The sequence below is a fragment of the Muscardinus avellanarius genome (assembly GCF_963383645.1).
Source record: "Muscardinus avellanarius genome assembly, chromosome: 6".
Classification (NCBI taxonomy): domain Eukaryota; kingdom Metazoa; phylum Chordata; class Mammalia; order Rodentia; family Gliridae; genus Muscardinus; species Muscardinus avellanarius.
The window spans coordinates 19,393,667-19,465,755 of record NC_137791.1 but is presented as its reverse complement, the minus strand read 5'-3'; the positions used below and the strand labels follow the sequence as shown (position 1 = coordinate 19,465,755).

At 40.7% G+C, this 72,089-nt stretch overlaps 1 protein-coding gene across 2 annotated transcripts; it reads right to left on the bottom strand.

Moving 5' to 3' along the window:
* Positions 1-11,463: 11,463 nt before the first annotated feature.
* On the bottom strand, positions 11,464-70,266 carry EDNRA (endothelin receptor type A; the record flags this gene model as incomplete). Of its 2 annotated transcripts, XM_080697628.1 has the most annotated exons (7): positions 11,464-11,604; positions 13,745-13,853; positions 14,255-14,388; positions 17,789-17,941; positions 22,862-23,060; positions 35,373-35,500; positions 69,838-70,266. In XM_080697628.1, 7 exons carry the CDS (start codon positions 70,255-70,257, stop codon positions 11,464-11,466), a joined length of 1,284 nt encoding a protein of 427 aa, XP_080553754.1. The 2 variants fall into 2 exon arrangements, with proteins under 2 accessions (XP_080553754.1, XP_080553753.1); XM_080697627.1 differs by lacking the exons at positions 22,862-23,060; positions 35,373-35,500 and having other exon boundaries at positions 69,838-70,257.
* Positions 70,267-72,089: the final 1,823 nt, after the last annotated feature.

The window sequence follows — 72,089 nt, the reverse complement described above, 5'->3', positions numbered from 1 at the left end:
GCAGATATTCTGGAAGGCATTTATTTATTTTGTTTTTGTGGTGCTGGGGATTGAACCCAGGGGCATTTTACATCTAAGCCGTACCCCAGGCCTTATTTTATTTTATTTTAATTTGGAAACAGGATCTCTCTAAGTTGCTGAGAGCCTTGCTAAAGTGCTCAGGCTGGCTTCAAAATTGTGATTCTTCTGTCTTAGCCCCCCAAGTACTGGGATTCAGACATGTGCCACTACACCTGGCTCTGGGCTCTATAAAGCATTTAAAATGATTTCTCTCATTACCTCTTTTAAACTGATACAGTAGGTCTAGTTCTATGTTCTGTTAAAATCTTGGGCTAGGCTCATACATTTCTTCGTTACTCTTACATAGTTATAAAGCTATTTGTTCACAAGACCAGTATATTAATAAGAAAGGGGTGCAGGCCAGCATAATAAACAAAGCCCTGCACTCAGCTGGGCGTGGTGCTGTGTGCCTGCAATCCCAGTACTTGGGAGGCGGAGACAGGAGGATCGCAGGTTCAAAACTAGCTTCAGAAATTGAGTGAGACTTCTCAGCAAGCGAGCAGGACCTGTTTCAAAATAAAACATAAAAAGGACTGAAACTGCTGCTTAGTGATAGAATGATCGTGTGCCAAAAAGATACCCCCACACAAAACCAAAACAGCAACAAAAAAAACCTGTTCTCTATCTCACCATTATTAAATAGGTTCACTCTCTCAAGCGCCTTCCCAGAGAGCCCTCCCTGACTATCCTGGACAGGATGACCATCTCTAATCTGAAATTTGAAACATTCCACAGTGTGAAAAAGCCTGAATCTGGCTCACAACGTTTCAGATTTTGAACTGTTTAGGAGTTCAGATTTTTGGATTAGAGAAATTTAACTGGTGAAGTCTATATGCGAATACGCCCAAATATGGAAAACTCCTGAATCTAAATCATCTCTGGTCCCAAGCATTTGGGGTAAGAGATGTTCAACCTGAATTGAAAGTAGTCTCGTGTCACTTCTAGGCAGCCTCCTAGTCATTTTCTATTACATCACCTCGATTTAGTTCATTTATAGCACATATATAATTAGTATATGTATAATTTAATATATTTATATATCACATATAAACACGCATAACATATAAAATTTATATGATATATGAACTAAATCAGAGAGAGGGAGAGAGGTCGCTTACTATATGCCGTTCAGAATTATTCTGGGCACCCGTGCCCTTGGCTACCTGCCCTTCCCAGGATGCCCCTGTAAGCTGCTATTTTTATTTTTTATTTTTTATTTTTATTTATCTTTGCTTTGCTATTTATTTATTTATTTATTTATTTATTTATTTAGTGGTACTGAGGATTGAACCCAAGGGCATTCTACCTCTGAACTACATCCTCAGCTCTATTTTTTACTCTTTTTTAAAAAAAAAATTATTGGTGCATTGTATTCATACATCATATTGGGGTAAAAAACTTGTGTGTACAAACATGTACACATCACTGATCTAACCCCTACCCAATTTCCACCCCATTCCCTCCCCATCCCTCCCTCCCTTGCTCGGCTTAGTGGTTGACTTCGATATGTTTAACTACATTGTGTGTTTTAGAGATTTTCCTTCTTCCCCCTCCTTTCTCCTCCCTTAGGTTGTCTTGTTTGCTCCTCTATTGGATTTCCTTTTTCATCTAGAGTTCCTCCTATGACCTTTTTCTCCTTAGCATTCACATATTACAGAAAGCATCCGATTCCTTACTTTTTGTGACTGACTAATTTCACTTAGCATAATGTCCTCCAGTTCCATCCATTTCCCTGAAAATGATGTAATTGAGGTTTTATTTTTTAATGGCTGAGTAAAATTCCTTGTGTACATATCCCACAGTTTTGTAATCCATTCCTCTGTTGATGAACATCTTGGCTGGTTCCATAGTTTGGCTATGGTGAATTGTTGTAAGCTGCTATTTTTAAATGACAGTCTTCTACCTATGGCACAAACATGTGTTCTGTCCTTAAGTTCAAAATACAGGCAGAGGATGTGGAGCTCCTGGGAAATTACAAGCCCAGAAGGAACAGGCTTGTTGACTATGAGTGGAGGTGAATCTTTCTTTCTGAGATTGCAATTTCCCCTCCTTTTGCCTTCTCTGGGACCTTGACCCATCAGTTTTCTTTGTTTCAGTCACACATGATCTTTTCCTTTCACTGGCCCCAATCCTTCTGTTTTATTTAAAACGCTGAAGTGAGCGGACTGTGGTGGTATATGCCTGGAATCCTAATCTTGGGAAGCTGAGACCGAAGGAGCCTAAGTTTGAGGCCAGCCTCAGAACCTCAAGAAAACACTTTCAACATAAAAAAATAAAATAGGGCCGGGTGTGGTGGCACACACTTGTAATCCCAGCATTTGGGAGGCAGAGACGGGAGGATCGGGGTTCGTGGACAGCCTCAGCTACTTAGTGAGGCCCTTTGCAACTCAGTGAGACCCTGTTTCAAAAAAAAAAAAAGACTAAAAATAGGACTGAGGGTGTAGCTTGGAGGAACAATGCCCTTGGGTTCCATCCCCAGTACAGCCAAAAAAAAAAAAGGAATAAAAATAGGGCTGAGGGTATAGCTCGGAGATAGAATGTTCCTGGGTTCCATCCCCAGTACTGCAAAAATAAATAAATAAATAAATAAATAAATAAATAAATAAATAAAGGACCGGGGGTGTAGCTCAGATGTTGAACACCCCTGGGTTCAATACCAAATCCTCCTCTCCAACCACTCACACACTGCTGAAGTGGTTTTTCTCTTGAAGAAACAAAAATCTTCCCTTAGACCCCACTGTTTCTAGATCTCCTGCTGTGGAACTTCCTGCAATAGGGGCCTGTGCTTGTTGCCTGACCCACCCACACCAGCTTACTTGTTACTTCTCTTATACTTGCCAGCCTCATAAATGACCCAAACTTTCATCTGGCAGTTTCTTAAGGAGGATGTTCATACCCTAGAAAGGGTGATTGCAGCTGCTTTCTGAGCTGAGGAATGTTTGGTTACACAGAAAAGCTCTAACCCATACTATTCCAAAGAGTCTGCATTGGAGTTCCCAGAGGGGTCAACGTGGTTGTCGGACAGAAAAGGCAGACTGTCACAGCAGCGGGGGCTGGAGTTGATGGTGAGGAATCTGGACTGCTAATTAGGGGAGAGACACCCTCCCTAGTAAGATGAAGATGTTAAAAGAGTGGTTTCAAATATGAGTCCCAGTTTATTTTTATTTTTATTTTTTTGTGGGTCTGGGGATGGAACCCAGAGGCATTTGACCTCCGAGCTACACCCCCTGCCCAATTTTTTGTTCTTTATTTTGAAACCGGGTCTCACTGAGTTGCAGAGGGCCTCACTAAGTAGCTGAGGCTGTCCGCGAACTGCGATCCTCCGGTCTCAGTCTCCCGAATGCTGGGATTACAAGCGTGCCCACCACGCCCAGCTGAGTCCCAGTTTAATAAGCTGGAGACTCTTAACATGTTAAAGGTGGTCATTTGTCATTTGTGTTTGGCAGTGGAATAGAGATGTGTACTCTCTCTGGTCCGTGTCTTCTAGAAGCTGCCCTTGAGCCAAGAATTTGAGCGCAAATGGCCTGTAAAGACACAGCTCCCAGAAGAAACTCTCAGGGGATGCGAAGGAGCAGGCCGGGGAGGGGAAGATGCTAAGCAGAGGGGGATTTCAGGTGATGTGGGAGACTCAGCCTGATCTGTTGAGGTGCTTGGTGATACCCCACCTTGAGGCACAAGCGGGGCTTTTGGGGTTCCACAGCCATAAGGTCAAGGTGGAAGTGAAGGAGGATATAGAATTCCCAGGCACTTCTCCTTATAGACTAGGGGCTCCCCTGTGCTGCAATTCCAGTGTAAGGTAGAGTGATGGCAAAGCGCCCAGCACTGCTGAAATCGTGAATAATGGGCCAACGCAGGATGAGCGGAGCTGTTCTGAAGACAGCCTGGTGGTACTTAGTGGTATGAAGTATGCAAACACCCTGCAACCCAGCAGCGCTCTCACTTTAGTGTTCCAGAGAAGCCACAGAAGTCCCCATCGAGGCTTGTACAGAGAGGTACATACGATGCAGCCTCATTTGTGCTGGCAAAGGACTGGCTAAGTTAAATGTAAATCAACCTATCTATCATCTATTATCTATCCATTTATCATCTATCTATCCACCCATCCATCCATTACATCTAGGATCTATCTATGATCTATCATCTATTTATCATCCACCCATCTACCCATCCATCCATCCATCCACCTATCATCCATCTATCTACCTATTATCTATCTATCTATCTATCTATCTATCATCTCTTCTGCCTACCTGTGTACCATCTATCTAACTAATCTCATCTACTTGGCCCTCTGTGCCCAAAGGCTCCTCACCCACATATTTAACTAAGCATGGTTTGAAAATATTTTTAAAAATTGCATTGGTACCGAATGCCTATGGACTTCTTGTTATACAGCACAACAACTATGTATTTACATAACATTTACATGGCATTTGGGATTATAAGTAACCTGGAGATGATTAAACTATATAGAAAGATGCGTATAGGCTACATACTGCGCCATTTATATAAGGGACTTGAGTATCTGTGGATTTTGGTATGGGGGGAGGGTCCTGGAACTGATCCCCTTCAGATACTGAGGGATAACCATATATTCCTATATATTTCTCCACTTGCATACATAGATTATTCATTCATTATTATTCTTTAAGTGTTTAAATATATTTTATGCATTATTTGTGTGTGTGTGTGTGTGTGTGTGTGTGTGTGTGTGTGTGAGAGAGAGAGAGAGAGAGAGAGAGAGAGAGAGAGAGAGAGAGAGAGAGAGAGAGAGAAAGATGACTGGATTGAACCCAGGGGCCCAGGGGCATTCTATCTCTGAGCTACATCCCCAGCCTTATTTATTTTGAAGCAGGGTTTCACTAAGTTGTGGAGGGCCTCCCTGAGTGGCTGAGGCTGGCCAAGAGCCTAAGATTCTCTTGTCTCAGCTTTCTAAGTGAGAATTACAAGTGTTTGCCACCATGCCCAGCTTATACATTCTTTTTTTTTTTTCTGTACTGCAGATTGAACTCGGGGCATTCTACCTTTGAGCTACACCCACCAGCCCTATTTTTATTCTTTATTTTGAGGGCCTAAGTAGCTGAGGCTGTCTGCAACCTTGATCCTCCCTTCTCAGCTTCCTGAATTCTGGGATTACAAGCGTGTGCCACCATGCCCAACTAGCTTATACATTCTTTTTATAATTTGAAGAGGAAAATTTTTTTTAAAGAAAGTAAAAATTAAGTCAGGCATTATGGTACATGTTTGTAATCCCAGTACTTTGGGAGGCTGAGATAAAAGGATCGCAGGTTTGCGGCCAGCCTCAGCTACTTAGTGAGGCTTTCTGCAACTTAGACCCTGTTTTGAAATAAAGAATAAAAGCTGGGTGTGGTGGCTCATGCTTGTAATCCTCACGCTTGGGAGGTAGAGACAGAAGGATCACCCAGGTTGAAGTCAGCCTCGCTGGCTTAAGAGACCCTGTTTCCAAATAAAAATAATATATAAAAACAGATCTGGGAGTGTAGCCTGGAGGTAAAAGGGTTTCCAGGAACCCCAGTACCCAACCCCCCCAAAAAAAAAAGAATAAAAAAATAGGGCTGGTGGTGTAGTTCAGAAGTAGAATGTCCCTGGGTTCAATCTCTACACACACACACACACACACACACACACACACACACACACACACAGAAAGTAAAAAGTAAAGTAACTGAGCTACAAATGTCAAAAAGGGATAAAATTAAGGAGTAGTAGGGTATATGAATAATTTCTTTAAAGATGAAGAAAGGAAGTGGTATGGCTATCTCTTTTCCTCTTTCTTTGGGAAGATCCTCCCACCTCCTGCTAGCTACAGAGGTTGGCTCTGCTAGTCCCAATCTGGTCAGGAGAATTCCTTCCTTCCCAGCAGGGCCCTAATTGAGAGAGGGGGCCAGTAATATAGGCCTAACCTTACTAGTTTTCATAAACACAGAAAAAATGGACCTCGGAGATCAGTTTCTGATTTGCACAAATGTATGCCCCCAAAGTCTAAGAGAGAACACACCTTACCTGCTCACAACTTAGTAGATTTTTTTTTTTTCATTTTTGGATATTTTAAAAGCAAAGAAACTTAAATGAAGTCAGTCCAAATAGTCATCTTTTGAGAGAAATAGCTGTAGTTCGTGGAGAAATGGTTGTTTTCTGGGAAAAAATGTGTGTAAATGGAGTGAGTCAGAGCTGTGCCCTCCTGTTCCTGGGGTCTGTGACTTGGCTGACAGTGTGACCCTGCGTAGGATGGACAAGGCCATGCTGCTCATATGGTACAAATTTCATAGCAACACAGCACAAAATATACAATTGTATCTACCTCCACAGAATCAAAGTAAAATTAACTACGATCAGTTCCATGCAGATAAACCAGATAACAGACTGGTGGTTTAGGACCAAAGAAGAACAATGTGTGGAATTCTCTATATTCTCCTCGGAAGATTCCATGACTCTTCTGTTTATATTTAGAGTTGGCACTGCTGTTCTTAATTTACTGCCTTCCAGGAAGAAACACAGTTCATAGACTCTACTGAATAATATTGATGCTAAAAGCTTAGGAAAGTAGGAGGTATCTGGAGTTCTGGCTTCATCAAATCAAAAGTGAACCTACCAAGATGTTTTCTGGGGAAAATACAACTTTGCGGTTATTTTTCAGTTGTTGATTATTTCCTGATTCTAGGAAATGAGGCTTTCTCCTCTCAGTTTTAGAAACAGAAAAGTCAAAGAGTTATCAGTGCTGACCAAATATAGACACTGGGTTGTCTTTGTTAATCCTTAGAGGAAAGTGCAACAGACTTTTCCAAATGGAGGAGAATTTAGAAAACAACTCTAATATTTTAACATGAATACCCCACTGGGATTGCAGAAACAGCCAACTGCCTATGTTGGGACTGTGCTCTGATTTAACTTTACTTGCTTGAAGTATGGAGTAAAAGCAATAAAGTCCACACTGTACTAGATTATCTACAAATAAAGGACTGGAAGGCTCAGTGTCATGGGCCTTGAGAGGTTTGGAAGACTGGAAATACATTCCCTCCACACGCAGATAGTTTTCACTGATATTTGAGGAACTAGTCATACTATTTAAAACAATAGAGGCGATAGTTTAGTTATATTCTCACATTGTCTTGCCTATTTCCTAGATTTAATCTCCAATTATTTTCATTATCTTAGCAATTTTAAATTTATTGGGTAGATTTATTTATTTACTTATTTGCGCTGGGGATGGAACCCAGGATCTCCCAAATGGTAGGCCAGTGCTCTATCCCCTGAGCGGTTTATTTTGAAGTTAACATTTACTGACTTAAATAAATCTCACAATGTGGACACAATCGTATATTGTTTATTATTATGCTATTCTCCTAGTAGTGATATTTATACTAAAATAAAAGTTATACTAAAATAGGACCACTACCTTTGTTTACCAGCTGAAACTGAAATAATTTTTTTTTTTGGTGGTACCGGGGTTCTTGGAAACCCATCTACCTCCGGGCTATACTCCCAGACCTATTTTATACTTTTATTTGGAAACAGGGTCTCTTAAGCTAGCACGGCTGGCTTCGAACCTGTGCGATCCTCCTGTCTCTGCCTCCCAAGCATGGGTATTACAAGTGTGCGCCACCATGCCCGGCTGAAACAGAAATAGTTTTGACAGTAGTCTGCCAAGTCACCACTAAGCACTTAATTGCATTTATTAATTTATATATCTTATTTCTTGTTCCCCACCATTAGCACAATGTAATATGGTGGGAGTTTGCTCTCTGTTGGGTAAAAGAATAAATCAACAGGGGAAGAGAAGGAGGAAGGGGTGAATGGTGGAACACGGGGGCTTCTAGGTCAGTAGAGCTCTCTCGAGTGAAACCAAAGGTGGGTACACGTCGTTATACATTTGTCAAAACCCACAAAAGGTAGAGCACAAAGAGTGAGCCTCATGTAAACCGTGCTCTTTAATAATAGCATTGCATCAATATTGGCTCATTCACTGTAAGGAATGCACCCACTAATACAAGATGTGATATTGCTTGGGAGAGGTCAGGAGCTTTATTTTGGATGTATTATGATCTATTAGCCACCCAACTGGAGATGTCAAATAAGCAGTATGGTATCTTTGAGTACATTCCTCCAAGTTGTCCATGAAACATGTTTTTTGTTGACTGTAATTGTAGATTGACTATCTTCTGAAATGCAAACTCCACGAGGTCCCTGACTTTGTCTATTTTATTCAGGTGATATATCCTCAATATGTATATATACTTTTTGTGGGTCTGGGGATGGAACCCAGGGGCATTTGACCTCTGAGCCACCACCCCCTGCCCTATTTTTATTCTTTATTTTGAAACAGGGTCTCACTAAGTTGCAGAGGGCCTCACTAAGTAGCTGAGGCTGTCCACACACCATGATCCTCTGGTTTCAGTCTCCCGAATGCTGGGGTTACAAGCGTGCGCCACCATGCCCGGCTTCAATATTTAGAAGAAGGCCTGATGCATAGTGGATGCTCAATAAAGTTTACTAGAGCCGGGCGTGGTGGCATACACTTGTAATCCCCTCGCTTGGGAGGCTGAGACAGGAGGATCGCACAGGTTCGAAGCCAGCCTCAGCTACTTAGTGAGGCTCTCAGCAACTTAGTGAGACCTTGTTTTCAAATTAAAAAAATATAAAATAGGTCTGGGAGTATAGCCCAGAGGTAGAAAGCCTCTGGGTTCCACCCCCAGTACCACCAAAAAAAAAAAAATGTTTACTAGAAAGGTGAATTAAGGAATAAATGAGAGAGTTAAGTGTTCACTACAACAAAGTAGATTGATTGAGAATAAAGTACAGGCAAGAAGTAAATGTTTGAGCCAGGCGTGGTGGCACACGCTTGTAATCCCAGTACTTGGGAGGCTGAGACATGAGGACCGCAAGTTTGTGGCCAGCCTCAGCTACTTAGTGAGGTCCTTTGCAACTTAGTGAGACCCTGTCTCAAAAGAAAGAATGAAAAATAGGGCTGGGGGCGTAGCTCAAAGGTGCAATGCCTCAGTATCACACACACAAAAAGCAGTAAATGTTTGAAAGTAAAATTCTTCGCCTGGCTATTATTAAAGAGGGATTTGCAACCAGCATTATGTATCAAGCATTTTCTGTAAAGAACAAGGTAAAATGAAGAGACACTTGCAAAGCTTCTGTAAACTTTTATTTTTATATTTTCGATCATTGCCAACTTAAGGCTTTAGCTTCTGGCTCATTTCTACAAAATTACTCATTGGAAAGATGTGGTAAACGTAGAACTTGGAAATATTTCTACTAGTAAACCACAGTTACTTACCAGTCCATAAACAAAATACACATTGAAGCCTGGGCAGACATTCAGAAACCTATGACTTTCTGAATTTATAAAAATGAATTCTTATATGTATGAAACAAAGCATTAGAAAGACAAGTATCTAAACAAAATGGTGTGAAGCTATGGTTTATATTATAGGCTTCTATCACTGCAAATGACGCACCAGTGGGATAATGGAATTTGACTACTAACACATAAAGGAGGAGAATTTCCCAGCCCTGCACTTAAAGCCACTGGAACCTGACGTATTTTATTTGCGATCGTGTGAAAACATGAACAGTGGCTTAGCTCCTTTCATCACCAGCAATCTATCTGGTGAAGTTTGGTAGAAACCTCATGTAATTTATCAATCTCATCAACACACTGAGTTGAGGATCAGAGCAATATAATACTTCAAAACATAATGACTATTGCTCCAATTTAGGAAACAGTAGGACCTCCCAAATACTGCTTTGTCAAACCAAGCCACCAAGCAAAACCCATATTGTTAAGCTATGGATAATTCCTTTTCATGGTGCCTCCTGAATTCCATTTGTCATGGTAACATGGCAACAAGATTTGAACACAGGAGATTCGTCTATGTGAAAACTGACCACGGCAGGTGGTTGTGGTAATGATCACCTAGAATCCACTCAGAGTACGTGGTTTAGCTTAACCGCAGGCCATTGTGATTAGATTAGATTAGATCCATACGTACCATCACACACTTGCATAGATCACATACACATATATTCCATAGAGACAAACACAGAAAAATTGGCTGAAGAAAATGTACAATTGTTTATATATATATATGTATATATGTACACATATAGTAAAAGATTTTTTTGCTGTACTCACAGTCTGTAAACATCTGGGAAAACACCCAGCAAAAGTCACTGTGGGCTCTTTGAAATGGTAACCATTAGAAGAACAAGGTGTGGGTAAGAATTTAGGCTTCTACTGATAACCCAGGAAAGTAAAGAGTCAAAATTTCATGGTGGGAGTAACTATATTTCACTGGCCACTTTGAAATTATGTTTCCTAAAAAGGAATAATCAAAAAAGCTTTACCACCAAATAACATTTTAGAAGAAATTAAAAGAATACAAGGAGATGCATATATATGCATATACAGATATATTATTAACATATATATGTATATGTTAGTATTCTAGAGACTAATTCGAAATTTTCATTAATTTCGAATCCTCTAAAAATATTAAGTCTTTTTTTTTCCCCTAAGTGCTTTAGACTTTTATATTGGGCTTGTGAAAAAATAGAATTATTTGACTCTAGCATTATTTTTGAATTTAACATAAAAATAGTTTCTCCTGTAACAAAACACTATGGAAAAAGACAAAATTAAGAAAAAGGTTCTTAAACATCCTTTTGAGTAGCAGCTATTTAACTACTGTATGTGGTTATCAGTCTGTGGTTTGAGTGCCTGTATTTGTTGAGCTTTGAAATTCATATTTCAAAAATAAAAGTAAGAAACATTAGCCTAATTGCCCACCTAAATATTGTCCTTCCTTCCTTTTGCTTTTTTTTTAAACAAAACTTGTGTAAATAGGCTCAAATAATATTCTAGACTACTATGTAGTTAAGAAATACTGGCATTGAATGACATTTCAAAGAAAGATGACTTAAACCCACTAAAAAAAAACTCACTTAAAAAAATAGAAAATCTTGTCATAATCTCAAAACTCTTGTGATGACCAGTTCTCATCAGACATTCAATAGATCTGCCATGGAAGCTAGCCATGGACTTCAAAACTCTTATTTTTTTTTATGCAAAAGTAGCAAATAACTTTCTGGCTTCATTTAACAGTCTCCATTATTCCTTCACTGTTTTTTAAGTGTTGAATATAACATATGGAATATGTAAATTAGATAAATTAAAAAAATTAACATTCCTTGACCTTGTGGATATAAACCAGGCCACCTTCCACTGCTTCGGAAAGCCTCAGGAGAGTGTTTTTCGCCCACGGTGCTCACGGTGGACTGAGTGCAGGAACAAGGCGACACACTCCAGTGATGCAGTCCTGTGCTCCCTTCTCCCCGGCGGGATCTGGAGGCACGCCGGCCGTGGCTCTAGGCTGGTTAGTTGATGCTGTCTTTGTGACTGCTCCTGTCCGTGTTGTGGTTGTTTTGGTCATGGTTCTTCCATTGGATGCTTGTTCCGTTCATGGGGACCGAGGTCATCAGGCTTTTGGATTGGTGGCAGCAGCAACAGAGGCACGACTGGGAGAGGGGACAGGCTGTAAATGACACAAGCCTACCGAGGTGTTCCTGGCCTTGCACAGAGGCTTGGGGGCCCACTAGTAAGGGGATGATGTGTGTGCACATTTGAGGACAATGAGCCCCAACAGTAATCTACAGCATGGAGCCTGTTATCTTTGGGCAGAAGTGAAAACTGTCCCTCCAGAGGACGTAAACATACTCCTGCCTTCTTGTTTTGATTCTGTTTACCAAGTGCAAGAGGAAGAGAAGGTGGTGTTGGCCAGAGGGAGGGTTCTCCATGGCGCGGAGAGGCAAGGGTAGGGAAGGGCCTAGGGGGCCCGACTATTCTTTTGTGTTCACCCCCGTGCGGGTCTTGGCAAGGGGTAACCCTCACTACAGCCCTAGGTGGTCGGTACCACTCTTCCCATTTTATGAACGAGAATAGCGAGGCCTAGAGAGGACTAGAAGGGGCAGAACTTGAATCAGAACCTAAGACTCTCTAGAGTGGATCCTTTCCCTTAGGTATGCTTCCTTTTAAGGAATTTCTTCTTAGAAATGTGTGTCATTTCTGAGAATTTTTATCTCGATTTTCCCTTTTCCTTTAATTAATATATAAAGGAATTAGCAAGGGGTATAAACTTCAGGTTATAAAATGTATCGGTCATGACCTGTGTGCTAGTCCATTTTAGGCGCAGCATTTTTGTAACTTGAAAATATTTTGAAGGAGAACCCCAAAATATAACAGCTTAAACTTCCATACCACGTTTCATCCATTTGAATGATTCTTTGGTTACTATACGCCAGTCTCCTTTTAAGACAGTAAATTCCATGAGAGAAGCTGATGCGTTTTCCTCCTCTACTCTAGCCTGAATAATCATCAAGTCATATTGAGTATTTCCCGTTTCAGGATCTTTACATATACTAACCCACTGAAACTTGTTTATAAGATAGATAGGGTGGCCATTTAATTTTACAGATGAGGAAATGGAGAAGTCAGAAGAGAGCATCAACCAGACCCGGGTCAATTAGCAGATGCAGAGCTGCGATATCAGCAGAGGCTGTACCCAAGGCCTGCACCCTCGACCTACATGCTGCTCTGCCTAATACGAGCCCCGAGCTCAAGTTAAACATCCTGGTCAGGCCGGGCGTGGTGGCGCACGCTTGTAATCCCCGCGCTTGGGAGGCGGAGACAGGAGGATTGCGCAGGTTCGAAGCCAGCCTCGCTGGCTTCAGAGACCCTGTTTCAAAAAAAAAAAAGTATAAAATAGGCCTGGGAGTGTAGTCCAGTGGTAGAAGGGTTTCCAGGAACCCCAGTACCACCAAAAATAAATAAATAAATAAATAAATAAATAAATAAATAAATAAAAAACATCCTGGTCAAAGATCAAGTCAAATCAGGATTAGTTCTATGCCACATTCATTTCAGAAACTGGAAAAGATGCCGGGCGTGGTGGCGCACGCTTGTAATCCCCGCGCTTGGGGGGCGGAGACAGGAGGATCGTGCAGCTTCGAAGCCAGCCACGCTGGCGTAAGAGACCCTGTTTCAAAATATAAAATAGGGTCTGGGAGCGTAGCCCGGAGGTAGAAGGGCTTCCAGGAACCCCAGTACCACCAAAAAAAAAAAAAAAAAAAAAAGAAACTGGAAAAGTGACACACTAAAAGAACACACGTGTTGCTCCTGGAGGACGTGGCTGGAAAGAGAGGGGACTGATTTAAAATGAAATTTAGTAGTACAGGTGTCTAGAGCAAGAAGCATTTACTTTCTTCGATGAAGCTATTACCAAGTAACATTCACTGAGAGCTTTCTTAATGGCAGAGTTTTATGTTTTGCGGAGAGTAGGTTAAACCCAAGAAATGTAAGACGTGGACATGTGTTGGTTTTATACACTCTGTGTGCCTGGAGCTCATATTTAAGCATTTCCTTTTAAAAGAGGGCAGTTAGTACTTATAGTTTTAACTCTGGGATGTGTTGTTGTTTGAATAGGTACTGTTTATCGGTTATGCTAACCATATGACCTTTTCTAGTTGACAATATAATTTCCACTTCTCTACTGTAAAGGAGCCTGGATGGCCAATCAGAGTAGTATGGAAATTGAAATATGTTAGGTGTCCAGTATACTTATTTGGTTAGCCCTAAAATATTCTTGCCAAATAGTCTTACCTGGAAACAATTTTTAAACTTCTTGCTCACAAAATATAGAGCTATTGGGTTTATACATGAATTCATGGTTGCCAAGTTAATCCCGATGTAGTCCATGAGCAGCAAGAAACTAGAGCAAAAGAAAATAGAGTAGAATAATTAGAACATATTGTTTTAAAATCTGCTAAGTAGCATTTATCCCTAGGATAAGCATTTTTCTTGCCCAGAAGCCATGTCTCATAGGTGGCAGTTAGAATTTTGCATGTTAAAGTGGCAGCTTCAATTCTGCAGGATGGTTACAGATGGATCATCCCCTTGGTTAGACCAAACCTTCATGCACAGCCTCGGGAGGGGACTGGCAAGATTACAGACGTGGCTTGCATAAATTTGGGGATCAGTTATGGGCTACGTCAGCTAAAAAATAAGATCAACTTTGCAGTTCTAATTTTCAGGACTAATGAGCCTGTAAAAATTTTATATACGTGAAAAGCAGAGAAACCCCAATTTCTTAATGGGTGCATGGCATCATACCTGAGCAGCTCACACCGATTCTTGTCCATCTCATCATACACAGTTTTCTTCAAAATACGGCTTAAATGAAGAGGGAACCAGCAAAGGGCAAAAATTACAACCAGGCAGAAAACAGTTTTCGCCACTTCTCGACGCTGAAGTGAGAAAATGAAAGCGTTTTAAGTTTAGTGTTTTTACATTAGATGAAAGAACCACGCAGCAGAGAAGTTAAGAGATAACGGGGAAGGAAAAACACAGAGGAGAGCCAAGAGAACAGCCCCTCACAGGACCTCGGGGGCTTCAAGGTGTGGAGCGCTACACGCTCATCAAGGAGCTGCTGAAGATGCTTTGGGGCAGCTGCCGGGCAGGGCGATGGCCGCAAGTTGATATCAGAGTCAGGACTGAGGTCACAGGCCAGGACGGAGGTGGGAACTGGCTGGAGGTGTGAGTTGCGGGGCTCAGTCCAAGAGTGTGTACAAGCGTATGCACAAAGTAGCCTCAATAACTGCATGATGGGCAAGGTTACTGAACATATTATAAAACAAATGGACACATCTACTTGGAAACAAAATATGAACAAAAAAAAATAGAACAGGAAAAGCAACAGCAACACGTTTTGTTTTTCCTTTTCCTGATCTTGAAAAAAGTTAGCGTTGAATTTTATTTATTTATTTATTTATTTATTTATTTATTTATTTTTGCATTTTAAATTCTTTTATTAGTGGCATGAAGTTTCCAAAGATGTATTGTCCAGCAACTCAGGGATAAGGGTAAAGGGTTATCAGCAGCGATGATTATAAATTCTAGAGCACACTGACCCTAAATTGACTTCAACTGAGGGTTTACAAGCCTTTGAGTCTGCTCAAGATCAAAAAAACACATAGGCTGGGGTGGCTCTGCAACCCTTCACTTGTGCGCATTATGCTTGAGTATTACCCCGCGTGCATTCAGACGCCTGGCTGGGAACATAAAAATGCAACTCGTCTGTAACTGGGATCAATTAATGTCAAAATAAAACTGACTGAGAACAGGGGCTGGCAAGGTAATGCTGCTTCAACTCAAAGCTTGTAACAATAAGTCCGAGAAACCTGCAATAAACCCAGACCGTTAGTTAAGCCACTCAAAACAATTTTGTGACGGTTGTCACAAATCGTCCTTCTAGCCTAAAGAACGGGGAGCTCTTCAATCTGCCATAGTTATTCGGCTAGTTGGGCTAGGACATCAGGGGGAAATAAATAAACTATTTCAGTCTGCAGGAATGGGAGACTTTTACAGGGTCATTTTGTGTACATAGAAAAGTAAGTGGGCACTGAAAACTGGAAAGGAAAGGTGTGGGGGAGAGGTGAACTTCCTTGCACATATCCTCAAAGCAGATCACTTTTCTAGCTACATTCGAGTATGTGTGTACATGTGAGTATAACATCGTTAACCTGGACACTCAGTATTGGGAGGGAGGGAAAAGGGGAAGGGGGCACCAAGTACTGTGTGAGTATATGCCATTGTCAACAAGATCCATATTGTGATGTGAGACTGCAGTGCACCAATTAAAAAAAAGTAGATAGATTTTCTAAAAGGTGATGTGAATACATTACCATGACAGTCTGATATTCACCTAACCAACATCCATGCTCGGCCTGCCCACCTACATGGCTATCCGACACAGCTCTGACCAATTAGCTTAGCAACAGTTGCTGTGTGTGGTCCCGGACAAGCTATGTAAAGTGTGTGTTCTTTGGTACGTACACCAAATGCACTGGGTGTCCCGCCGCCTCTTGCTGCCTGGACATCAGGTATAAAGGTGGAGCTGCCTCTGCTGTCTTCCAGGGCTGAAGGGAAGATCCCGGCCTCGGAGTTCCTGGACCAGGGAACCTATGATGCCTGCGCTTTCTGTGGTAGACCCTACTTGGTCAACTCTGTCTTCTTCTTTTGGGTGTTCTCTCACCAGCATTCAAACACAACTTGAACTGATCGTTATTGTCATTATGATGAAGAGAAATTAAAGACAGCCAAGCAAGAGACGAGAACAAGAGCCCGGTCAATAAAGGCTAATAGCACCCATTTGTATGACACATTAGATTTTTCAAAGTTCGCACTTGTGCATCTATTCCTTTGATTCTTCTAATAACATTGATTCATGTATTATTATGTGCAATTTACAGACAAGGAGTTGAAGCTCAGAAAAATCAGTACAGTAGTTTAAAAGAGTTGCTGATGAGGAGGGATGCTTCTGTATAATTATTATATAGAATAGATTTAGACGCTCCATCAACAACTCACAGTAAGTTTTGGTGTGGCTGGATGTTCTTTTATACTTCTCCATTATGACCCCAAATGGAAAGCAGCCCTCGTTTTATTCTTTGAATTAACATAAATTAACATTTACTGAATGCCCACAAGGAAATGTGTACTACTAGGTACTTTTTATACCTTAGATAATTCCCATAACATATTATTACATGCATCTTGTGAGACAATAGAGGGGTAGAGAGGTTAAGCAGTTGCCCAAGGTCACACAGCCAAGAAGTGTAAGAATCAAATTTTGCCTTCTAAGCCCAAAGCGTTATCTGTTTATGTGTCCTCCAGGAGGTACCGACGTTAGCCCTCTTTTGACGTGTTCCAATTCCTTATGGAACTTTGGGCCATTTAGAATTTTACCCCTTTCTATATTTTTAATCCTGCTCCTTGACGAGCGTGTAGCACTCCACACCTTGAAGCCACCGAGGTCCTGTGAGGGGCTGTTCTCTTGACACTGAGGCTGCCCTTGAACCTACGATCCTCCTGTCTCAGCCTCCCAAGCACTGGGATTAGAAGTCTGCACTCCCATGCCCAGCTATGTTTTATTTCTACAACTAGAGTGTACAGCTTGCAAAGGAAGAGAGTCATATGCTCCCTTCTATCCTGGCCCAGTTCCAAGTCCAATTCAGTGTATATACACCCATATACACATGCCCAGTACACTCTTGGCAAAATAATGACCAGTTCCTCTCTCTTTGGGGCCAGCCTCCAGGGCCATCTGTTTCACAGGCAGGCTTCTCTGTCACAAAAGAAATCCCTAACCTTATAACTATAGAGAAAACAGTCACAAGCCAGCATTTTTATATTTAGAAAACCAGGCTACAATCACTATACACAGTATGGTTATGCATTGCCTGAAGTCGGGGAGGCATGCTGTGAAAAGAGTATTCAGGCTATTTTATTGCTGTGAGAACATCATCATGGATCCTAGTTACACAGACCTAGCTGGCAAGCCGATTGCACCCTGGCTATGGGGTAGAGCCTCTTGCTTGGATGCTGCAAGCCCGTATAGCACGTTGCTGCCCCGAATGTTACAGGCAATCTAACATGATGGTGTTTGTGCACCTAGACATATCTCAGCATAGAAAAGGGCCAGTGAACAAGACGCTTTCAGTTCCGTTGTAATCTCAGGGAACCGTGGGTATGGGTGTAATCTGACCCATGCTGAAACGCGGTTATGACCTAACAGCTCTTGGCAGGTCTGCTGACGTCAAGGACAACACAGTCTAGGCCATGGTTGCGCGATCTTAGTAGACTTACCTGTTTCAGATGCTCACTGAGGGCGATTCTCAAGCTGCCGTTCCTTCTGTTTAGCATCTCACATGTCATGAGGGTGTAGAAAATTGCGGTGCACACTAAGGGCATGCAGAAGTAGAACCCGAAGAGCCACCAGTCCTTGGCATCTTGGTAGAACTGCACAGTGCAGAAGAGGAAGCGAAAGAGAGGGCAAGGGAACATGAGTCAACCATGCCATGCCTCTGTAGCGTCACAGTCCTTGCTCTTGGTGTGCACCTGCACAGCCACGCTTTCTGCTCGTACTAAAGGGTCCATACTTAATTAACTTTGAAATGCCAGGAATTATCCTGATTTTAGCACATGAAGAAACTGCACAGTAAACAACTACCCTCCTGTGCACAGTGGCGTATGCCTGTAATCCCAGTATTTGAGAGGCTGAGACAGGAGGATCGCAGGCTTGAGGCTAGTCAGTCTTGGAAACTTAGGGAGATCCTGTTTCAAATAAAAAGTAAAAACGTCTGGGAGTATAGCTCAGAGGTAGAATGCCCTTGGATTCAATCCCCAATACAATATATATACACACACACACACACACATTTATATATATAAATAATATGTATATGACATATAAAAATTATCCTGACAAGGATAGTTTTTATAAGCTAAAATTGATTTCAGAAGCCAGGTGTGGTGGCACACGCTTGTAATCCCAGTGCTTGGGAGACTGAGACAGGAGGATCACACAGGTTCGAAGCCAGCCTCAGGTACTTAGTGAGGCTCTCAGCAATTTAGTGAGACCCTGTTTCCAAATAAAGTATACAATAGGGCTGGGGTGTAACCCAGAGGTAGAAAGCCCCTGGGTTTCACCCCCCAGTACCACCAAAAAATAAAAATAAAAAAATAAAAAAAGACTAAAACAATAGGGATGGGGGTGTAGCTCAGAGGTACAATGCTCCTGGGTTCCATCCCCAGTATTGCAAAAATAAAAATAAAATAAAAATTGATTTCAGTTACACAATGAATGTGCCCTAATCAATTCAAAAGAATTGCCTTCCAAAGCTTATTACAACAGAATTTGAGATACGTTTATCTTTACTGATCAGCCTCAAAAATTTTGTTAGTGCCCGGCTGGCTTTTGATTATCATGGTTAACGTGTATTTCATGTGACCATCTTGTCTGGAAACAGCTAAGGTTGAGAAGCGCTTATCTGTGTTGTTTTGGTTAATGAGAGTTAACCCTTTGCCTGGTATGCCAGCTATGTGACCCTGCAGGCAGCCCGTTAGAGCATCACTAACCATACTCTCCTACCCTGACCTCGTTTACTACCTGCTGTCTGCAAACTACTGAGGCGCAGAGTGTATCTGAAAGCCGACTTAGCACTATCTTCGTGTGGCCGGAATCTGTAAACACCAAGATTACTCAGCTTGCCATCTTTTTAGAGGCAAAAAACTTTATACCCTGTATCAGTGGGAGCTGGAAAATGATAGCCAAATTCTTCTTTCCACTAAATTCATCACTGACTTGGAAAGAAATACTTCTGCTTCCTTACAATGTCTGTCCACATTTTTATTTACTAAGGATAATGCAGCCTCCTGTGATATCTCAGTTCCCACAGTAAAAAATAATCGTGCTGCTATGTGAAACATGGGAAAGTTTCTGAATATAGAAAGGAGCCCAGTGGGCAACATTTATAAATATGTCTTAAAATAACCTGAAAATAGTTGCTGAAGACAAAAAGTTCAGGCGAGGGTTCTTTATTTTTATGCCACAGACCCCTTTGGAAGCCTGGTGAACATTATAATTTCCTTTTGAGAATATTATTCTTACATGCATAAATATATACGATTATAGTGGAAAGCATTTACATTGCAGGAGCTGTTAGCATATTAAAAATAAGATCCTGGTATAGCAGCACATGGATTTATCGACAAATCATACAACAAACCTAACGGCGGCCCTAATAACTACCACAATGACGAGGTAGTGATGAACATAAATGATATACTTCACGGTTATACAAGTGAGGCTTGTTGTGAAAATGTCTGCTATTCCTATGAGCAAAAGGTCATGGTACTCTTAAATTCTACTGTGGTTTGTTACCCACATTCATAATTGAAGTAAATGATAAATTTCAGTTTAAAAGTTAGTGAAAACAAAAACACAATTTCTTTCCCATCCCAAGCTCACAAACCCCTGGTTAAATACAAACTCCCGGAAATACTAGCTAAGTGTGAATGGAAAGATAGGAGAGGAGGAAGGCCGATCTTGATTAATGAGGAACATGTGTAAAATTATGAATAAGACATGGTTAACCTGGACAACCATTGGTGGGAGGGGGGAAGGGAAAACGGGGACGGGGGGAGAGGGCACCAAATATAGTTTAAATGTATACTATTTATGTTCAATAAAAAAAGTAAACAGAAATAGGAAAAAAAAATAAATACAAACTTCCAAAGAAGCTCATTTCTTCAAATCTGCTTATACAAATATTTCTCTCTCCCCATCAATTGCTTAAGGATTTCTGTTCTGAATTAAAGTAATACTACTAATAATAATCAAAAAGCCTGTCTTTTTGTTTTGTTTTGAAGTTTAACACAAACACTCCTTTGAGCCTCCCCTTCCCTGTTTTTACTGGGGCTCCTTCTTCCTGGTGCGTTGCTAGCTGGGTGTGAAGGACCCCAAGGGTGCCGCAGGGACCCCTGCGAGGGCTGGGTGGAGTCTGCGCCCCTCCAGGCAGAGGCCTGTTCAGCAAGGGGTCCCATGTTTCTTTTGAACTGATGTCATAAAGGGATTAGAGGGGCCCCAGGTCAGTCTAGAGTGGAACAAAGCTGAGGAGGAGGGAGAGGAACAAAGGCAGTAATAAATAAGAAAAAAAGAACTGGATTTGAGACTCGGAATGAACTCCAAGATCAGCTCAACTCAAACCCTTTACACCAATCCTGCTTGCATGGTGGCTACCCTTTGCTGGAACACTATACGGGAGAATCTTCCTCCTCCTCCTCCTCCTCTTCCTCCTCCACCACTCCTCCTCCTCCTCCTCCTCCTCCTCCTCCTCTTCTTCTCCTTTTCTTCTCCTTCTTCATCTTTTCTTTTTGTTTTGTGGTACTGGGATTGAACCCAGGGCTTTTTTTACCTCTGAGCTATACCCCCAGCCCTATTTTATTTTATTTTGAAACAGGGTCTTGTCAAATGGCTGAGAGTTTTACTAAATTGCCGAGGCTGGCTTCTAACTGGGATTACAGATACGCACCACCATGCCTGGCAGAAATTCAGTCTTTATGAAGTAACTCATTTAATTTTGTTTCATGCCAGTGATGAGTAAACATCGTTTTAGATTGAGCTTCTTTTCTCGAATGTTTTTGTCTGGGATATCTAGGTTGCTTATTTACGGGGCCAAGTACTGATAACCTCTACTATCTTGCTTTTTCACTGTGAAGTTTGACCTAATAAAAAAAAGTTAGCAGATGAACAGAAGACTTCAATTTTAAGGTTGCCAGTTTGGCCGTTTTCCTAAACACTTTTAATTTTTAAACAAGAATTTCCAAGCAGGATAACTGACCAACTGCAAAACAACGGGCTTGTGAATTTTCCAGTTTGGGAAAGCATACCTTAAGATGTCTGTAAGTGATTAAACGTGGAATCTGAGATGCATGAAGCTCACATCAAAGCACTAAATTATGCTGATTTAAAAGAAATAGATATCCATTTGGTTCTCCTCCTCTGTCCACATGCAACTAGTTTTACAAAGGAAATATGCATTTTAAACATGTTTCCCAATACACTGGATCATATGCTTGAGCTTTTCAGAGAAACATTAATGTGGTCAGGTGTACTGAAGAACAACGGAATTTACTAAAACATTCTTTAAAAAAATTCTGTAATTATTGTGCGCCAGCCATAGGATCCATGTAACATTAGTACATGTAAGTACTATCCCTACTTTGAATTAGTAAATGCATTTTTGGAAAAAGCAAGTGAGGGCCTGGCATGGTGGCACAAGCCTGTAATCCTAGTACATGGGAGGCTGAGACAGGAGGCACCCAGGTTCAAGGCCAGCCTCAATAACTTATTAATGCCCTTGACTACTTAGTGAGACCCTGTTTCAAAATAAAGACTAAAACAGGGCTTGGGGGTCTAGCTTGGGAGGTAGAATGCCCCTGGGTTTAATCATTAGCAACACACACACACACACACACACACACACACACACACACACACAAAACAAAAAACAAGAAACACAAAAAAGAAGCAGGTAAGCATTTCCCCAAGTAACATAAAATAAACATCTACATGTTTGTCAGGTGGAACTTGTGCAGTCTTTCTTTCTCTCTCTCCTCTCTCCTCTCTCCTCTCTCCTCTCTCCTCTCTCCTCTCTCCTCTCTCCTCTCTCCTCTCTCCCCTCTCCCCTCTCCCCTCTCCCCTCTCCCCTCTCCCCTCTCCCCTCTCCCCTCTCCCCTCTCCCCTCTCCCCTCTCCCCTCTCCCCTCTCCCCTCTCCCCTCTCTCTCTCTCTCTCTCTCTCTCTCTCTCTCTCTCTCTCTCTCTTCTTTCTTCCTTTCCAGGTCTGATGGAACCCAGGGGTATTGTATCTCCAAGCTACACCCCCTGCCCTACTTTTTATTCTTTATTTTGAAACCATGTCTCACTGAGTTGTAGAGGGCCTCACTAAGTAGCTGAGGCTGTCCGCGAACCGCGATCCTCCAGTCTCAGCCTCCCGAATGCTGGGATTACAAGCGTGCAGCACCACGGCTGGCTGTTCTTATAAAAAGAAGTAATGTTATAACATACACATGGAGTCCCTGCTAGTAAATTAGCTTTATAATTCTTAGTTGTTTGGTGTAGAACAATAGTCGTGTTGGCAGTTGTGCCACAAAGCAAGAGAAAGAAACGGCATAGTTGTTCAATTCTAGAAGCTAAACACTGGCTTAACATTTGCTTTCCATGTCACTGAAGAACATCTGGTTGGATACAGAAAAACACAGCCTGTGCTGCGGAGATGTCCACAAGTTTTAAGAGGATGACATCTAAAGGTGCTCCTCCTAAGCCTTGGTAAATGCTAAGATGTAGTAAATTTAGTAAGCTGCAAAACCGTCAGTACCTCCATGAACTTCGATGTGGCGTTGAGCATGCACGTTTTGTGCTGTTCACCCTTATATTCAAAGGGCACCATGACGAAGCCTATGGCTTCTGGGATCGCCAGAACAAAGGACAGGATCCAGATGGAGACAATTTCAATGGCAGTGATCAAGGGAATCCCAATGCCTTGGACACGACTCCAGGATGCAACCGCTCTATATCTGGGGAAGAAAAAAAGGATGGGAGTTTTAAGTCAGGCTGTTAGAATATGTATGTGTATATATATATATATATATATATATATATATATGTATTTGGTGGTACTGTGGGTGGAACCCAGGGCTTTACCTCTGGGCTATACTCCCAGACCTATTTTATACTTTATTTGGAAACAGGGTCTCACTAAGTTGCTGAGAGCCTCACTAAGTAGCTGAGGCTGGCTTCGAACCTGTGCAATCCTCCTGTCTCAGCCTCCCAAGTGCTGGGATTACAAGCATGCGCCACCATGTCCTGCCAAGCTATTAGAATATTTAAGGTATTACTTACTTATAAACAGGGTCTCACTAAGTTATGGAGGGCCTCGCTAAGCTTCCAGGGGTGGCTTCAAATCTGCGATCCTTCTGTCTCAGTCCCCAAGTACTGGGATTACAAGTGTGCACCACCATGCCTAGCTAAGGTATTTATTTATTTATTTATTTATTTATTTATTTATTTATTTATTTATTTATTTATCTTTTTGCAGTACTGGGGATGAATCCCAGGGGCATTTGACCTCAGAGCTACATCCCCAGCCCTATTTCTTATTCTTTATTTTGAAACAAGGTCTCACTGAGTTGCAAAGGGCTTCACTAAGTAGTAGCTGAGACTTCACTAAGTAGTAGTCTTCGAACCACAATCCTCCTGTATCAGCCTCCCAAATGCTGGGATTACGAGCATGTGCCACCACGCCCAGCTAGGTTTTTAATTTTTTAATTGAACACAAGTCATAAATGCTGGGAAACGCCTCCCCTGGCCAATGACCAACCAACCGTTGACTTTTTAGGAATTTTCTGTGAGTTTTGTTGTGGAAAACAGGCAGGCTCATTCAGAGTTCCACCCATTTGGAAACAAACTGCCTTCCGGGCCTGAGTCTGAGATCAGATTTGAGTTTTAGGGAAATCTTGACAGAGTTTAGGATGTAGCAGATTGGTAGGCCTGTATGTTTGAAGCTGGGAAGAAATTGGATGAAGGAAAGGGCGGTGAAAGCTGCTGGTACTTGTTATAGTAATATATTCTTCCTCTTTAAATATTAAAGGACAAAATTCAAAACATTATCAAAACATGGGTTTTGATACGCTTAAGTGAATAGTGACCATAGGGATCCTATCATTTCCTCTCTTTTACGCTCAAACCACGGTTACAGCGGGTTTTGTACAGGTGGCAGTTTTAGTGAATGAATCGTATTTGTAGTATCTGTCAAAGAATGACCATCTCTCACCCATAACTGTCCTGTGCTAGAATATATAAAATGGAGTTAAAATAAATGCCTTGTTTCCTAATTTTTAGGGATTACTATATAACAGAAAAGAATATTTCATACACAATAGAGGAAGTAAATGTAACTGAATAATTATGTCAAAAATTAGGCTTACCTTAATTTTTATTTTAATATTTTTGTAATGAAGTCACACTTAAATGTTAAGGCTGAAGAAAATTGAGTTTAGAAACTGTGCCCTCTGACCCGATATGATGGTCTAGTGCTAATTGCTTTCAGACTTACTATTAAGAAAAGACCTGTGATGTGGTATGGTATTTTTGTGGCTTCATTCTTGAAATTTTTGCTGCTGTTGTAATGGAAAGGAAACATTTTCCTTTCACAGCTTTCATGAGCCAGTGCCAGAAGAAGGCTGAAAAACAGACCAAGGCTATAAAACAGACAGGTGTATGTGGGTTTGTGGGACACGCAACTCACTGTAGAAGGTTAATCAATAAAGCTACATGCTACCCATCTCCACCAAGATGAGGTCCTATCACTTAAATCTAATGCCTGTCTCAGTATATCTGTGAAAACATGACTTCAAGGAATTATGCTGTCTAATTCTTCACCAGAATTGCTTGTGGACTAGAACCTATCGATTTGTGCATGTCACAATGATGACACTGCATACATGCAGGGAGAAAGGTTCCATAAAAGATTATGAGGAAGAATAAGATGAGGATACAAGGAAAATCTCCAGAAAAAAGTACACATTAGTTCAGAAGGGAATAAAATACAGCTATGTCAACAGACCAAGAAAATCCTTTTACGATATAGCCAAGATTGCATCTTAAAATTTATGGTTATTGCAGTAAGATGAGGACTGCTGTTTATTTTGCTTTCTAGTTCTATTTGCTTTTCTTTGTTGCTTTATTGAACTAGCAGCCTGATGTCCAGTGCAAGCTAAAGGGAGTGGAGACTGGATGTCTGTATCCCAAGGCTGGCAGCAGACTTGCATCTATTTTCTCTCTCCTTCCTTAAGTTATCTCATCAAGGAGTAAGAAAGCTAGATTTCTTAGCTAGGATTTGGGGTGGAAGGTTATCTATGGAAGTAAATGTGGTCAACATTGTCTTATGATGAATCGATTCATAAACCAGCTTCATTCTAGAATGTTCCTTAAGTTCCTAGAATATTATCCTTTGTTACTGTTTGGATAAGCGCCCCCACAGGCCCATGTGTTAAGGGCTTGGTTGCCAGCCTGTGGTACTACCGGAGGTGGTGGGACCTTTAAGAGGTGGGCACTACTGGATCAGAGCTAGGTTGTTGGAGGGTGTGTTTTTAAAGGGGACAGTGTGTGGGGCCCACCAAATGCTGTGTGCGTGTATGTTACTGTCAACATGATTTACATTATAATGTGAGACTATAATGCACCAATAAAAGTGCATTATAAAAAATGCATGCATTAAAAGCCATTGATTAGTATACACTCTCAAGAAAAACAAAGTGTGTGTGTTTGGGGGGAAACTGTGGGGTGCTGGGCTCTTCCTCCCACTGTGTGGAGGTACAGACCTGTCTTTGCTCCTTGGCTGGTATGAGGTGAGTGGTTTTGCACCACTACAGGCTCCTACCTAGATGTTCTTCCTCACCAGAGGTCCCAAAGCAAAGGGCTTAACTGACCTTGACAGAAACCTCCAAGTATACCTTTTTGCCTTATAAATTGAACCAAAATGAACCTTCTTTTTTCTTTATAAGTGAGCCAAATACACCTTTCTACCTTATAAGTTGAATATCTCCAGTATTTTGTTCTAGTGATAGAGAGCAGATCAAGATACACACCCACAGTCAAATGCAAATCCACACTTTCATATGTGTAGAAGTAGTTTCTAGTGTCTGGTTTGCCAACTGATTCGGAATCAGTCTGGTTTTGCATTAACTCATATTGTGGAGCATTGGAATATTTTCCATTTGTAATCACACTAGTTTTGATAATATCTTTATGAGATAAGAGGAAAACAATCAAAAGAGTAGTTAGAAATAATCATTAGTGGTGATAGACATGGGGAAAGATACGAAAAATATAAAATTCCGAGTGTTCAGAAACTGATTTCTATTTGGTAGCTAATGACAACAAATATACCCTTCTTACTAGGTGTAGTTATAAACAGTCTTTACTTTAAATTTAGTCAGTATATGTGCATATATATACACATATATGTATGTGCAATTATCAGAGAAAATGTGCAAGTGTGGATCCAATGACCAAACAACTGACATTCCAGAAATAATCCCTCCTCAATGAAACGTATTCTTCACTCGGTGTCTACCACACTCACCTGGTTTTCCACCGCCCCCAGTGGCAACTTCTTTCCATTTCCTTGACTGGATTTTTTGAGGGCTTAGTCCTTGGTCCTCTGCTCTTATCTACATACTTTCTGTTGGTGATCTGGTCCAGTCTTATGGCTTTCGTATCACTTAAATTATGCAAATTATTCCCATGTTTATAACTGTAGCCTGGAGCCTCACCTCCAAATCTAGACTTGTATATCCCATTGCCAACTTGAGAGCTCTACCAGAACAGCTGGTAGGCACTCAAAATACTCAAATCAGACCTTACCTCAAACCCGGCCTTCTCCAGGCTTTACCATCGCAGGCCCCGCATCTTGGCATTAGCTGTCACTCCCCTTTCAATCCTTTTGCAGATCTGTGACATCTCCCTTTAAATGGATACCACGCACCTGCTTCTCTCAATCTTGCCTATTCACATCCTGCCTGGATTATTGCAATAGTTTTTTAACTGGTCTCCCTCATCTGCCTTTCCTTGCCACAGCCTACCTTGGAAACAGCAATGGGAGGGAGCCTAATAAATTAGATCAGGGAAATGCCACTTCTGAGTATCTACCCAAAAGAATGGAAACCAAGCTACCAAACTAATGCATGCCTATCTATGTTCATAGCTGCACAATTCACCATGGCCAAACTATGGAGCCAGCCAAGATGTCCATCAACAGATGAATGGATTACAAAACTTTGGGATATGGACACAATGGAATTTGACTCAGCCATAAAGAAGAACACACAATTTACAGGGAAATGGATGGAACTGGAGAACATTATGTTAAGTGAGATTAGTCAGTCACAAAAAAAAAAAATAAGAAATTGAGTGCTCTTCCTAATATGTGGAAGCTAGGGAGAAAATGGTCCATAGGAGGGACTCTAGATGAAGAAGGATAACTATAGATGAGCAAATAAGGAGGCCTAACTGGGGAGAATTGGAGGGGTAAGGGGAAAATTCTCAAATCTACATGATGTACATTAACAACATATCAAAGTCAATCACTAAGCCAAACATGAGAAGGAGGGAGGGGGAGGGAATGGGGTGGGAATTGGGGAAGAGCTAAATGGGTGATGGGTGCCTATATGCCTCCACCATCTTGTACTCCATTAAGATGTATGACTACAGTGAACCAATAAAAAATTAAAAAAATTTTTAAAAGTCAGATAAGGGCTGCCTCTGCTAAAACCCTCCCAGTAACTTCCTGCTCCTCGGGCATACCTTCACAGTATTTTCAGGAGCTGCTTTTTCTCTTCCTTCAGGTCTTTACTCAATTGTCTCTTTTAATGGAAGCCTCGCCTGGACCGCCTAAATTTCTAACACCACTTCCAGAATTCTCCTGTCCAGCCCACCCTGATTTATTTTTCTCCATAGCGCTTACTACCATGAGACAAACCAAATGGTTTATTGATTTCTTTATCACTGCTTCTCACCCCTCCCTTTAGATCATAAGCTCCAAAGGGCAGACATTCTGTAGGTTGGTTGCAAAGCCTAGAAGAATAGGTACCTAGCAAATAATCTCCTGAATGGCGTGTGCTTGTGTTGTCATGGTGGCTTGTTACCTTCCCATGCATTCGGCTTACTTTATTGACCAAAGCCAATAGCACTTTATTTTATTTTATTTTATTTTTTTGGTGGTACTGAGGTTCCTGGAAACCCTTCTACCTCCGGGCTACACTCCCAAACCCATTTTATACTTTTTATTTTTGGAAAGAGGGTCTCCTAAGCCAGCATGGCTGGCTTCAAACCTGTGCGATCCTCCTGTCTCCACCTCCCAAGCGCGGGGCTTACAAGCATGCGCCACCACACCCGGCTAACCAATAGCACTTTACATTCTAAACATTTCTTTCAATTTTTCAAGGTAGGCCTGGATTAGCTAACAGATAAAAAGCTAGTATTTTTAGAAACCTAGAATCAAATAACTTAAAAACATGGAGGGACCTTTGGGCTGATCTTTCTTTTTCTCATGTTCCAGGTGGGATCCTGAGGGCCGGGAGCAAGAGAAGGGGCTGGTGTGTTGCCACAGCCTCGGCCTGCTCCCCAGTGAGCGAGAGGTGTCTGGGCTGGGGCTCTGCTCGGCTGAGTCCCAGGGGAGTCTTTTCCCATTACATCACCTGTTACATGATATGCCAAGGTGAAAGGATAAATTATGTTTTATTTATACAAAGATGTTTGTTACTGTGTGTGTCTATAAATAGATTTTTAACATGTTTTCGAGGCCAGAGGCACTTAATGCATATTTATTGAATCTTTAAGGTATGGAATTGGACAGTCATTACATTTTAAAAAATTTATGATTGAAAGAACTTTAAAACAAAACTCAAATTCAGAAGATACCACTTCAATATCTTTATTTTTCTTATTCTTTGTCCATTGCTATTTTCATGGGCATAGTTCAAATATATGTTATAATCATATGATATAATCATATATGTTACAATTTTATTTTAGCCTTATTTACATAAAAAGTATGCTACCATGTTTCTACATAGGTGTGGCACTTATCAGCTTAATGGTTACACAGGACAACAAGATATTGATGCAATTTGCTAAAATCTCCTGTGTTCGAATTACTTGTAGTGATTCTTGGTTATGAACAACATGCCTATACACATATTTGTACATATGGATTTTTTTTCTCTTTCCAAATGATTTTCCTAGATGAATTGTCCTGAGTGGAATTGCTGGATCAAGGGAAGGAAATGTTAGCTTAAATACCTTGTTAGAAAAGTTGCCAGGTGTGGTGTGCACGCTTGTAATCTCAGCATTCGGGAGGCTGAGATGGGAGGATCGTGGTTTGCGGACAGCCTCAGCTACTTAGTGAGGCCCTTCACAACTCAATGAGACCCTGTTGCAAAAAAAAAAAAAAAAAAGACAAAAAAAATAGGGCTGGGGGTGTGATTGGAGGTACAATACCCCTGGGTTCCATTTCCAGTATCGCACATACACACACACAAAAGTATCTAATGAGTGCCTATGGATGAATGCTTGCCTGCATTGGAATTTATTATTAGTTTTTCTCCAGTTTTGTCACCTACTTAAGTCAGGTGGCACTTCTGTCTCTATTCCTGCCCATCTTTTACTAATGGCAAGTGACAATTTGTAACGGTTGACTGTCATTTATATTTCTTATGTGGTAGAGAAACCGAACCCCGGATGGGACTTGGGGGCAAAATGTTCACAGGAAGAATCTTAAAGGGAAACCAGGTGTGTTGGATTAAAGGAGCCCTACAAATGCTTTCACACTCCATCAGCTGATCTCTGACATTGGGCGGGCCTGGAGCTGCTTCCAGCCATTGGGTACAGTTAGGAGGTTGTTTTGCTAGTTCCAGGCCTGGCCCCTAAAAGGAGCGACAGGTTTTACACTGGTGCCCAGAGCCTGCTGGAGCAAAATGTTGAAAGGCCTGAGACTCTACAGAGAGGGAGATGAACTCTGCTGAGCTCAGACTTCCAGCTGTCCCTGCCAAGGTGCCGGACATGTGAGCCTTGGATCCAGGCAAAGCTGAGCGCCAGCTGAAATCCACCAGCAACCCCAGTCAAGTTGACAAGGAGCAGAAGAACCGTCCAGATTCCTGACCCATAACATGGTGAGACATGATGAAATGGTTGCTTTAAACAGCAGAGTTTTGGGGGAGTTTGTCATCAAAGAGAAACAGAATAGCAAATTAACCATTTGCCCGAACTCCACAGTGGAATAAGATAAAAAGAGCAATAACTATCTGCCAGGGGGAATAGACCCCAAGTGAGATCCTGAGTCGCCCTAGCTGGCGTTTGATTTTGTCCAGCGCTCGGCTCCTCTCAGGCTCAGCCACTTCCTTCTTGTCTTACTCTTAATGAAGCAATAGAAAAGCATAACACCAGGAGAAGAGGAGGAAACCAAGTCTAGATTAACAGGAGGACTCTCAGAAAATCACCTTCCTGCTTCTTGCGTTAGGAAAATCCTTTGAGAATATCATGGAGGCCACAGAGTAATTATTTGAAATGATGGGTAGAAGGGCTGACATTAGCTTTTGGGTTTAAGGCATGCAAAACAAAGCCATCTTATTAACGGATCCTTGCAACTTTTCCAGGTATCTAATTACACATCACTCTGGAATAGTTGTTAAAAGAGTTTTATCATTTTACAGCCTCCTTCCCCAGACATCTTTTAACTACAAGTTGGATCTGTACCCAGACATTTTCTTTTTTATTGTCTGACCCCGTCATCACCTTCTATTTTAAACGCAACTGTTAACCTCACAAAGAACAGCCTTGAATCCCCTTCCCCCAGGTCGGCTCCTTTTTATTTTTCTTCCCTCCTAAACTCAAAGTAACATATAAAACTTGTCATGCTAGAAAACCCGTTTTAATTTTTCATTGTCGGCAATGGCTGAGTATTAACATTTTGTTGGGAAAAGTTCATTTGTTTTAGATGTATACTGCCTTAGCATTAAAAAAAAAAAGAAGAAGAAAGAAAAAGAAAAACGAAGCCGGGCATGGTGGCACATGCTTGTAATGCCAGAATTTGGGAGGGTGAGACCGAAGGATGGATTGAAGTTCGAGGACAGCCTCAGCTACTTAGTGAGGCCCTCTGCGACTCAGTGACACCTTGTTTCAAAATAAAGAATAAAGAATAGGGCTGGGGTATAGCTCATAGGTAGACTGCCCCTGGGTTTCATCCCCAGTACCTAAAAAAATTTTTTTACTGATAAAGCTGGACAGGAATATATTTTTTCCTGAATTTTCTCATTCTTTTTCTGAAATTTCTGCTTTATCTTTTTCATAAGAGACTAAATAAGTAAAATTAAAGATAAATGAGAGTTAAGTTTGAGGAGGGATTAGTCAAAAGGTTAAACTGAGACAAGCCCAATGGACACTCATTCATTCTCGGACAAAGCATGTGCATTCTCTTACTGACTTGTTTATATCATTCAGATTAAAAACTGATAGTGAGAAAGCTTAGAACTCTTCTTTGATCTTACAGCATTTTGTAATCATCGTGTGATTAATGAAGCAATAAAGAAATTTTACAGAGCTTAGATGTATAGTTTCATCATTTTCCTTTAAAACAACCCCCAAATGACAAAATTAGCATATTTAAAAATGTCATATAAAATCACAAAGAAGTTTTGTTTTCGGACCATAATTTGATTCGGCTCAGACAATAAAAACAGATTTACAAATGGCAAACTGTTTTTTAATAGGTTCTAATCCCTTTTCTTTTACTCTGTTTTATTTATTTATTTATTTATTTATTTATTTTATTATTTTTTATTGGTGCATTGTAATCATATATCACATTGGAATACAAGACTTGAGAGGATGTACAAATACACATCATCCAATTAGCCCTCATCCAGCCCCCATCCCATTCCCTCCCTCTCCCTCCATCCCATGCTTGTTTGGTGATTAACTTTGATACATTTGTTTATGTACCTCCTGTGTTTTAAAGAGGCTCCATCCTTCCCCATTCCATACCCTCTGATTGGTCACCTTAGTTGCTTCACTATAGGGCCCTTTCTGTCCCCTTTCCTCCTAGTTTTTGCTGATTAGGGGAAGCATCTGATTTTTATTCTCTCCTTTTTTTTCCCCCCAACTAGAATATAGCACAAATAAATGAAAACTCAAAACAAATGTTATCTTATCTTCAGGAATTAAGTGTGAATGATTCATTCTCTAGCTGAAAGCTTTTGAAATGGAAATGTCAAATGGACGCCCTCTATACAGGTCCCAAAGCTCAGAGTAATACCAAGTCAAATGTAAAAGGGTCAGAAGGGATCTCGGGAACAAAGAACGATGAGTTTGCTGCCAAGGAAAAACTCCTGGATTAAGGCTGATTTTAGTGGGAGTGAAATTTTAGAATGGTTCAACTCGTTGGTCTGAAAGTCAGACAGACCAAGTCTTAATGAAATAGATTTTTTGGCATTATTATTGTTTTTTCTAACGGAGGGTGACTCACATTCCTTTTGGTACCCAACTGATTGATGGATGGGATGGAATATGTGGCTCATTTTCTTCATGCATGAGATAGAGAGAGGAGGTGGTGTGGGTGAGGTGACCCTACTACTTTAAATAGAAGTAGGAATCTATGGCCTAAAGCTGCCCGGCAATTAGTAAAGATATTAGTTTATTTTTCTTCTGCTGTATGGTTTGAGTTTTGACATGCTGGTATACAGTGGTTAAGAAAGAAGACTACCTACATTTGGTTACTGACGCCAATGCTTCATAGCCATGTGGGCTTGATTAACCTCTCCCATATGCTGGCAGGACTTGCACTGGGGCTGGTTGATGGTCAGCAAGAATCCTCTGAGAGTCCCCCAAGGAAGAAAGAGGGGGCAGGGGGAAAGTCTGAGGAGCGGACCCCGGACCTGCGGTGGCGGTGGCAGATTATTTCCCCCAGTTTATTACTTCATTCATTTGTTTTTTAACTTCTTGAAAGTTTGATCTGAACTTTAAAATTTGTATCTCTTCAATTTATTTGGAATTTTTACCATTCCTTTTATGTTCAGAAGGTCTTTCTTTTTTTCCAGAGATCAAAAAGATAGTTTAGTTTCTCCTGCTTTATGGTCTGAGTTTTAACATACTTGAATACAGTGGTTAAAAAGAAAGATTACCTAGCTTTGATTACTGGCTCCGATACTTAAGAGCCAGGTGGACTTGATTAACCCCTTTCAACCCCTGCTTTTCTAAAATCTTTTCATTTTCTTCATTTCTTTTCCCCACACAACTTTTAGAGTTATATTAAACATTTTAATCAGGCATGCTAATGAGACCACATCTATAAATTTATACCTTGATAAACACAAGAACAGTTTTACTTGTACTATTCAGAGCAGTAGATACAATTTAAAGCTTTTAATTTTTAGAAAATAAAACACTTTGGAAGGCAGCTGTGCTCACCAATATACCACCAACACTTGGTAATAATACACTTTGGATGAAAAAAATGAGGTAAGGTGGTGGGTGTGGGAACATCCGAGTAAGAATTTACAAGCCTGGCGTGGTGGCGCACGTTTGTCATCCCAGCATTTGGGAGCCTAAGACGGGAGAACTGTGGTTCGCAGCCAGACTCAGCCACTTAGCGAGACCCTTTGCAACTCAGTGAGACCCTGTTTCAAAATAAAGAATTTTTTTTTTTAAAAAGTAGGGCTAGGGGTGTAGCTCGGAGGTAGAATGCCCCTGAGTTCCATCCCCAGTACCACACACACACACACACACAAAATAATTTACTAGTGAATCAAATCTATTTTATCAGTGCTTATTCAGCTTTTTAGGGAGAGGCCCACAAGTACCACAATCTACTATTCAGTCAGTAGACTGGCTGCCTACAGCATGTAAGTTATGAATTTTTTTAAATGCAGTAGCCCTTAATACCCGACGTGGTGCAGAAGTAGTTAATAAAGACAGAAGGACCACTGCAAATCCTACTAATGGGTGAAGAAATGATTTATGATCTTTATTTTTTATTTTTTATTTTTGTGGTACTGGGCATGGAACCTACAGGCATTCTACCTGCAAGCTACACCTTGAGCCCTATATTTTTTATTCTTTATTTTGAAACAGGGTCTCACTGAGTTGCAAAGGGCCTCACTGAGCAGTACCTGAGGCTGTATGCGAATCATGATCCTCCTGTCTCAGACTCCCAAATGCTGGGATTACAAGCATGTGTCACCACGCCCAGCTTATTTATGATCTTTATTTTTAACCTTTGCAGTGAAAATATTTTTGTCAATAGTATTATTGCATTTTAAACTACTTATGGAATTTTTATTTAAATAAATTTGTTTTAATAACGAATTAAACATTTATTTTGTTTCTGTTATGTAGCCATTCGTTTATTAAAATATATAATAATTTGCAACTATCAATGAAATGAGTATTTTTTTCATTTTAACAATGATAATTTCGGTTCTCAAAATTAATTATAAATGATAAAAACAAGAATATCTGTAAGCACTTGAAGGTTATTTAAGAGAATGAGATTTTTATTTCTATTGCAATAGGATTCATGTTCTTGAAAAACTGATTTTCAGGAGTATGAGTTTGAAACAAATAAAAGTTCTTCTAAATTGCAAGCCAACTCAACAGGACACTATACACATTGCATAGATTAAATATAAAAGAACACTACAGAATGTGCTATGAAGTTCCTGGCTTCATCTTTATAATTCTTGATGTGAAAATTCAAAAGCAAAGGAAATACCGTCTAGAAGGTCAAAGAATCCAGAAGGGCCTTTTAAGAGAATTCTTAGCAGCCATGTGTAAAGATTTTGAAAAGATTTAGAGACACTTGGTGGATTTTTCAGAATTGGATAAAGGGATCCTTTTGTCGTTGCCCTTTTTTAAAAGTTACGAAAGATTTTAGGCATACGATAAAACATGGAGAGGAATATAACGATCTTGTATATTTACCACTTAGCTCGAGCAATCAAGCATTACAAATACAACGGAATAAAATGGATTTGCATGCCCTCGGATCACCTTCTCGCAGTTTATCCCATAACACATTATTTTGCTGTTGTTGCTGCCTTCAGGATGCCAGCTGCATGTCATTGGCAAAATGCTCTAGCTATATACTGCCTGAGCAAAGACACATTAACCAGCAAATGTGTGAAGACGTTCTACGTAGTGGAAGAGAGATTGTCAATGTTTTAATTCATTTGAAGCCAATAACCAACAGTTCTGGACACCAGCTCTCTTGACTTTTCTTTTTGAGGAAAAATAACTTTTCTAAAACCAAAGAACAAAGAGGAAGAACATGTTACCTGTCAACGCTAAGAGCGCAGAGATTGAGGACGGTGATCCCCACTGAGGACTTCTGCAGAAAGGGAAACAGCTTGCAAAGAAACACGCCAAAGTCGTTGTGGTCGAAAGGCCAGCGTCCAGCCAACAGCTAAAAAAAGGAGGCAAGGTAGTAAGGAACAGCAGAGCCGGCGTGGAATACGTGGGCACTTATATTTCTAGTTCTATGTACTGACTTCTGAATTTTATTATTTTTTGTACTTTCCGGACAGCATGGTAGAAATAGAATATTATGAGCCGGGAATGGTGGCGCACGCTTAATACTTGGGAGGCTGAGACAGGAGGATCGCACAGGTTCTAAGCCAGCCTGAGCTACTTAGTGAGACCCTGTTTCCAAATAAAATATAAAATAGGTCAGGGGTGTAGCCCCTGGGTTTCATCCCCAGTACCACACAGACAAAAAAAAGATATTATGAGTATTATTTCCTATTTCATGTTTTAAAGACCCAGTAATTTTTGGCCTAGAAAGATATGGAGACTAGAATGTTATCACATATTAAAATTGTTTATACAGGAATATAATATTGATACTTAATATATACATTTTTGTACTATAAACATTAAATATTCACTGTATGTGAAATATATGTCTTATATAGGGTGTGTAATATATAACAGACACTCCATAATAAAAACCCCTTTACTCCATATTAAATAGTCATGTTGCCTACTTTTCAAAGAGATGCACAAGTTGGGGGTTTAGGGTAAGAGCTTGACTGAGAAGCAGACAGAGGTCTCCTACCAAACCTTACTAAACCATGATAAAACGAGTCACTTAACCAGAGGCATGGGAAGATTATATTACCTCCTGACAAGTAGCAAAAATACAAATGACAGATTAGGAAAAAAGGCTGGACAAAAAAAGTCCCTTTGTCTGTGTTGATTTTGTTGGCTGGCCAACACCCAAACTTCACTATTCCTCTGTGGTTAAGAGCCTGGCTCTGCTTCAGCAAATGGGACATATGAGGCTTTCTGCTTAAGCTTAAATTTGTCCTATTGTACAGAAAAATGTAGTTACTGTGATCCCTGTTCAGGAAAATCTTCCATGTTGACAGTTTAAAATCCTGGATTTCAGGATTCTCCTAGTCTCTGGCAAAGAGTCAACAGTAACAGTTCGGCTATTCTGAGGCATATCCTGTAACAATGCCTACACATTCTAATTATATCTCTGTAATTACAAGCAAGTTACAATTCTGGACCAAAACATGAAATTCTTATTTTATGAAAAGCCATTTTCAGGTTTTCTTGTCTTTATAGGAGTGATTCATCCTAGAAATAGTGTTTGGTGTCTTAATTTGCATCAAGCATTCATTACCAGCAGTTGCCAATGATACCATTTTTGCTTATTGGTGTTCTTTGTATTTACATGTGAATTCCAAAACCAGATTTTCAATTTATGCAAAAAATCAAGTTGAAATGCCTTGAGTCTATTGACCAGTTTGGAGATCATTGCCATCTCAATAATGTTAAATCTTTTAATCCATAGATAAGGGACATCTTTCTATTTAGGCATACTTGAAATTATTTCAATGATGTTTATAGTTTTCTTTTTTAATTTTTTTATTGGTGCTTTGTATTCATACATAATGGGATAAAAAAAAACTTGTGGAGACATACATGCACACATCACCCAGTTAGTCCCTACGCAATCCCCACCCCGTTCCCTCCCCATCCCTCCCTCCCATGCTTGGCTTAGTGTTGACTTCCATATGTTTGTTTAAGTACATCATGTGCTCTAGAGAGTTTCCTTCATTATTTGTTAACTTCAGAAAACCACCAGTTTAAGGCTGTGTTTCTCTAAAGAATCAGTGGTTATTCTCAGAGAAAAGTTCCTATGGCAATTTTAAGAATATACTTATTAAGACTGGTTATAGTGAAATGGGGAAGAGACTAGAAGCAAAATTTGATTGAAGGAAAAGATTCTTTTAGGGAACTATGCAGAAAAAAGAAAAATACTTGAAAGATAAAAAGGAAAAATGTCTGAAATTAAGTATAGGATCTTGGCCATAATGACGGAATTGTAGAGAGCCTTGTGTTACTAAATTCTCATATGCAAAAGATTCTGGTTTTGTAACTATAGAGTACTGACTTTCCAACCTCTTTCAATGGACTCAAGTTGATGGCCACACTGACCATGAAGTAAGGCCTCACATAATCTTTCAGAGATGCTAAAACAGAAATTCAAAGCTTGTCATTAGAGTTGCTATGGCAAAAGTATTTTGTAAAAAAAAAAAAAGAGGAGGTGAGTTTGTCAGGTTAGTAGGATACTATTTCCTATTAAATGGTATAGGTTCAGAAATGCTGAATCACTAAGCAATTAGAAAGAAAATCAGTACCATTTTTATGCTTAAAAAGACATCATATATTTAACAAGGATTCCCTCTTCCCCTGTAGGCCAATGAGAAATTGTTTAAGCCTATGTTCCTAGTATAATACCTAGTTAGATATAAGCAAGCCAAGACTGTTGGTTAGCTAGTCTGCTCCTGTTACTTACCACAACCACTAGAGGTTGACATTCTTGCCTTGGAACCATATAGATGGATTTTCCAGTTCATACATCCAACAGGGAGAGAAAAGAAAAGAATCCTTTTTACTTAATAAGGGAGACTCTGAAGTCCTGTGAAGGTGTAAATGCTAAGAAAAGGATCCAGAAAAACCACAACGAAATGCAAATTGCTTTATATCTTTTCAGTCTCAATTAAATTTCTTCCTTTTTCATGCTGAAACTTCTAAGAGTTAGGTGTGAAGAAAGGACATAAAAGAAAAACATGTGAATTTTGAAGTGCCAGAGTGTGGTGGCATATGCTTGTAATCCCAGTACTTGGGAGGCTTAGACAGGAGAATCGCAGGTTCGCCAACAGCCTCTGCTGCTTAGTGAGGCCTTCTGCAACTTGGTGTTTCAAAATAAAGAATAAAAACTAGGGCTGGGGATGTAACTCAGAGGTAGAATGCCCCTGGGTTCCACCCCCAATACTGCAAAAAAAAAAAAAATTTGGAACAATAAAAAGATCATGGAATTGTCTTTCCATGGATGGAGTATTAGGGTCATTACTTCTTTATCCCAGGAGTGAACATTGATGCTTTCTGGAAATTATAGACAAAGAGCATATGAAATAAATCACAGCAGAAATTTTTTTAGGTGTAATTACATTGTAAACTTCCTTTAAAATCACTTTATTCTGAAGGGCTGTAAGAGTTGTAACATTTTCAATATTGCCAGAAGAAGGTAACTTTCCACCTCTCTTAGTCAGAATTTCTCTTGGTTAAATGTGGTTTTCTCAAAGAGGCCCTCTGTTATAGTTTGGATCTTGAATGCCCCCCAAAGGTCCATGTGTTGAAGGTCTGGTCCCTAGTCCATGGCATTATTAGGGAGTGATGGAAACTTTAGGAGACAGGACTTAGTGAGAAGAAGGTAGGTGACTAGGGGTATGGCCCTGAGGGGGATCATGGGACCCCAGCTCTTCCTTTCCTCTCTCTACTTCTCAGCCTCTCCTGCCATAGCGTACCACCTTGCCACTGGCCCCAAAGCAATGGGGCCAGATGTGCGTGGACAACCTCCAACCCTGCGAGTCAAAATAAACTTGTCATTTTTAAGTTGTTTATCTCTTGCATTTTATTACAGCAATGGAAAGCTAACACACCCTCTTAACAACTCAGACTCAAGTAAGCCTGCTTGTTCATCTCTTTCAGGGAACCATTGTTGGAACAATCTTACATTTTAAGTCTCCTTTTTAGCCCACTCTGTTTTAGCAATAAAACATATACAAAAGAAAGAGGACAGCATGGAGACAAGTAGTGTAGCTCACCTGCTTTTCTCTGACTTAGAAGAGGCAATTAGAGCTTTGGAAAGACTACTGCAGATGCATCTTTTCTGTTACCAGCATTTAAAACTAAAAAATCAATATTTAAAGTGGTAACATTAAGCCATATGAAAATTTACATAAAAAAAGAAAATCTCCTTTTCAAGGCCTTCAAACTCCCTGCCCAAAGGCAGCTGCTGTTAATTGCTAAGCATTTCTTTCAGAAAACTTCTAATGCTTTTTTAAAAGAAGCATATGCCTTTTTTTAAAAAAAAAAAAGTGGGAACATTTGGAAATAATAATTTTTAAAGAGTCTGTTAAGATTTCTTTTTCTTAGAGTAATTTTATTGGAAGCAATATTGCCTTTTTAAAAGGTTTTGATGTTTAAAAGCACATTGCTGAAACAATGTGGGCTAGGATAGGAACTCATTAGTAACTATTTAGGATAATATCTAGACCATGGCAAAACAACTAGTTAATTTTGTCATTTTAACAAGATATTATTGACTCAATAAAAGAAAAAAAAACAAAACAGTTTGAGAAACTGACAAGTTAGATTGGTTCAAAGGGTTATTCTGGCACCCTGGGGTGGTTGGTCATAGCTTATTTTTGCCAAAAAAGGTTCAGTGTCATGTATCTCGTGGTTATATTTGCCAGGACATCATGCAGTATGCAGCACATAGTAGGTATTGAATGAATCAATGACTTAAACTTACAAATGAATCAATGACTCCAAATCGTGAACTTAGGACATTTCATTAACTCAGGAATTTTTCATATTTCGCAATTCGAGTATACCAATTTGACCCTGAGAACACATTTACCTTGTAGTTTCTTTTCTATTAAAAGTTGTTTACCAGTGTTCTCAAATTCTATTTCCATTACTTACGAAAGACACAACAGACCATCTAGTTGTTGGAAGCAAGGCAGTCTAGCTTGAAGAGTGGCTGTCACAGACTCTTTGCCTAAAGACATCCTGCTTGAGGACGCTGAGTTTCCAGTTCTGGAAAGCGACACAGAGCGGGTACCTGGAGATGATGCCCAGACCCATGGCCTAAACATACACTATGCTTTCCCTCTTTCAGGAAGATCACAGAGCGGCACCACGGAAGAATTCACTGAGGCCAGAGGGAGTGAGGTGCTGAGCAGGCATTTTACTGAAGGACCCCTGCCTTTATTCTAGCCAAGGGGACCTCTCTTCATTTGAAATATACTTCAAAGTTCCTGGCCACCACCTGAAAGCTAAAGTGCTCCAAGATGGCACAAATTAATGTAGAAATTCTACATTCATGTGGTTGATTTGGATTGTGGCAAATTCTACTTCATAAAATTGACAGGCTGCCTTTTTTTTTTTAACCTGTCAGAAACAGATTGACTTAAGGACTTGTACCATAGGACACACTGATTAGCACACTGTTTTTAGAATGGCTTGGATCCCAAAGCAGCATTTATGTCCACTTCTATATTTAGTACAGGGCAGTATCTCACTTGGTTGGGGCCTTTCAGATAATGTGCAATGTACTTGTTGATGTCAGTTTTCTGGAACACACTTGACAACCAGAAAGTAAGCAAAAAAAAAAAAAATAAATAAATAAAAATGCACAGAGCCAAGGAGTTAGAGTAAAATTCATGCCCTAAAGATCATGTCCTTGCTGGAGGCAAACCACCTAAATCTTCATCACAGGCTCATTTATCGTGACTTTACACCCAGTGCTGTAGAGCTGAGCTTTCGTTGTTCTTTAGTCTTGCATATCCAAAGCTGCTCATTAATGGTTGCTCTCCAGGTAATAGTTCTCAGCCTTGGTTGTATATGAGAATGATTAGGGAGCGCTTAAAAGATCCTAGGGCCTGGACCATGGCCCTAGACTAGTGATTATTAACCTGGGATAATGTGAACTGCACCCCCTCACCCCCCAAGGATGCATGACAGTTTCCAGGATATTTTTGGTTATTACAAAGAAAAGGGCAACTGGCTTGTGGAGGGGAGAAGCTAGAGATGCTGATGATGATCTTGCAGCACACAGGAGGTCTCTCCAACAAATGATTGTCCAGCCCCAAATGTTAATAGTGCTGAGATTTAAAAACCTTATGTTTGAATAATTAAGTTAAATTTGTGTCTCAAGTCTTTAGAGTTGGGACCCAGGCACCTGTAGCTTCTGAAGCCACCCAGGAGATTCCACTGTACAGCTGAGGCTGCCAATCGCTGCCCCAGAGCCATGTGGTTCTTAGGACTTTGCAGCATCGGAGGAGGGCTCATTGAAACGCAGGTTGCTGAGCCACATCCCACGCCACTGATTCAGCAGGTCTGGGCCAGGGCCTGAGAATCTGAATTTCCAACTAGTTCTCAGGTGAGGGTGATGTCTCAGCCAAGCTTCAAGAGTCACTACTCAGAGGTACTATGTTTGCCAAAAATGACTGCCAGTAGCCAGATCGTACAGAACAAGCAAAAAACAAAACAAAAATAAACCAACCAACCAACCAAACAAACAAACAAAAAAACATATAATAGAGCCACAAAGAAGAAGAAAATGAGCAGTTTGGGTCCATGTCATGTGCATTCCCTCACAGTCCCATAGTCCTTGAAGACAGCAGTACAGAAAGTTACGGTCCAACAATAGACGATAGGTGCTCTAGTGTCCCAGGCCTCACTCTCTGACACTACATGCTTTTTCTCTGTATCGAGAGAAGGTTGTGAACTCCTAAGACTTAGGTTCAAGATTTACATGTTACCGAGTGACTGTGGGTAAGTCACCTACTCGCTGCAAGCCTCTGTTTCTGTACTGGTTCAATGGTGGTGGTCCTCCTTCCTGACACCGTGGTATCATGAACATTTGGGATGCTCAAGCAGGACAAAGCAAAAGGAAAAAGTTCTGTAAACTGAACACATACCACATGGATGTTAATTACTTTGAGTGGCCGTGACTTGTAATCATAAATTAAAATGTACCATTTATGCATGATTTAATAAAAAATAGAATAATATAAATAAATTTGCCCCTCTTTATCCATTACAGATGTTAATATCCTCTGCTACTTAATCTCATTACTTGACCATTATTTTTGTTATCATTATGGCATCTTAAAATGGTACAAATAAAACTAGTGGCACATTTTCCTTGTGCTAATTTTCCTTCCACTCCCTCTGGTGAGGCTGCAGAATTCTCTTTCCCTTCTTCTTACTCCACCCATTCTAGATAGGAATGGGGGGGACTGAGGAGGACAGTCTGTAAGAGCTGAAAACCTCAACGCTAATAAAATTCTCTTTTCCCACAACACGAATTATCACAGGGTTGATTGGAATTGGACATAACTAACTGGGTACCAGTCTTCAAAAAGTGAGGCTCTCATGTTTTCTTACTTTCTGGGAGAGGTACTGGGATTATAAAAGCTGGTACACAAGCTGAATCAGTAATAAACAAAAATGTCTTCCAACAGAACAGACTGAGATGATTATAAAGACTGCGATGCCCAGGGCAGATGTTTAATGAGAACATGCTCTCTGGCTATTGCAAATTTCAAATCAGATACTATAAACTAAATCACTTTGCGTGACTGAGGATGGTTTTTGCTTTCCCGTTATTGCTTTAATTGTTTCAGGATTGAGGTAGAGCTTTCCTACAACTGTAATAAAAATTGTGGCTTCTATGCTACCCACATGCTTTCTACGTTATCATGCTCTTGCGTTCTGACCAGGCCAAGAATGTAGAGTGTATGACAAATGTAGATCAGAGCAGTAGCCCCGCTGGTCCTGGGTGCCCTAAGTGACCCAGAGGATGGAGAAGTCCTCCTTAATTAAATCCAGTGACTTGCCATAGCAGTTAAGAGCATGGGACTGAAGCTAGATTCCTTGGATTGGACTTTATCTGAGCTCTGACATCTGAGCAGGGCATGCTGGCTAACCGCTCTGCTTCTCAGTGTCCTCTATAAAACCATGGTAATTATGGTAGCTTTCTCAGAGGATAACTCTAGGCAACAGAAGAGACGATCCATCTAAAGGGCTTAGCAGAAGAGAGGATTCAGAAATGTGAGCCATAACCACGGATGCCTGTGGTGAGTAATCTCTAATTTGTGTCCCTATTTTTCCCAGTGAGATGCTGTGACAAAAATACTCAAGATAAGAAAATTATAAGGAGGGAAGGCTTATTCATGATTTCAGAGGTTTCAGCCCATTGCCTTTGAGTCTGTAGTGGAGGAAGCTGTTTACCTGATGGTAAACAGGAAGCAGAGAGAGGGGGTCATTAAGGTCCCATGATCGCCTTAGAGGTTAGCCCCCAATTACTAAGCTTCCTCCCATTCAACCTCTCCTTTTTTGTGTGGTACTGGGAATTGAACCCAGGGGGCATTTGACCTCCAAGCCATACCCCCAGCCCTCTTTTTATTCTTTTATTTTGAAACAGGGTCTCACTAACTTGCAGAGAGCCTCCCAAGTTGCTGATACTGGCTGTGAACCTGCAATCATCCTATCTCAGCCTCCCAAGTACTGGGATTACAAGTGTGCACCAGCACACCCGGCTTGACCTCTCCTTTTAAAGGTTCTACCACCTCCCAATAATGCTATAGGCTGGGGACCAATCCTCTAACACATGGGCATTGGGGGACATAGATGATCCAAACTGGAGCAGATGGTGAAGGAGTATCATGCAGGCTTCACAAGCAGAGAAGACACACCTTTCTCAAGGACTCACTGCCTAGAAGATGAGCTGAAATAAAGGCTCCTAAAGAAGCTCTAGGCAATATTTTATGGGAGTTCAACAGAAGGAGAAGACCCTGTGGTTGATGAAGAGAACAGGCTCAGGACCGTGGTTGCTTTGTGCCCTGGAATGATTTACATGGTTAACTCTTCCTCAGTGAAAGCTGTAGGTAAAAAGCTGTAGGTAATAAGAATAACTACACTGTATGGTCAATGCGAGTATTTAATAAGTCCATACACAAACATTACTGAGAATAGGGCTTTTCCCATGGGAGATCTTAAGTGTTAGGTCTTCTAAGAAGTGCATTCTGAGTATCTGCTTCTCTCTCCTCTGCACTTTCAGTGGAAGACACAGAATTGTGCTATTTCTTGCTACCCACATCTTTCACTATTGAATATTTAGTCTTTCAGTTTTTTGCTGAGGTCTTCAGTTTCTAGAATCTGAAATACATAGATGTTAATAACAACCAGGTGGTATGGGGAGGGGATGGGAGGAGACAAAACACTTTGTGAGGCCAGAGTTCCAGAGCCACAAAGGCTTTTTCCATAGAGGAAAGACTGTTCATCCTAGACATGGGCTTCTCATCCGTTAGAGTCTCAGTAATCTGAAGGCTGTGAAGTAAACATTGTCTTTTACAAAATGACTCTATTCAGCCAGGCGTGGTGGCGCACGCTTGTAATCCCCGCACTTGGGAGGCGGAGACAGGAGGATCGCACAGGTTCAAAGCCAGCTGCATGCACTGGCTTAGGAGACCCTGTTTCTAAATAAATAGTATAAAAAAACAATAGGTCTGGGAGTGTAGCCCGGAGGTAGAAGGAGCCTGTAATCCTCCTGTCTCAAGCAGTTTGATTACAACCATGCTCCACCAAGCCCGGCTACTTTAAGGTTTAGTTCATTACAAACATAAGATTTATGTTGGAAAGAATCCTGACTTTTCCTGCTTGGAGGAAAGATTTCATATGTATGTTGTGATAAAAGCATAAGCAAAGTTAACTGTAGAAAATGAGTACTCTGACCAGAACGCAATAAAGCCTAAAACAAATGAAAAAAAATCTTATAGTTTATTTTTAAATTTTTTACTGGTGGTACTGGGGTTCCTGGAAGCCCTTCTCCCTCTGGGCTACACTCCCAGACCTATTTTATACTTTTGTATTTTTGGAAACAGGGTCTCTTAAGCCAGCGTGACTGGCTTCGAACCTGCGAGATCCTCCTGTCTCCGCCTCCCAAGCGTGGGGATTACAAGCGTGCGCCACCACGCCCAGCCTTATAGTTTATTTTAATCATCAGTCTTTATGGTAGTAGTACATGACAGTTCTTATTTAAAATGAACAAGCAGGATGGGCGTGGTGGCGCACGCTTGTAACCCCAGTATTTGGGAGTCTAAAACAGGAGGATTGCGGTTTGAGGACAACTTCAGCTACTATTAGTGAGGCCCTTTGCAACTCAGTGAGACCTGTTTCAAAAGGAAGACTAAAAAAATAGGGCTGGTGGTGTAGCTTAGAGGTATAATGCCCCTGGGTTCCATCCCCGGTACCACAGAAAAAATAAAATAAAATAAAAAAATTAAAAAATGAACAAGCAGGCAAAAATAAAGCAGAATAAGACAAAAACAAACAAGTGGGCAGAGGTCCCCACATGCAGCGTTAGATGTGTCCCCCAAAATATCAGTGGTGATGAACATAAAAAGGGAAAACCAATGGCATTTCTGAAAACATGCAGCTGATTTTTTAGTTTCATGTATCCATGTTTAAGAACTTGGGTCAGTTCTTTATTGTAGAGGGCATCACGTGGTCACAATGATCCCGCGTGTAGATGGAAACCACGAGCCCATAAAGATACGGTATGTGGCAGGAAGGAAACGATACCACATATGTGTTTTGGGGTAAAGAAAGAATGCGATTGAGGCTGCAGCTGACATGTGATAGGGAAGAAAGTCGAGGCGATTTTAAATATTTAATAACAGAAATTCATTAGAGAATAAAACCACAACTCGGACTCACAGAGGCATAAATTGAAAGAGACAAAGCCAAGATGTCTAAGTTGGTAGCGGTGCTGTGACATGCCACGTAGGACTGACGTGCATGTTAACAAGTCGCCTCTTAAAGTCGCAGAAGGCTGGCTGTCTTCTGGAGAAATGCTACACGTGATGGAGGGAATAGTAAACCACCACGACTTCACTTGATGCAGAGAAGGAAGGTGGATGGGATGGAACGGCGGCCAAGGTGGAGACTTGGCCTCCAGCTCCAGCCCTGTGGAGAAAATCTTTGGGCCTTGGTTTCCTCCTCTGTCAATTAAGCAGTGCTGGGCTAGAATGTGATCATTGCTAAATGTCACCAGCTCGTAAGTTGTATGATTGCTTTCACATCAGAATTTTAATCTATAACCACTTCTCGGAAACTGTTAACTCTACTTATCTTTATCCTAATGGCCACCTTTTTTCCTCTAAGATTAATTTATTTCTCAGTTTCTCTTTTATTCTTCCTATTGGTCAGTGCTTCAGACCTTTTTACCTTTTTTCCCTAGCCAAAAAGAATTATGGATTTCAGAACTTAACGGGTTGCACAGATTGAAGCCTATTTATGTTTATGTTATTTATAGATTGAAGGATTATTTGTTTTAAATATGTGATCAGTACTTTGTAATTCTTAAGGAAAAAAGCTAAACCATATAGTGAATTTTCGCAGTGAACATGAACATCATATTGCAAATGTGAGAGTGACTGTATAAAATACAAAAAAAAATCAGTCAACTGGCTATTATAAAGGTCAGGGTCTATAATATAATTCTTTAATGTTCTTTATGTCTTATTTATGATCATTTGGAAATAAGATAACACTAGGTTGTACTAGTCAGAAACAACAGTTTTACTTCCAGTCTTGATATTTAATATATATCTTTGCCAAAGTCTTAAACATGAATATTCATTGCAGAATTATTCATAATAGATAAAGCCCCCTGGATATTACCCATATACTTATCAAATGATGAAAGGGAAAACAAAATGTAGCATATCCATATAATAAAATTCTATTCAGAAATAAAAAATGAATTAAGATACATGCTGCAACATGTATGACCCTTAGAAACATTATGCTAAATGAAAAATACGCAGAATATCAGAGGGTGATGATTCTATTACTATGAAATTTACAGAGCCCAGTACTTGGGAGGCTGAAACAGGAGGCTCACAGATTTGAAGCCAGCTTTAGCAACTTAGCGAGGCTCCCAGGAACTCAGCAAGACCCTGTTTCCAAAAATAGAAAATAAAATTAGTATGGAGGTGTGGCTCAAAGGTAGAAATCCCAGCAAAAGACAGACAGACAGACAGACACACACACACACACACACACACACACACACTAAATTTATAGAGATGATTGATTGTTGCCTGAGCAGAGAGTAGGAGAGGGATTAACTAACCTGGCGAGGATGTGGAGAAGTGGGAACTCTAAAACATTGTTGGTGGGACTGCCAATTAGTGCAACCACTTTGGAAAACAGTATGGAGAATCCTCAGAAGAATGGGAACAAATCTACCATGTGATCCAGCAATACCACTTCTGGGTATCTACCCAAAAGAAAGGAAACCAAACTACCAAACTAATGCAAGTGTATCTATGTTCATAGCTGCACAATTCACCACTGCCAAACTGTGGAACCAGCCAAGATGTCCATCAACAGATGAATGGATTACAAAACTGTGGGATATGGACACAATGGAATTTGACTCAGCCATTAAAAAAAAACTCAATCACATTATTTTCAGGGAAATGGATGGATCTTGAGGACATTATGCTAAGTGAGATTAGTCAGTCACAAAAAGTAAGGAATCGGATGCTTTCCCTAATATGTGAAAGCTAAGGTGAAAGGGGTCATAGGAGGAACTCCAGGTGAAAAAGGAGATCCTATAGAGGAGCAAATAAGACAACGTAACTGTGGGGATGGGAGGGGGGAGAGGGAAACGCTTTAAAGCGCCTGATGTACTTATTCATATCGAAGTCAACCACTAAACCAAGCATGGGTGGGAGGGATGGGGAGGGAGTGAGGTGGGGACTGGGTGGGGGCTGGCTGGGTGATGTGTATATTTATGCCCATACAAGTTTTTTACACCATTATGATGTATCAATACAATGTACCAATAAAAAATTAATAAAAGAATGAGAGAACTCTTGGGTAATTGAGGTATCCTAAAATGAATTGTGGGTAATGATTGTATAACTTTAAGTTTATTAAAATCATTGAACTGGACACTTACAGTGGATATATTTTATGGTGTGTAGCTTATACCTCAATTAAGCTATTAAAAAGGGAAAATATTAATCATTCTAGTAAAATAAAACAAAGTAAAATAAAACAAAGCAAAAAGTAATGGAGAGTAAAACTGCCCAGGCCTTAGCATGAATCAAGGCACCAGTTTGAGTGGTAAGTCCTCTTCACCACTACGTACATACAACACAGTCATTTGCCTTCGGATATATATGATGAAGCAGTAGAATTATACATTTTTAGTATCAAGATACATTTATCTTTGACTATACATCTTTAAAATTCCATGTGACATAAAACTGGTGGTGATATTACTGCATATGGGCTTGAGATTATGTAATGAAATAAGTCAACATTTAAAAGATCTTTATAAATCGATAAATCAATATTTCTGAATGGCCAGTGTCTAATCTTACAAAACCACGCACATGCAAAAAGATGTGTGCAGAGCATATGAAAGACCAAGGAATTTTAATGTAAAATTGTGTGAAAGTTCATTGATATAACTTCAGATTCCACATCATAAGCAATCTTTAAGGAATAGCCATGGGGAGAGTTTTGATATAGTATCAAAGAAATAGCCACTATTATCTGAAAAGTTTACTAAAATTCTCTTTTTCTGCTGGGTGTGGTGGCACAGGCTTGTAATCCCAGCATTTGGGAGGCTGAGACAGGAGGGTCACGGTTCACAGACAGCCTCAGCTACTACTTAGTGAGGCCCTCTGCAACTCAGTGAGACCCTGTTTCAAAATAAAGAATAAAAATTAGGGCTGGGAGTGTCGCTCGGAGGTAGAAAGCTCCTTGGTTCCATCTCTAGTACTGCAAAAAGAAAATTATCTTTTTCTTTCAGTTACCTATCTGTGTAATGTCAGATTTTTTTCATGTATATGTTTAATCCAAAACAACACAATTCAGCAATCAGTGCAGAAACTGAACTGAAAATGTAGCTATCTTCTAGTAACCAGACATTAAAGAGATTTGTAAAAATGCAACGCAGTGCCATTGTTCTCATTAAATAATTTTTTGTTTTGAAAATAAAAATATTCATTAAAATATTTATCTTCTCAGGCAGGATGGTGCACATCTATAATCCCAACTACTCTGGAGGCGAAGGCAGGAAGATTGCAGGTTTGAGACCAGCTTGGGCAACTTGGTGAGACTCTGTCTCAAACTAAAACTAAAAAAAAGGGGTTGGGATGTAGCTCAATGATAGAGTTCCCCTGTGGTCAATACTCAGCACTGCAAAGTTTATGTAAATATTTAATGGATTTATTTTATTTTCATGTGAATCAATACATATATGTTCTATAAAAGTCTCCATTTAATACGTAATGTGATAAATATAAATTGACATGTCCTAAAATGAATTATGGGTGATGGTTGTATAACTGTAAATTAAAAAAAGGCATTGAATTGCACACTTACAGTAGGTATATTTTATGGTATGTAGCTTATACATCATTTAAGCTATTAAGGAAAAGATAATGTTAATCATTCTAGTATGACTACATAAAATGGCACAAAGTAAAACACACACAAATGACAGTTTTGGAGTCCCCAATAATTGTTATGAGTACAAAAGGGGCCAGAAACCTTGATCTAAATCAATACTCTTATTTTAAAGATAAGAAAACTCTGAGAGATAGGAAGATTACATACCTTACCCCAAGTCACATGGCCAATCTGAAGCATCTTTGTGGTGTGTGTGTGTGTGTGTGTGTGTGTGTGTGTGTGTGTGTGTTACTGTGGACTGAACCCGGGGGCATTCTGCTTCCGAGCTATACCCCAGCCCTTTTTATTTTATTTTATATTTTGTTTTTGAAACAGAGTCTGTCTAGGTTGCTGAGAGTATAGCCAAGTTGCTGAGGCTGGGCACAGACCTACAGTCCTTCTGTCTGTCTCCCAAGTACTGGGTTACAGGCTTGAACCACCATGCTTGACTATCTTTGTAACATTTTTAATATATTATTTTCTTTGCTTGTATAGTACAAAATTACAATCTATATAATCTATATTTCTTTTCATTTAAACATATAGTACACTCATCTCTTCTTTGAATGTGGTTGCAGTTCCTAAACCACATTAGCCTTTAGTATAACAATCCCTTTGGTTAAGATACCTAAAAGGAACAACGGGGTGTCAGAGGCTGGGGTTAGTGAAGAGGCAGTGGTGCCTTTGGTTTCCATGAACGTAGTGGAGTTCTACATGTGAGAACCACCTGTCTTTCCTGGCTCGTCCTTCTTTCCTGCTTGCTGGGATCTGTGGTTAGAAGCCAGGAAGGTGGTGAGTACATTGAGATTCCTGTCATGTAACTGGGTTAGAACAAGACTCTGTGTGTGTGTGTGTGTGTGTGTGTGTGTGTGTGTGTGTGTACGTGTGTGTGTGTGTGTGTGTGTGTGTGTGTGTGTGTGTGGTATGGCACCATGCAGTTGAGTGGATTTTCTATCCTTGCCATCAGTTCAGAATTGGCTAGTATTCTTGCTAAAAAAAAGTGTATGTGAGTTGGGTGGGTGGATTGCAACAAATTAATAGTCTAATAACTAGTAATTCCAATCATTTTGTAGAAAAAGGAAAAGTTTTAAATGTCTGAAAAAAAACCCTGTATAAGCTGGGTATGGTAGCGCATGCTTGAAATCCTAGCATTCAGGAAGCTGAGAGTGGAGGATTGCAGTTCACAGACAGCAACTCAGTGAGACTCTGTTTCAAAATAAAGAATATAAAATAGGGCTGGGGGTGTAGTGGGGAGATAGAAGGCCCCTGAGTTCCATCCTCAGTAACACACACACACACACACACACACACAAAAAAAAAAAAGCCCTGTATAATGATGATTTACATATTTCTTCAGTTAAAAATTAATATGCTGCTGGGTGCGGTGGTACACACCTATAATCCCAGTACTTAGGAAGCTGAAACAGGAGGATTGCAGGTTTGAGGCCAACACCTGGTAACTTAGCTACTCTGTTTTGAAATAAAACATACAAAGGACTAGCTCAGTGGTAAGACCCCTGTGGGTTCAATTCCCAGAACTACATACATACAAATTCCCTTTTCTTATCAAAACTGAAGTTCTCATAGCAAACTAAAGGCAAAATGAATGGAAGAGAATGTGAAAAATATTCTATTTACTGAAAAGCCATGGTCTTCTTCTTCTTAAAAAAACCCCTAAGTCTGTGAATTTAAGAACAGAAATTAATTTTTATGTCAACTCCAAGTGGAATTTAGAGATCCAATCACATGCTAGGAAAGTAAAAAAATAAAGCAGTCATGCTAATTTTTCTACAACACGTTTCAGCTATTAGACTAAATACATATTTCTGGAGAGATACCACCATTCTAGCATCCCAGATATTTTCCCAAGCAATACAGATGTGCTACCCCATGACTTTAGCTCTCACTTGCAACCACACAGACACCATTCAGGGCTTTCATCTCAGTTCTCAGCTATCTGGATCCCCGGCCAGCGGACGGGTCTGGGCGGAGTCGGATATTGGCTTCTAGTTTTTTCATTCTGACCCATGTTAAAAAGTGGAAATGGAAACCAGATGGGACTTTTCTATGGAAATCCTATTTCTGATTATTATTAATAGTCTAGTAACTAGGATTCATGATATTTGAAGATTTTCAGGTAAATGGATTCTGTAATAATTGAGTGTATAGAATTCACTGACTTACAATGTGTATTAGTAATTGTCCCAGAATAGAAAAACATCTAATTTTATTTTCTTCTATATTTTATTAAATTAACAATCTTCTTCATTTTGAGTAAAAATGTATACTGCTGCAAAAGCAACTGGCACATTAAATTATCACTGTATCACTGGGCAGTTGATCAGTAACAATACATTTTCAAAAATTAATTTTTATTTTTTCACCATTTTTATAAGCAATCTTTGTGTGTAGGAAAAAAAAAAGAAAAATCTTTCTCTGACATTTTATACTTAAAGATAATCCAAGCTGGGCATGGTGGTGCACACTTGTAATCCCAGTACTTGGGAGGCTGAGACAGAAGGATCCTGGGTTCATCACCAGCCTCAGTTACTTAATGAGCCCTCTGAAACTTAGTGAGACCCTGCTTCAAAATAAAGAATGAAAAAAAGAATGAAAAAGCTGAGGGTGTAGCTCAGAGGTAGAATGCCCCTGGGTTCAATTCCTAGTATTGAAAAAAAATTCAAAGGAAAGGAAAAAAAAAAACCCTCATCTCAAAGCATGTTTAGCTGATGGGGAAATAGAAATAGGGGGGCCCTTACACACTGCTGGTGGGAGTGCAAGGTAACACAGACATTTTGGAGGCAAGATGGTAATATCTATCAGAGATATACGTGTGCAAGCTTTGTTGGAGATATCCTATGGGTAGGAATTTCTCATAGAGCTGTACTCATACATTTAAATATTACATACATATATGTTTATAAATGTAGCATTGCCTATAAACTGAGACATGAATAGCTACCCCTAAATCTGTCCACCTGGTTTAATGCTACTCTTAATTTACTTAAAAGGCAATGCAAGGAACATCTCTTGGCACCTGAAAACAGAGTTTAAAACTTGTTCAATTTTGATCAAAAAATGGGCAATTTCTCCACCAAGTTTCAAGGATACCTGGGGACATAGACCTCCAGGGAGGCCGAAATTCCAGCGCAGTAGGCTTTGGCTGTCCTAATTGATGTGGGCTGTCATCTCAGGACTAGACCTACTAATGGGACCCCAAGAAATGGGTCCTATATTATCTAGTGCTTCTTAGAAAGATAACTAATCAAGAGAGCAAGTGATCAAGATTAGTGACACATCACTTCTATAAAGAAACATGTTTGGATTTCTTGGGACTAGGCCCAGTTACTTTTTGAGGTCGGGGTATGAGACACTTAAAAATATCACGGATTAGCTGGGCGTAGTGGTGCATGCTTGTCACCCCAGCATTTGGGAGGCTGTGACAGGAGGATCACTTTGAGGACAGCCTCAGCTACTTAGGCCCTTTGCAACTCAGTGAGACCCTGTTTCCAAATAAAGAATAAAAAATAAGGCTGGGGGTGTGGCTCAGAGGTAGAATGCACCTGGGTTACATCTCCAGTACCGGAAAAAAAGAAAAATCGAGGATTATGGGGCCTCACCAACCTTTTGGAAGTTCAGATCTTGAGCTCTAGTTCTCTGGGACCAAATAGAGGTGGTTGAGAGGCGGAGAGGAAAGGCAAGGAGGGAGGGTGTGAGATGCCACAAAGGTTGACACTTTTTTTTTTTTTGGTAAATGGACCAACAGTAATATTTGAGACTTTCTGAGATAGATGGTGTCTGCTGAAACCACTTGCCAAAAATCCCATAGGAAATACAGATGCAATTAGTGCGGCCGTGTTCCAGTAAAGCTGTGTTTACAGAAACAGGCATGGGCCAGACTTGTCCTCCTGGCCATGGCTTGCTGGTCCCTGGGTCAGAGAATCAGACAGGAGGAAACAGGAGTAGTGTGCCCACTCAGCCAGGGCAGACTGGGCCCTGGAATGATCACTTAGTGGGGAGTGCTCCTCCTTCTGGGCTTCCTTCTCCTTCTATTACTATGCAGTAGCTGGAGGCAATTGGAGCTCCCTCCACAACATCCATGAAAATATTACTGTGGCACATAAATAGTTCCCCAGAATAAAAGGCAGCCAGTTTCAGTGCTCACCCAAGTTTAAATTCCTAATCATGTGCTTAGAAAAGCCAGTGTTCAGATAGCTCTGAATGCCTTGTGACATAGTTCCATTTAAGATGTTGCCAGTGGTTTTGATAAATAAAATTTCCTTTTGGGGAATCCTTTGATTTTGTGTGTGTGTGATATTAAAAGGAATATTTCTTTTTTTTTTCTTCCATTTTTGGTGTAGTACTGGGGATGGAACCCAGGGCCATTCTACCTCTGAGCTACAGCCCCAGTCCTGTTTTTTAATTCTTTATTTGGAAACAGCGTCTCACTGAGTTGCAAAGGGCCTCACTAAGCAGTAGCTGAGGCTGTCCTTGAACCCTGATCCTCCTGTCTCAGCCTCCCAGATACTGGAACTACAAGAGTGCGCCACCACGCCTGGCTAGGAATGTTTCTTTTAGCTCTTTCTCCATGAGTTGCAATTTAGTAAATTCCTACCACCAACTCTCTCCCTCCTACAAATCTTGTTGGTATAATGTAGTAACCAAATTATAACTAAAACTGGAAGTTTTACTCACCAATCAGCAAACCCAACACATATATATTACCCACCAATCAGCAAACCCAATATATAATATAATATAATATAATATAATATATATGATATATATTATGTATAATATATTATATATATTATATATATAATTTCACAAAACCAACTTCACAGAAATTGTCAGGAGAATATCATCAATCCATCTTTGACTTGTTGAAAGCTTACTATCAGTTCTTAATTTGTGTCTCATAGTGAATCTTTTTAAAGTTTTTAAATAAATAAACATTTATTGTGATAGTAATGGAAAATGTTGAAACCTAATTTTATCTCTGTATCTCTTGAGATTAATTTGATTGATTTTGTTTTAGCTGGATACATTACTCTAGGGGAAGAAGAGATGGCAGTGTCTCTATTTTTAAAGAAAATATTTATAGGTGTTTCACATTAAAAACAATGTGTGTGTGTGTGTGTGTGTGTGTGTGTGTGTGTGTGTATGCTCTGTGGTCTCAAAAATTCCCCTGGTAACTCAGGTCAAATTTATTGAATATTTGTTTGTGTCTTCTAAGAACAGAAATAAGATGAAGGCATGAATATCCTAAATTTCTTTGTTTTCTTTAGATGTTCAGACACTGTAGGAGCTGATTTAGAAACAGACAGAAAATATATTCTCTTGGAAGCCAGAAAATCATAATGGACAAAGTTCATTCACAGGCTTCACATGTCTTTAAATTTTGAGAATGAAAAAAGAATTCTGTCTAGGAAACTCTGCCTAGTTCCCAGTTCTGTACCATGCTCTGATATAGTTATCTAACATACTTAATTAAAATATAAAAAGGATTATAATAAAGAATTATAGTAAGACTATAGTATATAGCTCTATATGTGACAGAAAGGCATATATACATACATAAAAACCTTATGATTCTCGGACAGCCTCAGCTACTTAGTGAGGCTCTTTGCAACTTACTGAGACCCTGTTTCAAAAATAAAGAATAAAATATTAGTGCTGGGGGTGTCACTGAGAGGTAGAATGACCTTGGGTTCCATCCCCAGTACCTCCATCCCCAGTACCTGGGGTTCTTTGTACCCCAGTGCAAAAATCTTCATAGAATGTTCATAGAAATGCCATTCAGTATAGTTCAAAACTGGAAGCTATTTCAAATGCCTATTTGCAGTAGAATGGATAAATAAGTTGTAATGTAATCACACAGTGAAGTACTAGATGATAATGAGAGCAGATGGGCTACCACCAACAACAACAATATGGATGACTCTTGCAAGCATAATGTTGAATAAAAGCAGACAAAAAAATAATACATGTCGCCTGATTTCATATATATGAAATGCAGACACGGACGAATGCGTGCTGATAGAAGTCAGGAAGGAGAGCGCCTTAGGAGTCAGGAGAGTGACGAGGGTTCCTTTGGGTGCTGGAAATATCATTTGTTGGCGCTGGTGACGCGTGAATGTTCATTTTGTGAAAGGTCACAGAGCTGACCTTGAGCGCGTTTTTCTGTGTGTATACTGTAAGATGTTTAAGGTATTATGGCTTCCACGTGATGTCACGCTACTCCGATTTTCATAAGCTTAGCTTCTGTCAGCAAATAACATGTGCGGAAACCATGGTGAAACGCAGGAAAACAGAATTCTGGCCCAAGGGGTACTCATTCCAAAGAGCAACTCTGGTGGAGTCTACATATTTTGATTTTGTGAGACCACGCTGTGAGTCTTCCTTCAACCTAAAAGTTCCCAGTGGTCCAACTTTGGTTTTTGGTGTAAACATTCTGTCTAAATGCTTTATCTTATTATCTTTTTATTGCTTTATTATACATATGTATGTGTATGCTGTGTATACACATACATTTGGCAAGTAGACATTTATTCGTTATATTGTGTGCGTGGTACTGGGGATTGAGCCCAGGGGCATTTTACTTCTAGCTACACCCTCAGCCTTATTCTATTTCTACTTTGAAACAGGACCTTTCTAGGTTGATGAGAGTCTCACTACTTGCTGAGGCTGTCCTTGAACCAGGGATCTTCCAGGTTTGGCCTCCCAAGTACTGGAATTACAGGTGTGTTTTTACCAAGCCCAGCTATTTGTAATATTTTGATGGGCAAATTTTTTTTTTTTGTGTGTGTGTGTGTGGTACTGCAAATGGAACCCAGAAGCATTCTACATCTGAGCTACACCTCCAGTTCTATTTTTTTATTTAGAAATAGTCTCACTAAGTTGATATGAGCCTCACTGAATTGCTGAGGCTGGTTTCCAACCTGGGATTCTCTGGTTTCAGCCTCCCAAAGGCTGGGGTCACAGGCGTGTGCCACCAAGCCCAGCTGGACAATGATTTTTGAACATGCTCAATTTTGGGTTTTATTTGCTGCCTAGAAGTAATAAAATTTCTTATTATATGTAATAAGAAATATATAACAATATATAAATTATATATTTTATATTATATGTAAGTATAATAACAATCTAAATTATATATTATATTACATAAATACATATACATAATACATATGACATAATACATATATATATATATTGTGTGTGTGTGTTTGTGTGTGTGTGTGTGTGTGTGTGTCACTGGGGATTGAACACAGGGGCCTTCTACCTCTGAGTTTCAACCTCAGCCTTATTATTTATTCTTTACCTTGAAACAGGATCTTATTAAGTTGATAAATATCTCACTCTTTGCTGAAGTTGTCCTCAAACCTGCAATCCTCCTCTCTCAGCCTCCCAAGTACTGGGATTACAAGTGAGTACCACCATGCCTGGCTTTTATTAATTATATTTAATGGAACTATTGCATGAAAGGTACCTTTGATATTAAATTTTAAAAAATTTGAGGATTTCACACCTATCATTTGTAACAGTATGGCTGAAACTGGAGGAGATCCTGTTGGGTGAAATAAGTCTAACACAGAAAGACAAATGCCACACACTCTCACTTCTGTATGAGAGCTGAAACAGTTGATCTCATAGAAGTAGATAGTGGAACAGAGGTTACCAGAGGCTGGGGGAGTGGGGAGAGGAGGATGGTTCATGGGTGTGGGGTGCGTCGGATAGGAGGAATAACTTCGAATGCTCTATAGCATAGTGGCGTAACTATGCTTGAATACATTTAACTGTAGATATTTATTTTTGTGGTACTGGGGACAGAACCCAAGGTCATTCTACCACCAAGCTACACCCTCAGCCCTATTTTTTATCCTTTATTTTGAAACAGGGTCTCACTGAGTTGCAAAGGGCCTCACTAAGTAGCTGAGGCCGTCTGTGAACCGCAATCCTCCTGTCTCAGCCTCCCGAATGCTGGAATTAGAAGAGTGCGCCACCACGCCCAGCTTCAACTGTATATTTAAAACAGCCAGTAGAGAGGCCTCTGAATGTTTCCCACGAAGAAATGGCGACGGATATGGATGACTGATCTGATCATTACATATTGTACACATGTATTAAGATGGTAGTGCACCCATAAATAGGTAGAATCATATTGGGCCAATGATATAAACTAAAATAATTTAAAATAAAATGTACTTTTAAAACTGAGGATTTCTGGATTCGTTTTCATGATCACTTTAGACACAGCCGTAAATGTCAAGTGTTCTGCTTCTAGCTTCTCTTTTTCATTCCTGGGCACTGGTAAATGCCTGGGGAGGAGGGTCTAGAAGTGCAACATTTAGCTTTCTCAAGAAGCCTGATGAGCCGGGCGTGGTGGCGCACGCTTGTGACCCCAGCATTCAGGAGGCTGAGACCGGAGGATCGCGGTTCGTGGACAGCCTCAGCTACTTAGTGAGGCCCTCCGCAACTTAGTGAGACCCTGTTTCAAAACAAAGAATACAAAATAGGGCTGGGGATGTAGCTCAGAGGTCGAATACCCCCCGGGTTCCATCCCCAGATCCACAGGAAAAAAACAAAACAAAAACCTGATTTTTCTACCCCAATTGAAACTATAGGGGCTGGCCACAGACATTCACCTCTCTGTCTTGTGTCCAGAACTAAATTTCCTAGCCTGAAGTGATAAGTGAAGGAGACATTCGTTTGGCAAAAAGGAGTTCTCTGAGCAGATGTGTCTGGGCAATGAGTCCATCAAAGAGTCCAACCTTCCTCCTCAGTTTATTTATTTATATTTTACTTTCTGGCTCTTCCTCTGTCAGTTGATCTCACTAACAGGACCAGGGTAGGATACAGAATGCCTGTGCCCCAGATGTTCCCAGGCCGTGTGCACGGCTTTCAACGTAGCTGCTATTTTGGTGAGCAGTTTCTGCACCCTACACGTTTTCTTTACTTCTGCTCTCAAATAAGAACTCAGAGCAGCTGGGGGGTGGGGAGCTCAGTGGTAGAGCATGTGTGAGGCCCTGGGTTCCATGCCCAACTTGGCAAAGAAAAATAAAAAAGAGAGAGAGAAAAAAAAAGTTGTTGGATTTAGTGGAGAAAAGAAAAGGGAATGATTTTTTTTTTTTAATCTCTGAACATTTTTTAAAATAGCAAAAGAAATAGATGCATATGGTAAAAATCAAATTATAAACAAAAATACAAAACAAGAAGCAAAAATTCTCTCCTCCAATATCCTCCCCAGATCTTGAATCCCATTGCCAAGAAAAATAGTGCTAGCAATTTGTGTTGCATCTTTCTGAGCAGTTTTTGAAGATGTATTTCCAGATGTGCTATAGGACGTGTGGATAAGTTTGTCTTAAAGAAATGTAATGGCACAGCCTCTGGTGGCTGACGGGATTCACACCCTGGCTCTGCAAGCTGTGTGAGCTTGAGACGATTACTTAAGCATTCTGTGCTTCAATTTCTTAACTTAAAAATCAAGAGAATAGTGGCACATCATAGGTTTGTTGTGAGCTAACCTGGCATAGAGTACACACTAGGTTTTAGTAGCAACATTTAGACAGACACAGACAGACAGACAGACACACACACACACACACACACACGTATATCACACAAAAATTCCTTCCTCAAACCTAAAGTCTTCTGCATGTTTCTTTACTTATGTTAAACAAGAGGCTGAATGATATATTTACTATTGACTTTAATTTCAACCATTAACTTTTTAGCTTACGTCAGTTTTTCCAACAACAACTAGACCTAGTCACAAACAAAATTTTCGATATAGAAAGTAGTAATTCTGACTCCCAAGAGAATGTGGCAGACCTTTTAGAAGGCAGCTGTAGAATTTCTGACAGTATATCTGATTTACTTGGATGGATTTTTTTAGAACATTCTTTGTTTGTTTGTTTATTTTTGCTGTACTGGGGATGGAACCCAGGGGCATTCTACTCCCTAGCTATACCTCCAGCCCTATCTTTTACTCTTTATTTTGAAACAGGGTCTCACTGGGTTGCAAAGGGCCTCACTAAGTAGCTGAGGCTTGTCTGCGAACCATGATCTTCCTGTCTCAGCCTCTCAAATGCTAGAATTACAAGCATGTGCCAGCATACCCGGCTTAGAACATTTCTTATTTATTTGCTCTGATTTTAACATCCATCAACTTCAGAGATACACTTGGTTCCTCTGTTTATCTTAGTTTTCACAGTCTATAACAACTCTATGTACTTTGTATAATAATTAAACATCTCATAAGATTTCTCTATGGAAATGTTTTAGAATAAGAAAGCCATAGCCGGGTATGATGGTGCAGGCCTGTAACCCCAGTACTTGGGAGGCTGAAACAGGAGCATTGCGGGTTTGAGACCTTTCTCAGTAACTTGCTAAGACCCTCAGCAACTTTCGACCCTATTTCAAAATTAAAAAATAAAATAGAATCTGGGCGTGATGGTGCACGTTTGTAATCCCAGTACTTGGGAAGCTGAGACAGGAGGATTGCAGGTTCTTGGCCAGCCTCACCTACTTAGTGAGGCCCTCCACAACTCAGTGAGACCTTGTTTCAAAATAAAAAATTAGACTAGGGCTGGGGTTATAGCTTGGAGGTAGAATGCTCCTGGGCTCATCCCCAGTGATACACAGACACACACAGACACACATAGACACACACACACACACACACACACACACACACACACACAAAGAAAAGAAACAAAAAAGAAAGAAAGAGAAAAAATAGGGCTGGGGATGTGGCTTAGAGGTAGAATGCATATGGATACAATTCTCAGTACAAAAAAAAAAAAAGAAAAAAGAAAAAAGAAAATAACCATAACATCTGCTTTTATTATCAGCACAAGGCTCTAACCAACTGAGCTAACTCGCCACCCAACATCTACTTTTGTTGATCAGAATGCTGGAATCATAGCAACATTTAGACACACACACACACACACACACACACACACACGTATATCATGCAAAAATTCCTTCCTCAAACCTAAACTCTTCTGCATTTTTTACTTATGTTAAACTTGGGACACAGCAAAGTCTTGTCATGAGCTGAACTCTAGGATGGAGGATTCATCAGCTGCGAGAGTCTGTCTACATCTCCACACCTTAGGACTACGAACAGGACCAGAACCATCGCCTCCCTTCTCCGCAGCCATGGGAACAATCTTGCAGTTGTGGGTGGTTCCCATCCCCCATCGCTGGACAGGAATAACTGTGCTGAGAGCCAAATGCCGAGGGTAGCAGGGTAGCCTCACATGAGAATAATTACTCAACAGGACCACGAGAGAAGGCAGCGCAGTTCCCAGACACAGGAAGTGAAGAGTCAGAGCCGAGGCCAAGCTGGACAGGGCTCTGAAGTCTTTCCAGACAGCCACTTCCTCATAACCAACAGCAAATTGGCTAATAAATTTATCACGCTGTCATTTTATATGTACATCTAGTCTTAAATAAACTAGTTAGCATAATGAATTCTTTGCGACTTTGTGCTTTTGTCGGGGCCATGCCAGAAAATGAACCTATTTCTTATAACATCTTTTGTGAGCGAATGGTTGATTTAGATATTCAAAATTACTTGGGGTTTAATGTTTTCAATTGAAACCACAATTACAACCACACTTAAAGAATGGTGATTGCACAGAAAGCTTGGTGAGAGACCCTCGGCTGGTTTGGTATCCCCAAGGAGAGGGGAAATCAGTTACACAGCGCGGTGCCTGGACCATCGCAAAGGAGCTCTTGGCCCCCGGAGACAAGGGGAAGGAGGAAGAACAATCCTGCTGCGCTGCTTCTCATAAGTTTCAGATGAGTGAAACTCCCACACATTCTGGTTTGCAGGGGGGAAAAATAGGAATTCAATAAGCAAATCTACTTTTAGGTCTGGAATTGCATGAAAGAAAAAAAATCCTACTAGAAGCAACTACATTTCCATTTTTTATTTTTTAATTAATTAATTAATTTATTTATTTATTTGCAGGTCTGGGGATGGAACTCAGGAGCATTCGACCTCCGAGCTACACCCCCTGCCCTATTTTTTATTCTTTATTTTGAAACCGAGTCTCACTGAGTTGCAGAGGGCCTCACTAAGTAGCTGAGGCTGTCTGCGAACCGCGATCCTCCAGGTCTCAGCCTCCCGAATGCCGGGATTACAAGCGTACGCCACCACACCCGGCTCATTTCCATTTTTTATACTCATCATCAAACTTTTTAAAGAGACACAATGGTAGGGAATGACGGCTGCTTGCCCCGAGGAACTTGCGTGGGAGCAATGAATGGGTGAGTACAGGGGAGCTTGTGTGGGCGCCATCATAGGGTTAACAGAGGGTGTCGTGGGAGCGGATGGGGACGCAGCAGCCCAGCCTGGGTCGTGGATGCTTGCCAGATCAAGAGATGCTTAGACAGAGATCTGAGAAGAACACAGTGGAACAGGCCAGAGGAGGCCTGGAGGAAAATGATTGGAGGTAGAAGGACCATCCTGACATTTTCTGATTGGCTTGCTTAGCTGGAATAGATGGAGGTGGGGAAAGTGTGGAGAGAGGCTGCCTGGGGTAGGGACAGAGGCAGCATTACCTAAAAAGAAGATGTCCTTGTGGGTCTCAGTGCACAGCAAGGGACGGAGATCTTCATCGAGGGTTTGCCTCTTAAAATTTAGGGAATGCTGTTTTGATAGCCATTTCGGGGTGGAGGACTGGGGAGTGAACTCAGAGGCATTCCGTCTTTGAGCTATATCTCAGCCTTTTTAAAATCTGAAACAGGGTCTTGCAAAGTTGCTGAGGGCCTCACTAAATTGCTAAAGCTGGCCTCAAATTGGTGATCCTCCTGTCTCAGCTTCCCAAGTACTGGGATTACAAGCATGTGCCACCATGCTGGCTTCAGTAGCTAATATTTATCACCTTATCAGTACTACTGGTGTACATGAGAAAGGTCCGATTTTAGTTGTTTGGCATGCAATTAAAGGGAAATAACACGCTTATTACATAAGGAATTTGATGGGTAATTTGATTAACCTAGAAAATAGTATGTGTAGACCACAGATACCATATTCTGCCTTGTAAAGAAATGAATTCCTCAACAAGTCTATCAAAATTATCGTTTTAATGTGAAGGTCTTGGAGAAAATTGATTAAAAGTTAATTTTAACAGTAAAAGCCCTATCAGCCAAATCAAATCAGATGAAACCACAGCAACAAACACTCCTAAATGTCTACCATGTTTAAGGCATCCAATCTCTAAGTTGTGGTCATTTATTTCTGAAACACAAATTGTCTTGGTGTTTTGACATTTCAAGAAACTTTTGCATGGACATCCCTCCTCCCAAAAATGGGTTTTAGTGGCCCGGGATATCAAAGGTTGTGTGTGAACATGGACATAGTTAAAACAGACTCTATGTAATGCCTCCAGTTCCCACAGTGCTCAGATCATCTGCCAGAGCAACAGACTGGGAGTCATGACTTTTCATTGCAAAATATTTCCGCTAATTTCATACAGGAATCATATTTGTTTATTTTGTTGTTGTTGTCCTCAATAAGAGGTGGCTGATTGCAGCAGGAGAGAGTTAGTGATCAACAATCTGTGTTCCTGGATCTTATTCTTGTGGCGCTCATGAATGTTCTTTACACTGCATGCTAAATGGAGACATTACCCACCGAGAGCATCACCTACAGCGTCCCTGGTTTCAACTCTCCCTGTGCACGAGACAGATCCCCATGCCAAGCTATTGGACTCAACCTCATGCTTCTTCATGAGGTCGTTCTCAGCCTTTTACCCAATTTCTCTCATACATATATATCATCTTCTTTCCTTCCTTCCTTCCTTCCTTCCTTCCTTCCTTCCTTCCCTCCCTTTCTTCCTTCCTTCCTTCCTTCCCTCCCTTTCTTTCTTTCTTTCTTTCTTTCTTTCTTTCTTTCTTTCTTTCTTTCTTTCTTTCTTTCTCTTTCCTTCCTTCCCTTTCCCTCCCTTCCTTCCTTTCTTTCTCCTTCCCTTCCTTCCTTCCTTCCCTCTCTTTCTTTCTTTCTTTTCTTTTCTTTGCAGTACTGGGGATAGAACCCAGGGGCATTCTACTTCTGAGCTACACCCTCAGCCCTATTTTTTTTTATTCTTTATTTTGAAACAGGGTCTCACTGAGTTGCAAAGGGCCTCACTAAGTAGCTGAGGCTGTCTGCGAACCCAGATCCTTCTGTCTCAGCCTCCCAAATGCTGGGCTTACCAGCGTGCGCCACAGTGCCCGGCTACACTCATACATATATTTTCTCCCCTTCTTATTTTTGCCTGGGAGGTGAGGAAGAGCGGCTTATAGGAAAGTCTGTGTGGCAGGAGAGCTGTTCTCCTGGACTACATGGGGCAAACCTTGGCCCCATATGAACGTCACTTTTAGGATTTCTGTCCTATTACAAAATATGACTTGTCTCCCTGCCCTATGGCATATATATATTCTTATAAATCACTGAAGGATACAATTATTGAATGTTGAGTTTTTATTCAATATTTCTACTTACTGAGTGGAAATTATTTTTGATTCCCCAAATACAAAGATGATGTTTTAATTGTTCTGCCATTCTAACCAATGTAAATATTTTATATACTGATTAATGTACCTGGCCAAAGTTTTAACTGAAAAATGAATGCATTTTCCTAACAAACTGAATCCATCACCAGTTTAGGCTGTTGGCTTAGGTAGATGAAAGAGTCTGCTCACCTCTCTCTCTCTCTCTCTCTCTCTCTCTCTCTCTCTCTCCCTCTCCGCCCCTTTTCTCTGTATGTGCTGGGAACTGAACCCAGGGGCATTCTACCTCTGAGCCACTCCCCAGCCCTTTTTTTTTTGGTGGTACTGGGGTTCCTGGAAGCCCTTCTACCTCCGGGCTACACTCCCAGACCTATTTTTACATTTTTATTTGGAAACAGGGTCTCCTAAGCCAGCGCGCGCCGCTGGCTTTGAACCTGCGCGATCCTCCTGTCTCTGCCTCCCAAGTGCGGGGATTACAAGTGTGTGCCACCACGCCCGGCTTTTATTTTTTATTTTGAGACAATATTTTGGCCAGTTGCTGAAGTTGACCTTGAACTTGTGATCCTCCTGTCTTGGCCTCCCAAGTACTGGGATTAGAGGCACCACCACGCCCAGCTCTTCTTCCTGTTTTTATTAGTCTTTTCTTACAGTTAAAGATTGTGTGTGTGTGTGTGTGTGTGTGTGTGTGTGTGTGTGTTACTAGGGATAGAACCCAGAGGCATTCTACCACTGAGCTACAACCCAGCCCTATTTTTTATTCTTTATTTTAAAACAGGGTCTCACTGAGTCACAAAGGACCTCATTAAGTAGCTGAGGCTGTCCGCAAATCATGATCCTCCTGTCTCAGTCTCCCAAATGCTGGAATTACAAGCATCCGCCACTATGCCGGGCTTTATATCTGTTTTTAAAGAACTAAAAATTAGAGTTATCCTTTGATCAACATAGTGATAGCTTTTCTTCAATATTGCCATTTGCAAGGTCTTCATATGCTCGAAAACCAAGAAGACAACTGGCTTTCTTTTGCTTTCTTTGGTTCTTCCTACTTTACAATTTATTTTCTGATTGTTTTTCTCTTGTCACCAGGTTTGTGTGTGAGTGTGTGTGTGTGTATGTGTCTGTGTGTGCGCGCACACACACACAAGCAAGGACCAGAGGAATGTCTCCTCACTGTCTTATTTTCTTGGTTTATTTATTTATTGTGATACCAGGGGCATTCTACCTCCGAGCTACATCCCCAGTCCTATTTTTATTCTTTATTTTGAAACAGGGTCACTGAGTTGCAGAGGGCCTCACTAAGTAGCTGAGGCTGTCTGTGAACCTGGGTCTTCCTGTCTCAGCCTCCCGAATGCTGGGGTTACAAGCGTGGTGAGAAACCATGCGTGGCTTGGTTTATTTCTTCTTGATGTCAAATATATAACTCATTTTTAAAAATTTTAGGTCTATAATGACTCAGCAGAAGCAGCAATATGACTAGACTACAGCCAGCATCTCCGAGGATGCTCTTTAGGACAAAGATGGCGTTCCAAAAGGAGCTGAGCATGCACAGCGGCAATGGATCCAAACTGGGTGTAGTGTGTCGGGGAGTGTGGGGCGCCTTGACCTCTGAACCGAGGAGGCAGTGGGGACGGGTGGGAGCACCTGGATGTTCTTGAGAAGCGGGAGCTCGTGATAGGTGAAGCAAAGTTCAGGACAGGTTGGGGGAGGAGAAACTCTGAAGATATGAAAACCAACTAAGAAACTTCTGGAAATGGAGGTGTGGAGTGACCGTCCTTCCATGCCCACAGACCACCCGGAGCCACTTAGCCCCAGCTGCTCGGGTAACGAGATATCAGAGAACCCAGCTGCCTCCTGCCGCTGTGCTCCAGCACATTGCCTAGGAAAGGCTTTCAGTACAATCTCTTTCCAAAGGAATAAGATGTTTGTAGAACAAGTGCTTGATTCATGCCACATCCTTTTGCTGAGTCAACAGTACCACAGTTGACTCAGCAATTCTTGCTGGTCCCAAGACACGATCTTCACATTGTCTACTTACAGTTCTCACTCTGCTAAGCCTCAGGTGGTGTTCTCCATCAGGAGACACCTTAGAACTGAGTATAAAACCGATGCGATCGTTCTCCGCAACCATTGGTGTGATTTGAAAGCTCATCATTATTTGAAGAGTATAGCAGGTGTGTTCAAGAATTTTTCTTTCGGCTTAATTCTTTTTTTTTTTTTCTTTTGCAGTATTATGGATTGAACCCAGGGGCATTCTACCTCCAAGCTACACCCCTAGCCCGATTTTATATTCTTTATTTTGAAACAGGGTTGCGGAGGGCCTCACTAAGTAGCTGAGGCTGGAAGTGAACCGCGATCCTCCTGTCTCAGCTTCCCAAGTACCGGGATTACAAGCGTGCACCATCATGCCTGGCTTCAGCTTAATTCTTTTAATGTGCTGGGGGAAGATAAAGGAAACACATGCGCCCATCCTTTTAGTAGAATATTCTCCAAATCTATGCATTATGTTCATAGCTGACTAAGTACAAGGGTTAAGTGAGATAGACAGCTTCTACTTTGCCCTGCAAGACAGAGATAGTGAATTTGACGTGGGTAGAAGAATCTAAAGGCTTGTTGGCACTGGGGATTGAACCCAGAGGAGTTTTACCTGTAAGTTATACCTGACCCCTTTTTATCTTTTAAGTTGAAACAGAGTCTAAGTTGCTGAGGCTGGCCTCATACCTGTGATCCTCCTGTCTCAGCCTCCCAAGTTCTGGGATAACAGGTGTTATCCCACCACATACCCAGCAGTATCAGAATCTTAATGGCAGGTGGCAGCCCTGCAGAGGGGAAATGGGGGCCTGACCTCACACTGCCTAACAGGGTGACTCTTGACTGTCCTAGGCAGAAGTCAGGGATTAGCATCATGGGTCTGGTCTCTTCACCTAGGAAAGAGAATGGCAGAAAGCTGTGGAGATAATCCCTAGACACTGTGTGCCATCTTAAGAAATTACAGTGCTTTTCCCTTTTTCTCTGGAAGAAGACTGAAATGACAAAAGAGTACTTTTTTTTTTTACCTAAATGGTTTACTTTCTAAAATTAATGTTGGCTAAATGATGCATATTCCATGTTTTTTTTTTTTTTTTTTTTTTTTTTGGTGGTGCTGGGGATGGAACCCAGGGGCCTTCTACATCCAGGCTACACTCCCAGAGCTATTTTATATTTTTATTTGGAAACAGGGTCTCTTAAGCCAGCTGAGGCTGGCTTCGAACCTGCGCGATCCTCCTCTCTCCGCCTCCCAAGCGCGGGGATTACACGCGTGTGCCACCACGCCTGGCATTCCGTGAGTTTTAGAAAAACAGGAATGACAGCAATGTCCTCCTGTGATGTGAAAACAGCATAGTCCCACTGTCTGCATTATTTAGCACTCCGATAAGGTACACAACGTATTGGGTTATCAAGAAGAAGAGCCTCCTGGCTGAATACAGATGTTCTCATTTTTATCCATCGCTACATGAATTTAAAACAAAGTTTTATTTGGATTTTCAATGAATTTGGAAATATTCTACATCATTTGACTTAAAATGTTGCTACGGAATAAAACTGAAGTTTTAGTCTGGCGACTGGCAGTGGGGTCCCAGACAGATGTGCTGGTCTTCTACCCAGCGTTGGTGGATATTGCTTTGCCAAGAAACTGCTGTGCACGTGGTCAGTGTGTGCACTGGACTTCAGAGGAGCAGCAGGGAGTTATTAGTTCAGAGATGGTTAATTATTCTTCTGAACAAAGAGGGGTTAGTTAACGAGTGCGTAAGTAGGGATAATCAAGGTCTAATACTCCACACTGTGACTATCTAAGAGTCCATTCTTGAGTAAGTCTTGTCAACATTCTGAAATCTACCATTAAAAGGAGATGTTCTGAGAAAGCTAAGTGGTAAATACATCTGGTAACTCATAAAAGGAAACTTGAGAACTTTTTAAAGGAAAAATGAAGTTCCGTAGAGTATGCGGGACGGCGTAGATGAAAACATTGTAAATTAATTATGCATTTTCAATTTCACATCACAATTGGGTTCCCAAAGCCTGTTTTAAGTTCAAATAGAAAACACATGTACTCATGGTATTCTGTGGAAAGAGACTGTAATATGTTTTTTTGATTATTCATTGTCTAAATTCTCTGCTTTTGCACTATATGGTATAATTTTGAAAGGTTTTTATTCATAATGCTCAAGATTTTAATCATTGTTTTCATCTTTATTGTTAGACCACTAATTTTTCTTTTTCTTTTGAAACAGAGTCTCACTAAATTGTTGAGAATTTCCTTGAATCAGAAATCCTCCTGTCTCAGCTTCCCAAGTACTAGGATTATAGGTATGCATCACCACACCTGGCTGAGACTGCTAATTTTTCTTGAAAATTAGCATAATTTCACCACAGTTTAAGTATATCTATTGGAAACTAGCAGAATACTCTTCTACTTAGAATTCAATTGACAAAACTTGTCATTTAAAGCAGTGTTTTAGAATATTACCATGAGGAGGATGGGGAAGGGGAGACACCGAAAAAAATGATTTCTCTGGGTTTAGCATAAGGACATTTCCTAAAACGTGGCATGTGCCACACACGCAATCTGACTTGAATTTTACTGTGTTTGAATAGTTGCAGCAGCAACTTGCCCCTTATAACAGATGCACCAAAGATGGAATGTCTAATTCCTTTTGGCTTTGTTTGTTTTGATACTAAACTGTCTCTAAATCAAGGTGATTCTGGGAGTGATTGGATAGTTATCTTCTTCTCCCATAGAGGCACTAACTTTTCTTGTCTCTGGATCTTTATTGCTTCGCTCAGGGGTGGGGACACAGCAGTCAGTCAATAAATGCACACTGAAAAAGTGAAATAGACAAGAGTAAGCGTAGGCCTGTTTTGAATGGTTTTAGTAACATTACTCAACAAGGTCAAGCCTGGCCTGCTGTCACATAAACCCGGTTATCTCCAAGTCACCCAGATAACTGAGAAAAGCCATCAGGCCTGTTGGCTTCAATCATCAATCCAGACAGTTAAAAATAAAATAGGTGCTTTTCATTTCAAGTGGTATCTTGGATATCTGGATTCTGAACAGTGTTATATTAAAAAGGTAACTGAAGCTATATTTATTTTCAGTACTTTGGAGACCCAGTAGGACTCACTTTGGAAACCGAATCTCAGAAAAACCCAGCGATCCTCTCAAGACTGTTTGTCTAACCAGCAAGCTCAGCACTGGCACCAGAATGCAATGCATAAATCACTATGATTTTGAGTTGGGCATGGTGGCTCACACTTGTAATCCCAGCATCTGGGTGGCTGAGACAGGAGGATCTGTGGTTCGCGGACAGCCTCAGCTACTTAGTGAGGCCCTTTGCAACTCAATGAGACCCTGTTTCAAAATAAAGAATAAAAATAGGGCTGGGGGTGTGGCTCAGAGGTAGAATGCCCCTGAGTTCCATCCCCAGTACCGCAAAAACAAAAACAAAAACAAAAACATGATTTTGAACAGTCCATCAAATAATACAATCTTAAGATGTCACCAAGCTTTAAGATAGTAGAAGTAATTATTAGAAAAAAGACAGCAGAATTCCAAAGATGGGAAGTCTGCAGCGACCCTTTTACTGTGGAATGGAGCCTGGGTTCAGGCCTGCAAATGCATTGGTAGTTATTTCCTACCTTAAACACATTGATAGGGAGATCGATGACCACATAGATCAGGTCTCCTAGCGCGAGGCTGGCGATCAGCGCGTTGGGGCCGTTCCTCATACACTTGTTCTGGTAAATGATCCTGAGCAGAGTCGCATTCCCCACCATTCCCACAATGAAAATAGTACACGAAATCACTGTGTTAATGTATTTGAAAGCTGAAGTAATTTTGGTCTGCTGCGGACAGTAGTTGTGCATGGAGCCATTGCTGGGTAGGGCCAAATTAGTGGGCCGATGAGTGGTAGCGAGGAAGTCCAGCTCTGTCCTCCGAAGCGTGGTGAAGTCATCCACATGATTGCTTAGATTGGTGCTGTACCGCTCAGGATCATCACTGATTACACATGCGAACAGCGCCAGCCAAAAGAATATTCTCAGGCAAAACATCGCCATCTTGATGGAGATTTGTAAAAAGGTCTTGCTGCGTTGATTTTAGTCCTTTTTCAACCTGGCAAAAGAAAGAGGAAAAAATTGTTTTTCAGACAAAATCTAACTATCAAAGTAGTCACTGATTATTTATTGCTTTAATTAAAATATGGAATAGTTGGTAATTAGGCATGTCGGTTTACCCTACGGCAGAACAAAACTAATAAAGACCAGAAGGCAAGATCATTCGGTCTCAATCTCATCTGCATCCATACTTATAAATATACTTATACCTAGATCACAGCGTGGTTGAGGATATGTCAGTTTTCCCTAATGTAATCTCTTCGACCTGGTTGATGAGAACCCAATTACAAAAACTCTTTCAAGAGTAGAGATATAAAATGTATGTGTCTCGCTACGTTGCTGAGAGCTTCACTAAGTTGCCAAGGCTGACTTTGAACCTGTGATCCTTCTGTCTCAGCCTCCCAAGTACTAGGATTACAGTGGACTCTGCCACCCCCTGCTAAATCTCTATCTCCTTTTTTTTGGTGGTACTGGGGATGGAATCCAGGGCCGAGCTACACCCCCAGCCTTATTATTTATTCTTTATTTTGAAACAGGGTCTCACTGACTTGCAAAGGGCCTCACTAAGTAGCTGAGGCTGTCCTTGAACCGAGATCCTCTTGTCTCAGCCTCCCGAATGCTGGGATTACAAGAGAGCACCACCATGTCCGGTGTAAATCTCCATCTTCTTACTAAGGAATTCCTGTTGTTCCACACATTGGAAATTATTATCACGGTGTCTGCCAATGCGTGTGATGGTGGTAGCAGACTTTCCCAGGCTAATTGTACTGCTTGGGTGTCTAAGGGACTACAGGCCCCAGGCCCTTTCAAATATCCTGTGTATCTATGCTTCTTATGTGACATCACACTGTGTGTACTGCTGTCTAATCCAGACACTGATCCCGAGAAGTCATCACAGTTTCACTGGGAGGACAGGAAACCAGGGACTCAGGAGGCCGAGCAGCTTGTCAGGGTCCCGGGCAGTGGTGGCAGTACAACACTTCTAAGGCGGGACAATGACTCAGAGCCTGAGCTCCTGACCACTAGATCATTCCCATCTCTCATTCTTATGCTTTATTTACACCTACAGTGTTTTAAAAGAAGTTGCCAGAGTTTAGATGAAACACCAGACTGGCTGGGAGGGATTAAGATATTTTTAAAAACCACCTGGTATTTATTTACTTATTTATTTTTTGGTTACTTGCAAAAAACTAGTGATCCCTCCTGCCCAGATAAGTGAAGGTTTCTCTTTTAACCCTTAAAGAAGATACATTGGTAAAATGGTAAAATGAGGGAGATTAGTGGCAACAGAATAATCAATTAGAAGCCAGTAAAAATGGCTCCTCCTATTTTAATATTTCCTTTCCTGTGGGCTTTTTTTTTTTTTTTTTTTTTTTTTTGCGGGTCTGGAGATGGAACCCAGGGGCATTCTACCTCCAAGCTACACCCCCTACCCTAATTTTTATTCTTTATTTTGAAACAGGGTCTCACTAAGTTGCAGAGGGCCTAACTAAGAAGCTGAGGCTGTCCGAAAACCGCGATCCTCCTGTTTCAGCCTCCCGAATGCTGGGATTACAAGCGTGTGCCACCACGCCCAGCTTCCTGTGGGCTTTTATTAATCTTCCAATGAAGACGATGACTTCATTTATGCAATGGTGTGTATGTGTGCTATAACAGATACATCCAGGTCCTAATTTAATTTTTAAAAATTAGACCAGAAACTTTGCAATTACTATAAAAAAAAACCAAGATTAGCTCTCTGATACATAGCCTCAAATAGACACTTCTCAATAATG